This window comes from Bos mutus, chromosome 10 (genome assembly GCF_027580195.1).
Source record: "Bos mutus isolate GX-2022 chromosome 10, NWIPB_WYAK_1.1, whole genome shotgun sequence".
In the NCBI taxonomy this organism is placed as follows: Eukaryota; Metazoa; Chordata; class Mammalia; order Artiodactyla; family Bovidae; genus Bos; species Bos mutus.
In genome coordinates, this window is record NC_091626.1 from 79,978,434 (window position 1) to 80,050,522 (window position 72,089).

The following is a 72,089-nucleotide window of genomic DNA, read 5'->3' on the forward strand; positions in this document are numbered from 1 at the left end:
GCTGGAATTCTAGACTCCAGATCTGTGAGAAATGTTTGTTGCATAGTTGCTAATCTATGATAATAAAAGTGCTAACTGCTAAGTCACTTCAGTCGTGTCTGACTATGTGCAACCCCATAGACAGCAGCCCACCAGACTTCCCCGTCCCTGGGATTCTCCAGGCAAGAACACTGGAGTGGGTTGCCATTTCCTTCTCCAATGCATGAAAGTGAAAAGTGAAAGCGAAGTCGCTTAGTCGTGTCCTACTCTGGTGACCCCATGGACTGCAGCCTACCAGGCTCCTCTGTCCATGGGATTTTCCAGGCAAGAATACTGAAGTGGGGTGCCATTGCCTTCTCTGTAATAAAAGTAAAATAAAAATAAATAAAATAAAAAATAGATTTTTTTCATGTTCCAATAAACTTTTATTTATGGAAAATGACACTTGAATTACATATCATAATAGATTTTTTTCATGTTCCAATAAAGTTTTTCTTATGGACAATGATACTTGAATTTCATATCATTTCACATGGCATGCAATATTGGTCTTTGATTTTTTTTTTCCCTTCAAACTTAAAAATGCAGAAAGGGTTATATATATGTATCAGGTAGCAGGTTGGCTTTGGCCCATGTGCCATAGTTTGCCAACCTCTGCTCCAAAATAATACTTTAAAAATCCAGTCACTTCAAAATTTCAAGTCATTACTTCCCAGAGATTTGAAGTGATTATTCATATATTCATCAGTAACTTCTTTTATATCAGCTGATTTCCACTTTGTCTGAACTAAGACAGTCACTATAGCACTTGTAAAATAAAAAGTGTGTTTTCATATTTCCAAGACAACATTACTTTTTTTGTAATTTAAGGATGAATCTTGCTAGTTTTATCCCAGGGTCATAGCGTTTTCTGAATGTCCATAGAAGATGGAGTTGATTCAAAGTATCGCTTATTTTTTGAAATAGTCAAAAGCTATTCAGAGCCAAGTCTTTTAAATAAGAAAAGCTATTCCACTGGGTTTTTAATGTGTGGTAGGATAATTTTTGGAAGTATTCACTTGCATTGTGCCATGTATTTATTTCTGATCTTCCAATCCAGGGCCTTATAGAAATTCCTTGCTTCAGATATTTATTGTAGGCTATAAATACAAATTTTGATAACCTCCATTGAGTTTAAGTCCTGAAGGGGTAAGAAAGAGAAGAATAAATGAACAGAGAGAGAAAAGGAAAAGATACCAGGAAACTTGGAAAAGGATAAGAGTCCCTGGGATTTGTGCTTATTAGAGTCCCAGGCATTGGGACTCATAGCTTTGCTTCTGACTCCACTGCTCAAAGTGGGCACAGTAGAGGTGAGATGCTGAGCCAGAAGGGACCACAATCTGTTGGAATAAGGGCTTCTAAAGCAATCTAAGTAGATGACCGAGAAACTCTCTCATGCTTCAGCACTGAAGGAATACCAGATCTTGGCACAGCTTGGGAACTGGGAATCCAAATAGTGGATGGAATGGCATTTCTCCAGCAGCCTGGCAGAATGGGGCTCAAAGTCAGATTTCAGATGATTGAAAGAAAATAAGGCAACACGGTATTTCTTGTATCCCTGAATTTGTGGACCAAGAGTCATACCTGCTACAAATATTTTTTTGCTAAATATAAATGTATGTCTCTAAAATAACCATATTTACTTTTCCAGCTCTGATGTTTTAATTAAAAAAAATTTTTTTTTGGCTGTGCAATGTGGCATGTGGGATCTTAGTTTTCTGACCAGGGACTCAACTCACGCTCCCTGCATTAGAAGTGCAGAGTCTTAACTACTGGACTGCCCTGGAAGTCCCTATTTACCCTAGGGACTTCCTAGAGTAGATTACCTTCCCATTTAGGTCACCATAGAGCATTGAATAGAATTCCCTGGGCTATACAAAAGGTTCTACTCAGTGACCTATTCCATACATAGTATCAATAGTGTATATATGTCAATTCCAATCTCCCAATTCATCGCACCCCCTCCTTGGTATCCATACATTTGTTCTCTGTCTGTGTCACTATTTCTGCTGTCTAATTCTATAAATAAGATCATCTATACTAATTTTTCAGATTCCACATATATGCATTAATATATGATATTTGTTTTCTCTTCCAGGCTTCACTCTATATGACACTCTCTAGGTCCATCCACGTCTTTACAAATGACCCAATTTCATTCCTTTTTTTTTTTTTAATTGGTGGCTCATATTATTGACATTTTTATATTTACATAGCATAAACCTTAATATGCTAATACATTCTATTTTAAAATATTGATATTATGCACTTTACTTTTTTTAAAACGAATGTTTATTAAATGTTCAGTTTAAGAAAATTTTCTTTGATTTGAAATGCAGAAGTTAGCCAAAATAACATCTCTTCCCACCCCAAAATAGATACAATTTTAAATTGTAGTATAATTGCTTTACAATGTGTTAGTTAGTTCTGCTGTACAACAGCATGAATCAGGTATAAGTATACATATTTCCCCTCCCTCTTGAGCCTCTCTCCCACCACACCCCAATCTCACCCTTATAGTCATCACAGAGCACTGAACTGAGCTCCCTATGCAACACCACAGCTTCCCGCCACCTATCGATTTTGCACATGGCAGTGTACACATGTCAGTGATACCTGACTCTCAGTTTGTTGCACCCTCTCCTTCCCCTCATCGTGTCCACAAGTTTGTTCTCTACGTCTGTGTCTCTATTCCTGCTCTGCAAATAGGATCATCAGTACCATAGATTTTTCTAGATCCCACATATACGTGTTGACATATAATACCTGTTTTTTTCTTTCTGACTTATTTCACTCTGTATGACGGACTTTAGGTTCACCCACATCACTACAAATGACCCAGTTTCACCCCTTTTTGTGGCTGATTAATATTCCATTGTATATATGTACCACATCTTTTTTATCCATACCTCTGTTGATGGACATTCATAAATATTTGCATTTCTCTAATAATAAGTGATATTGAGCATCTTTTCATTTTTTTGTTGGCCATCTGTATAGTTTCTTTGTAGAAATGTCTATTTAGGTCTTCCACCCATTTATTGACTGGGCTTTTTTTTTTGACTATTGAGTTGTATGAGATGTTTGTATATTTTCAAAAATAGTATCTTGTTTTTCTTCATTTGCAAATATTTTCTTCAATTCTGAGGGTTATCTTTTTGTTTTGTTTATGGTTTCCTTTGCTGTGCAAAAGATTTTATGCTTAATTAGGTCCCATTTGTTTATTTTTGTTTTTATTTTCATTACTCTAGGAAGTGGATTGAAAAAGATCTTGCTCTGATCTATGTCAAAGAGTGTTCTTCTGTCTACATTTTCCTTTAAGAGTTTTATATTATCTGGCATTTAGATCTTTAATCTACTTTGCGTTTATTTTTAAAATTTTATTATTTAAAAAATTAAAAAATTTTTATTTATTTGTCTCAGGTCCTAGTTGTGATGCACAGACTCTCTAGTTGAGTCTCATGGGCTTAGTTGCCCAAAGCATTTGGGATCTTAGTTCCCTAATCAGACACCAAACCCTTGTCCCTTGTACTACAAGGCAGATTCTCATCCACTGGACAACCAGGGAAGTCTCCATGAGTTGATTTTTGTGTAGGGTGTTAGGGAGTGTTCTAATCTCATTCTTTTACATGTAATTGTCCAGTTTTCCGAGCACCACTTATTATAGAAATTGTCTTTTCTCCACTGTATATTCTTGCCTCCTTTGTCATAGATTAGGTGGCGATAGATGCATGGGTTAATCTCTGGGCTTTTTATCCTGTTCCACTGGTTTATATTTCTGCTTTTGTGCCAGTATCATACTGCTTGGATTACTGTAGCTTTGTCTGAGAGAAGCTTTGTCCCAGAGAAGGCAATGGCACCCCACTCCAGTACTCTTGCCTGGAAAATCCCATGGACAGAGGAGCCTGGTAGGCTGCAGTCCACGGGGTCACTGAGGGTTGGACACGACTGAGCGACTTCACTTTCACTTTTCACTTTCATACATTGGAGAAGGAAATGGCAACCCACTCCAGTGTTCTTGCCTGGAGAATCCCAGGGACGGGGGAGCCTGGTGGGCTGCTGTCTATGGGATCGCACAGAGTCTGACACGACTGATGCGATTAGCAGCAGCTTTATTTGAAGTCAGGGGGCCAGATTTCTCTAGTTCCATTCTTATTTCTCAAGATTTCTTTCACTATTTGGGTCTTTTGTGTTTCCATAAAAAATGTAGTTTTTTGTTCTAATTCTGTGAAATATACCCTTGATAATTTGATAGGGATGGTGCTGGATCTAGAGATTGTTTTGGGTACTGCAATTATTTTTTCACAATGTTGATTTTTCCAATCCAAGAACATGGTATATTTCTACATCTGTTTGTGTCATCTTTGATTTCTTTTAACATCTTATAGTTTTCTGAGTACAAGTCTTTTACTTCCTTGGAAGTGTGAAAGTGTTAGTCACTCAGTCGTGTCCGACCCTTTGCGACCCCATGAACTGTAGCCCATCAGGCTCCTCTGCCCATGGAATTCTCCAGGCAAGAATACTGGAGTGGGTTACCATCTCCTTCTTCCGGGGATCTTCCCTACCCAGGGATCAAACCTTGGTCTCTTGCAATTCAGGTGGATTCTTTACCATCTGAGACACCAGAGAAGCCCTCAGGTAGATTTATTACAAGGTATTTTATTCTTTTAGATGCAATGATAAATGGGATTGTTTCCTTAATCTCTCTTCCTAATTTTTCATTGTTTGTGTATAGAAATGTAAGAGATTTCTGTGTTTTAGTTTTGTATCTTGTAACTTTACCAAATTCATTGATGAGCTCCAGTAGTTTTCTGTGTTTTTCTTTTTTCAACTTCCCCAAATGCATGTATCTGGGAAATAAATTGTGTGTGTTTGTGACTGTCTTATAATAATATATGCGGATGTGAGAATAATAAAAATGATTTTCACTAAAAACTACTTAAAAGATATTTTCATAATTTTTTGGGGGGAGGGGGAAGCTGCATGCAGCATGTGGGATGGGATCTTAGTTCCCTGACCAGGGATTGAACCCATGCCCTCTCCAGTGAAAGCAGGAATTCTTAACCACTAGAATCTGCCAGAGATGGCCCAATATTTTCATATATTTTAGGACTTTACCTTCACCTCAAGTCCTGGGTTAGGAAAATAATCTGATAAAACCTGTGTATGCATGAGGGATCTCTTCCCCTAGGTGACTCATTAACTGCCTCCTCCTATGTTACTCTGGGAAAATCAGTCTTATTCTCTGAGACCATTCTCCACACAGATTAAAGTCATATTGGCCTTCCGTGTTCTATTTGGTACCACTTTTTACTAACCTCTGTGTTATTAATTAGCTACCTCTTTTCTACTTTGGGGAGATTTCAATAGCTCCATATGCCAGATGTGATTTTTCTGAAGATGCAGCTATTTTAGGTCTGCTAGAGATCAGGTGGGTGAGAAGAATCGGCAGAACAAATTCATTCAGATTGCTACGCTCTGTCAACTAAGATATCTCCTGAAAACTAAATCATCACTAGAGATTTCAAACTGTGATTTAGTTGTGGTGTGGAAGAAAACATCCAGAAGAGAAAGAGTTGGGAACAGTAGTTGAGTCAGTGGTGCCAAGCTTGAAAAAATACTTGGCAGGAAAACTACCTTGGTCTTTAAGTGGGGACAAAGAAGGTGCCTGGACAAAAATGATATATTTTTTCTTAAACTTGAAATGAGAAGAAAAATTAATTGTTCTTAGGTTGGTTAATCCTTCAACTCTTGATCAGTGTCTAATGTAACATCAGATAGCATTGATTCATTGATTTCCTCTACTCTACTCAAGTTCAAGGATAAGAACCATGATGTGAGAGAGTCAGGCATGATTTGAAGGCACATAGGATACATACGGGATGCTTATGTTTAACTCTTGATTCCCATTAGTTTGGTGATAAACATACATTCCAGAGTTGGTAGCAGCATTGGCCCTGGTTTCCCAAGACGTCTTCTACATAGACCAAGCAAATAAAAGTATGCAAATAGGCTGTAGTTGCCAAAGAAGCAGGGATTGTACGCTTTTTCCTTCTACAGTGACCATTTACTCAGTTATTATACTAAATGACTGATGAGAAAAATTTTAAAGTGACTGCTGAGATTGAATATTCTAATTTTTTGAGTTGAACCCCAGTCTTCCTGAAATATTAGAGAAACTTGATATCTGCATTATCTGTACATCCATTTTTTCATTCAACAAAAACCACTTCTTAAGCTTCTGTTATGTTTCCAGCATTGTCTGGGGAGCTGGGAGTACAGAGAAAAAGATACCATTTCACTCTCCCATGAGCTCACAGCCTGGCACTGGGAGAAAAACTCAGAAATAGCGAGTTATATTGCATCACTGTGCACTTGGAGCAGGAATAGGTGAGTGGTGGAAGGTAAGGAAGCGTGGAATATTTTTTAGGAAAATATTGCTTTAGGAAAGAAGTAGAAGAATGAGGAAAAACTTTAGTTTCAAATTGAGGATCTGCTATATCCATCCATGGGGCTTTCTGTCAAATATTTTCTGAGAAGGAAAATTCTAGGGCTCTTTGGAACATTCAAGATGTAAGCTAATTTTAAATTCCTTTTCTGTGTTTTTCCATTTAGGCCTGTGAGTCTCTAGTCAGAATTTGACGGAAATTTCTATAGCATTCTTTTTTCTTTCCTCTTTCTATTCTACATGATTCTTTCATCATTCTGTTTTTCTCTATTTCTTACTCCTTTGCTTAATTTTTTGTTTCCTTTATTTATCATTAAAGCTTTCTTCTTCCTATCCTTCACCATCTTTCAATTTCTTCTCCTTGTATGTTTCCTTCATTTTCATCTTCTAAATGATCTTACATTAAACAATTAAATTGAAATTACAAAGGAATTAATTAAAATTAATTCAACAAACACATACTGATTTTCTAGAACTGACTGTTCTGCCCTCTGAAACTGTTCAAGGAACTATTCACGACAGAGATGAAAATACAGAAAGCTCCACCTTTTAGTGCTTGAAAACAAAGGAAATAGGTCATGCACATGTAACTGCACCACAGGGCTAAAGGTGCTGTGATAAATACAAAGTGCTATGGGAAATGAGGGGAAGAAGATTTATTTTCTAGCTAGGAGAATTGGGGAGGTTTTATGAGCGGCATTTAAACTGGGCTGTGATAAATGAACGTTTCAAGACACATGAAGCAGGTTTTCATTTGAGTAGTATTCCATTGTGTGTATGTGTATACACAACATTTTGGCCGTCATAAACAACACTTCTATGAGCATTGTGGTGCATGTATCTTTTTGAATTAGTTTTCTATGGATATACACCTAGGAGTGAGGTTGCTGGATCATATGACAACTCTATGTTTGGTTTTCTAAGGAACCTCCACAAAGCTTGCCATAGTGGCTGCACAGTGTAGGAGTTCCCTTTTCTCCACACTCCCTCCAGCATTTGTTATTTGTGCAGTCTTTAGTTCTTGACTGTGGGTTCCGGTTCATTTTTGCTCTTCCCCATTTTATATCCATCTTCCTTTCCTCACTGCCTGTCCTGTGGACTTCAAACTACAGCATTAGATGCAAGGACGATAGACTGGTAGAGACTGCTGAATCCGCTTCTGCAGGATCAGTAAGATCAAGTCACTGTCACAGATCTCTTGGTATAGTATCTCCTGGTGGTTCTGCTTCTCCATTGGAACCCTGAGTAATATGGCCAGTAATCCAAATTTCTTATTTTTCCTATTTTTTCAGGGAAATTTGGAGCCCAAAGTGACTGAGACCATGGGGGGAGGAAATCGTTCGGTGGTGTCTGAGATTGTGTTGGTGGGACTCACCAGTTCTTTGGAGATGCAACTTGTCCTCTTTCTAATTTTCTCTGTGTTCTATGTAACAAGCATTTTAGGAAACCTCCTCATTGTTCTCACAGTGACCTCTGACTCCCATTTACACTCCCCTATGTACTTCCTGCTAGCCAACCTCTCCTTTATTGACATGTGGGTTTCCTCCATTACAGCTCCCAAGATGATATCTGATCTTTTCAAAGAGAGAAAAGTAATCTCTTTCCAAGGATGCATTGCTCAGATGTTCTTCGTTCATGTTATTGGAGGAACTGAGATGGTGCTGCTCATTGCCATGGCCTTTGACCGTTATGTCGCTATATGTAGGCCTCTCCATTACCTGATCATCATGAACTTCAGAACTTGTATTTCACTCTCGGTTGCTGCCTGGACCATTGGGATCATCCACTCATTCATCCAGATTCTATTTGTTGTAAACCTACCATTCTGTGGCCCCAATAAAGTGGACAGCTTTTACTGTGATCTTCCTCGATTTATTAGGCTTGCCTGCACAGACACTTACAGACTGGAGCTTGTGGTTACTGCCAATAGTGGTTTCATCTCCCTGGGAACATTTTTCATTCTGATTACCTCCTATATGTTCATCTTGGCCACTGTTTGGCAACGTTCCTCAGGTGACTTGTCCAAGGCCCTCTCTACACTATCAGCTCACATTGTGGTGGTGGTCTTATTTTTTGGCCCATGTATTTTTGTATATTCATGGCCATTTCCCACAGTACCAGTGGATAAATTCCTTGCTATTTTTGATGTAGTTATTACTCCATTTCTGAATCCTGCCATCTACAGTTTGAGGAACAAAGAGATGAAGGTGGCAATGAGGAGGATATTCAGTCAGATGTTGAGTTTCAGGAAGCTGTTTTAAGTGATTTTGATATCAAAAAAGATGAACAACCCTACTATTCCCCACCCATGCCACAGATGTGAATCAGTGAAACATAGTAACATGGATGCTTTACTTACTAGTTTAATTACCAATGTCCAGAATTAGGTCCGTCTAGTCAAGGCTATGGTTTTTCCTGTGGTCATGTATGGATGTGAGAGTTGGACTGTGAAGAAGGCTGAGCACCGAAGAATTGATGCTTTTGAACTGCGGTGTTGGAGAAGACTCTTGAGAGTCCCTTGGACTTCAAGGAGATCCAACCAGTCCATTCTGAAGGAGATCAGCCCTGGGATTTCTTTGGAAGGAATGATGCTAAAGCTGAAATTCCAGTACTTTGGCCACCTCATGCGAAGAGTTGACTCATTGGAAAAGACTCTGATGCTGGGAGGGGTTGGGGGCGGGAGGAGAAGGGGACGACAGAGGATGAGATGGCTGGATGGCATCACTGACTCGATGGACATGAGTCTGAGTGAACTCCGGGAGTTGGTGATGGACAGAGAGGCCTGGCGTGCTGCGATTCATGGGGTCGCAAAGAGTCGGACACGACTGAGCGACTGAACTGAACTGAACTAAGAATGTTCTTAATGTGATTTCTGCCCATAACCAAGAAAAATATGGTATTCTTTCTTGTGCAATGTGACAGAATAAAATATATTAATGCAGGACTATTTCCACATTTTCTTGTGTCTCCTTCATAAAAATGAATTTGGACTGGTCTCTTTTATTTCTTTCCCCCCTCTGGATTCTGAGGAGGATCCTCACTTGTCAGATTGAGTTTTGGGGTTTGTGATACAGAATCTGAAGAGCAGTGCTTTGGAAATATGACAAAATTTGAAATTATTCAGGATAGTTTTTTTTTTTTTTTTGAAGTTCAGTAGTGAGACGTGTGTGTAGTAATTAAACTAGTAAGTAGAGCATCCATGGTGTTGTGTTTCAGCTGTAACGTGTGAAAAAACAGATGAAAGGTAAAAAGGGGATTTTAAAGAGCTATTTTTGGCTATCTCTTCCCTTCGATATAATATTGCCCTTCAATAAAATAAAAGAGTTAAAGTTATTTTGAATTATTTTTGAGTTTAAAAAAAAATCACAATATCAGCCTAAAATCAGATCACTGGGGTATAAGCATTTCAGCTAATGCACACAGTAAGTATGAATTAAGCCTTGTAACTACTACAATTTTCCCAAAATCTTTGTTCCTGTATCGTCTGGAGATTTGAACAATGGAAACCAGGTAATGGGCAAAGACAATGACCCAGTTAGTGCTAATCTTCGCTTTAATTATATTGAAGTCACCTATAATTCCTCAGAGTTGTTGTGCTCAGTTGTATAAGTCATGTTCAACTCTTTGCAACCCCATGGACTGTAGCTTTCCAGGCACCTCTCTCCATGGGATTTTCTAGGCAAGAATATTGAAGTGAGTTGCCACTTCTTTCTCCAGGGGATCTTCCCGATCCAGGGATCAAACCCAATTGGCAGGCAGATTCTTTATCACTGAGCCACCAGAGTAGGCCTCCTCAGAATTGGGTAACTCTTTTCTTTTCAGTGACATGGTTACAAGTGCAGACTCCTGAGCCAGACTGTATGAATTCAAAACTTAGCTTTGCTTTTTCAATAATGCATGAATTGTTTAACCTCTTTATCCCTAAATTCTGTTATCTGTAAAATGAATCATCTGGAATTTCTATTTGACTGTTATTGACATACAAAAATAGCAGTTCCTTATGGCTAAAGGTACTTTCATACCTTTCATACTTATCATAAGGTGGTAAGGATTAACTGAATTAATACTTGCAAAGTGCTTAAAGCAATTCTTGGTCTATAGTGTTATATACGTACCTGTTCAATAAAATAAAATAAAACATTAAAACCACTTCTCAGTTTTGACAAACTTCTTCCATGTTACTGCAGATTATTTCTTTCCTAACTCTGTTTTCATCAGTCATTGATCAAGAAATTGTTCTTTTCCCAAAAGGAGTATTTTAAATTATTGAATTCCTTGGATAAAGAGACCTCAAAATGCCACAATTCAATTTTCATTCTATACTTTTTCTCTTGTATTCAAATTGCATTCTTTTTTAAATTTATTTTTTAAAAAATTGAAGTATAGTGGCGCTAGTGGTAAAGAATATGCCTGCTAATGCAGGAGACGTGAGAGACACAGGTTTGACCCCTGGGTCATGAAAATCCCCTGGAGTAGGAAACGGCACTCCAGTATTGTTGCCTGGAAAATTCCATGGGCAGAGGAGCCTGGTGAGCTAGAAGTACATGGGGCCACAAAGAGTCGTCCACGACAGAGCACACTGTGCCTATAGTGTAATTATAGTGTGTTAATTACTGCTGTACAGCAAAGTGATTCAGTTATACATGCATATACATTCTTTTTCACATTCTTTTCCATTATAGTTTTCACAGGTATTGAATATAGTTCCCTGTGCTATACGGTAAGACCTTGTTTATCCATTCTATGCATACCAGTTTACATCTACTAACCCCAAACTCCCATTCTTGCCCTCTCCCACGCGCCTCCCCCTTGGCAACCCCCAGTCTATTCTCCATGTCCCTGATTTTGTTTCTGTTTCACAGACAGGTTCATTTTAGACTTCACATATAAGTGATATCATATGGCATTTCTCTTTGTCTTTCTGATTTAATTCACTTAGTGTGATAATTTCTAGTTGCATACATGTTGCTGCAAATGGCAGTACTTTGCTATTTTTTTTTATGACTGAGTTTATTCCATTGTATACATGTACCACATTTTTTTAATCCAGGCCTCTGTCTATGGACATTTAGGTTGTTTACCTATCTTGGCTCTTGTGAATCAGTCAGTTCAGTCATTCAGTTGTGTCTGACTCTTTGTGACTTCATGGACTGCAGCATGCCAGGCTTCCCTGTCCATCAGCAACTCCTGGAGCTTGCTCAAACTCATGTCCATCTCGTGCTGTTATGAACATAGAAGTGCATGCACCTTTTTGAATTAGAGTTTTGTCTGCATATATGCCCAGGAGTGGGATTGCTAGATCATAAGATAATTCTATTTTCAGTTTTCTAAGAAAACTCTACTATTTTCCACAGTGGCTGCACCAACTTACATTCCCACCAACTGTGTACGAGGGTTCCCTTTTCTCCATACTCTGTCTAGCATTTGTTACTGTAGACTTTTGAATGATGGCCATTCTGAGCAATGTGATGTAGTACCTTATTGTAGTTTTGACTTGCATTTCTCTAATAATTAGTGATGTTGGGATCTTTTCATGTGCCTATTGGACATTTGTGTTTATTCTTTGGAGAAATATCTCTCTAGGTCTTCTGCTCATTTTTTTGTTTGGGTTGTTCATTTTTTTCTTGTTGTCTAATTGTATGAGCTGTTTGTATATTTTGGAAATTAAGCCCTTGTTGGTTGCATGTTTGCAATTATTTCCTCCCTTTCTGTAGTTTGTCTTTTCATTTGTTTAAGATTTCCTTTGTTGTGCAGGGGCTTGTAAATTTGACTAGGCACCTTTGTTTCAGTTCAGTTCAGTTCAATTGCTCAGTTGTGTCCGACTCTTTGCAACCCCATGGACTGTAGCACGCCAGGCTTCCCTGTCTATCACCCACTCCTGAAGATTGCTCAAACTCATGTCCATTGAGTCGGTGATGCCATCCAACCATCTCATTCTCTGTCGTCCCCTTCTCCTCCTGCCTTAGATCTTTCCCAGCATCAGGGTCTTTTGCCAATAAGTCAGTTCTTCGCATCAGATGGCCAGAGTATTGAAGCTTCAGCTTCAACATCAGTCCTTCCAATGATCATTCAGGACTGATTTCCTTTAGGATAGACTGGTTTGATCTCCTTGCATTCCAAAGGACTCTAAGAGTCTTCTCCAACACCATAGTTCAAAAGCATCAGTTCTTCAGGGCTCAATTTTCTTTATAGTCCAACTCTCACATCCATACATGACTACTGGAGAAACCATAGCTTTGACTAGATGGGTCTTTGTTGGCAAAGTATGTCTCTGCTTTTTAATATGCTGTCTAGGTTGCTCATAGCTTTTCTTCCCCTCTTTTAATTTCATGGCTGCAGTCACCATCTGCAGTGATTTTGGAGCCCCCCAAAATTAAGTCTGTCGCTGTTTCCCCAACTATTTGCTTACTGGGCATTTGTGGATATTTTTTGGAGAAATGTCTCTTTAGGTCTTCTGTTCATTTTTTTTTTTTTGGTTTGAGTTGCTCATTTTTTTTCTTGTTGTCTAGTGATGGGATCGGATGCCACAATCTTAGTTTTCTGAATGCTGAATTTTAAGCCAACTTTTTCACTCTCTTCTTTGTTTATTTTCATTTTTATTTCTATTGCCTTGGGAGACTGACCTAAGAAAACATTGGTATGATATATGTCAGAAAATATTTTGCCTATGTTCTCTTCTAGGAGTTTTATGGCATCATGTCTTATGTTTAAGTTTTTAAGCCATCAATTGAATTCTTATATGCTCTTCAATAGTTTTATGAAGCTTGTCTTGGTTATCTATGGTTCTTTTTAAGATTTAAAATTCTAAAAAATTTTAAAATTGAAGTATAGTTGATGTACAACATATACTACAATATTATATGTTATATAATATAATGAGACAGTTTAAAAAATTTACTTATTTTTTATTGAAGGATATAATTCATAATTTTTTAAAAAGATTTTTTGATGTGGACCATTTTTAAAGCTTTTGTTGAATTTGTTGCAATATTGTTTCTGATTTATGGTGTTTTTTTTTTTTTTTCCCACAAGGCATGTGGGATCTTAGCTCTGTGACCAGGGATCAAACTTGCACCCCCTGCATTGGAAGGTGAAATCTTAACCCCTGGACCACCAGGGTGGTCCTGATTCACAATTTTTAAAGGTTATGTTTCATTTATAGTTATTATAAAATAATGGCTATATTCCCTGTGTTGTACAATATATCCTTGCAGCTTATTTTATACACAATAGTTTGTAACTCTTAATCCCCTTTTCCTATACAGCTCCTTCCCCTTTCCTCTTTTTACTGGTAACCACTAGTTTGTTCTCTATATCTGTGAGTCTGCTTTTTTTTTTTTGTCATATGCATTAGTTTGTTATAATTTTTGGATTCCACATATAAGTGATATAATTCAGTATTTGTCTTTCTCCGTATGACATTTCACTTAGCATAATGCCCTAAAAGTCCATCCATGTTGTTGCAAATGGCATTATTTCATTAATTTTCATGGTGGAGTTATATTTCACTGTGTATATATATATATATATATATATAATGTATATATATATACAACATCCTCTTTATTATCTATGGTGCTTTTTTTTAAAACTTAATTTATTTTTTATTGAAAGATAATTGCTTTACAGAATTTTGTTTCTGTCACACCTCAACATAAATCAGCCATAGGTATACATATATCCCCTCCCTTTTGAAACTCCCTCCCATCTCCCTCCCCATCCTACCCCTCTAGGTTCAGACAGAGCCCCTTTTTGAGTTTCCTGAGCCATACAGCAAATTCCCATTGACTTTCTATTTTACATATGGTATGTAAGTTTCCATGTTACTCTTTCCATACATCTCACCTTCTCTTCCCCTCTCTCCATGTCCATAAATCTATTCTCTATGTCTGTTTCTCCATTGTTGCCCTGTAAATAAATTCTTCAGTACCATTTTTCTAGATTCCGTATACATATGTTAGAATACGATATTTATCTTTCTCTTTCTGACCCACTTCACTCTGTATAATAGGTTCCAGGTTCATCCACCTTATTAGAACTGGGTCAAATGCATTACGTTATATGGTTGAGTAATATTCCATTGTGTATATGTACCACCACTTCTTTATCCATTCATCTGTTGATGGACATCTAGGTTGCTTCCATGTTCTAGCTATTGTAAATAGTGCTGCCATGAACAATGAGACACATGCGTCTCTTTCAGTTTTGGTTTCTTCAGGGTATATGCCTAGGAGTGGGATTGCTGGGTCATGTGGTGGTTTTATTCCTAGATTTTTAAGGAATCTCCATACTGTCTTCCATAGTGGCTGTATCAATTTACATTCCCATCAACAGTGCAAGATCATCCCCATTTCTCCACACCCTCTCCAGCATTTATTGTTTATAGACTTTTTGATGAGGGCCTTTCTGACCCATGTGAGGTGATATCTCATTGTAGTTTTGATTTGCATTTCTCTAATAATGAGCGATGTTGAGCATCTTTTCATGTGTTTGTTAGCCATCTGTATGTCTTCTTTGGAGAGATGTCTGTTTAGGTCTTTTACCCACCCTTTGATTGTTGTTGTTTTTTTTTTTTTTTCTAGCATTGTGTTGTATGAGCTGCTTGTATATTTTGGAAATAAATCCTTTGTCAGTTGTTTCATTTGCTATTATTTTCTCCCATTCTTAGGGTTGTCCTTTCACCTTGCTTATAGTTTCCTTGGCTGTGCAAAAGCTTTTAAGTTTAATCAGGTCCCACTTGTTTACTTTTGTTTTTCTTCCCATTACTCTAGGAGGTGGGTCATAGAGGATCTTGCTTTGATTTATATCATCAAGTGTTCTGCCTATGCTTTTCTCTAATAGTTTTATAGTTTCTGGTCTTACATTTAGGTCTTTAATCCATTTTGAGTTTATCCTTGTGTATGGTGTTAGGAAGTGTTCTAATTTCATTCTTTTACATGTAGCTGTCCAGTTTTCCCAGCACCATTTATTGAAGAGGCTGTCTTTGCCCCATTGTGTATTCTTGCCTCCTTTGTCAAAAATAAGGTACCATAGGTGCATGGGTTTATTTCTGTGTTTCTATCTTGTTCCATGGGTCTATACTTCAGTTTTTGTGCTAGTACCATAATGTATTGATGTCTGTAGCTTCGTAGTATAATCTGAAGTCAGGAAGGTTTATTCCTCCAGCTCCATTCTTCTTTCTCAAGAGTTCTTTGGCTATTCGGGGTCTTTTGTGTTTCCATGTGAATTGTGAAATTTTTTGTTCTAGTTCGGTGAAAAATGTCATTCGTAATTTCATAGGGATTGCATTGAATCTGTAGATTGCATTTGGTAGTATAGACATTATCACAATATTGGTTCTTCCTACCCAGGAACATGTAATATCTCTCCATTTATGTCATCTTTGATGTCTTTCATTAGCGTCTTATAATTTTCTGTGTACAGTCCTTTTGTCTCCTTAGGTAAGCTTATTCCTAGATATTTAATTCTTTTTGTTTCAGTGGTAAATGGAACTGATTCCTTAATTTCTTTTTATGATTTTTCATTGTTACAGTATAGAAATGCAAGTGATTTCTGTGTATTGATTTTGTATCCTGCAAATTTGCTAAATTCACTGATTAGCTCTAGTAATTTCCTGATACTATCTTTAGGGTTTTCTATGTACAGTATCATGTCATCTGCACACAGGGAGAGCTTTACTTCTTTTCCAATCTGGATTTCTTTTATTTCTTTTTCTTCTCTGATTGCTGTAGCTAGGACTTCCAGAACTATGTCACTACTAATAGTAGTGACAGTGGACACCCATGTCTTTTTCCTGATCTTAGGGGGAATGATTTCAGTTTTTCACCATTGAGAATAACGTTTGCTATAGGCTTATCATATATGGCCTTTACTATTTTGAGGTAGGTTCCTTCTATGCCCTCTATGGTGCTTTTTAATGTGCTAGAAGTTAACAAGCAAATTTGGTTATGAGGAAAATTACATAAGTTACTGAATGCTCACTATATTCTTTTTAAAACAAACTTCATTTTGTATTGGGGTATAGCTGATTAACAATGTTGTAATAGTTTCAAGTGAGCAGCCAAGGGACTCAGCCACACATATACATGAATCCATTCTATATTCTAAATCCTGTGCCAGGATCTGTAGAAAACTGTTAGAAGCATAAAAATCAACTGTAAGAAAGGACAGTGGATCTCTGAGGCAAAAATCACCGTGAGCAAGTAAGGGGTGTGGTAAGGTGGGCAGACTCAACAAAAAGGTTTGAGGAGAGGGGATCCATGAATTTGTGAACATTTTGGAAAGGAGTTAGAGGCCATTACAATTGTTCTTCTGAGGTAAGTGCATGCCTTGGAAGGAGAGAAGTTCCAGGAAAGCTCTAGAGGCTAAGAGTAGATCAATGCCACAGCATGTCAGGGCATGGGTATCTACTCTACCTCATTGCCTAACCAGGGTCCATGAAGACTGAAAAGATTTGACTCTGTCAGCTTCGCTGAGCCTTTTTCACTCTTATTAGCCATTTTGGACATTCTCTTGCTTGAATACACCAGGCTTGTGGTCTGAGACCCATACACTGGCCCTTTCCTCCACTTGCCTGGAGTTTCACCTAGGTAAACATAGGGTTGGTTCCTGCTCATCATTCAGATATCAGCTTGAGTGGCAATGCCAGGAAGAGACATCCTATCTAAGGAAGTTCCCTCTTGCCTTTCTAAGACTCTACTTATTCTTGACCATATGCTTTTTAAAATGTCTTCATATTTTTAAAATCTATTTGAAATATTGCTTTGTTCATTATTTTTGTTTCATTCCATAGGAAAAAGTTTCATAAAGTGGAAAGTAAAATTTTTTTGTTCTTTGTACCTAGAGGGATGCCTGACTTATAGTAGGAAGTCAATAATATTTGCCTGACCTACAGTAGGAAGTCAATAATTGTTTGTGCATAGAGCAATGGTAAATAAAAGCTGAAAGGGAGAAAGAAACAACTCTTTCTTTCTGAATCACAAGGAATGGAAAAGGATGGGAAAACCTAATAGATTTAGCACAACCATTAAAATAAACTTTTTCAGAGACACATGTACGCCAATGTTCATTACAACACTATTTACAATAGCTCGGACAAAGAAGCAACCTAGATGGCCATCGACAGATGAATGGATTAAAAAGCTGTGGTGCATACATATGATGGAATATTACTCAGCCATAAAATGGAATGAATTTGAGTCAGTTCTAGTGAGGTGGGTGAAACTAGAGCCTGTTATACAGAGGGAAATAAGTCAGAAAGAGAAAAACAAATATCATATATTAATGCATATACATGGAATCTAGAAAACTGGTACTGATGAACCTATTTTCAGGGCAGGAATAGAGATGCAGGCATAGAGAACAGACTTGTGGACAGAGTGGGGGAAGGAGAGGGTGGAAAGAATTGAGAGAGTAGCACTGACATACATACCATGCATAAAATATATAGCTGATGGGAAGCAGCTGCATAATACAAGGAGTTCAACCTGGTATTCTGTGACAACCTAGATGGGTGGGATGGGGTGGTGGGTTGGGGGAAGATTCAAGAGGAAGGTGACATATGACATATGTACCCTTATGGTTGATTCACATTGTTGCATGGCTGAAATCAACACAACATTTTAAAGCAATTGTCCTCCAATTAAAAAAAATACTGCTAAGTCAAAAATTAGGGGAAAAAAAAAAAAAAGGAAGCTTACCTATAGAGAAACACAAAGAAGAAAAGAAAAAAAAATCACCAAAAATAATCCCATTCAAATATAATGGTAAAAATTTTGTTATGTTTCTTTCAAGATATTTGTTTATACACTTAAAAATTATACAGTGTAATATCACACTGTTCCACAATTCACTTAACAATGTGATATGATGTAAATCTTTTCATGTTGATGTATTATAGTATGTGGCTAGAATTGATGGCTATTTGGTAATATAGTGAATAGATAAGAGTTATATTGCTTTGTTGTTGTTTAGTTGCCAAGTCATGTCTGACTCTTTGCAGTCTCATGGACTGTAGCCTGCCAGGCTCCTCTGTTCATGGGATTTCACAGGCAAGAACACAGGAGTGGGTTGCCATTTCCTTCTGCAGGGGATATTCCTGATCCAGGGATTGAACCTGGGAGTCCTGCATTGCAGGCAGATTCTTTACCGTCTGAGCCACCTATATTGCTTTAATGAATACTTTATTGTTAACATTTGTTTCCAATTTTTTAAAGTGAAAGTGAAAGTTGCTCAGTCGTGTCTGACTCTTTGCGACCCTATGGACCATAGCCTGTCAGGCTCCTCTGTCCATGGAATCCTTCAGGCTAGAATACTGGAGTGCATAGCCATTCCCTTCTCCAGGGGATCTTTTCAATCCAGGGATTGAACCAGTTACCAACAATACCTCTATGAAAGATCTTGATGTACTTCCTTGTGTGTATCAGTTAAGTTCAGTTGCTCAGTCGTGTCTGACTCTGTGCGACCCCATGAATCGCAGCACGCCAGGCCTCCCTATCCATCACCAGCTCCTGGAGTTCACTCAGACTCACGTCCATTGAGTCAGTGATGCCATCCAGCCATCTCATCCTCTGTTGTCCCCTTCTCCTCCCGCCCCCAATTCCTCCCAGCATCAGTCTTTTCCAATGAGTCAACTCTTTGCATGAGGTGGCCAAAGTACTGGAGTTTCAGCATCATTCCCTCCAAAGAAATCCCAGGGCTGATCTCCTTTAGAATGGACTGGTTGGATCTCCTTGCAGTCCAAGGGACTCTCAAGAGTCTTCTCCAACACCACAGTTCAAAAGCATCAGTTCTTTGGCACTCAGCCTTTGTCACAGTCCAACTCTCACATCCATACATGACCACAGGAAAAACCATAGCCTTGACCATACGGACCTTTGTTGGCAAAGTAATGTCTCTGCTTTTCAATATGCTATCTAGGTTGATCATAACTTTCCTTCCAAGGAGTGTCTTTTAATTTCATGGCTGCAGTCACCATCTGCAGTGATTTTAGAGCCCCCAAAAATTAAGTCTGACACAGTTTCCACTGTTTCCCCATCTATTTCCCATGAAGTGATGGGACCGGATGCCATGATCTTCTTTTTCTGAGTGTTGAGCTTTAAGCTAACTTTTTCACTCTCCTCTTTCACTTTCATGAAGAGGCTTTTTAGTTCCTCTTCACTTTCTGCCATAAGGGTAGTGTCATCTGCATATCTGAGGTTATTGATATTTCTCCTGGCAATCTTGATTCCAGCTTGTGTTTCTTCCAGTCCAACACTTCTCACGATGTACTAAAAATATATATATATATATATATATATATATATATGGCTTTGATTACTTCCTCATGACAACTTAACAGAAATGAAATTGTTGCTAAAATATATTCATAGGGTTTCATTACATATTGTAAAATTGCCCTCTAAAATGGTTGTGTCAATTTAAAATTCCTCATCAGCAGTGAATTAGAGGACTAGTTGTTCCCACCTTTGGAAAAGGTGGATATATAATTTGAATCTTTACAAACTGAAAAATTGAAAAATATTATCTGCTGATATAATTAAAAATTTCTTACTTTTGTTATCAAATATTACATATTTACAAAAATGTAGCACATATTTAGTTAGAAAGCATGATACCTACTAACCCATCCATCATTGCACCTATTCTCCTCACTTCTATCTGCTTCCCCTTCAGATGTAATCAATATTCAGGATTTTTTTTGTTTATGCTTCCTCAAAGCTGCTCCTCTTACAACTATGCAAGAAGTTGTCCAAGAACTCAATGCTGATCATTCTATGGTTGTTTGGCATTTGAAGTAAATTGGAAAGGTGAAAAAGCTTGATAAGTGGATGCCTCATGAGCTAACCGCAAAATCAAAACAAAAAAATCATCATTTTAAAGTGTCATCTTCTGTTATTCTATGCAACAACAATGAACCATTTCTTGATCTGATTGTGATGTGGGATGAAAAGTGAATTTTATATGACAGTCAGTGATGACTAGCTCAGTGGCTAGAATGAGAAGAAGCTCCAAAGCTAAACTTGCACCAAAAAAGGGTCATGGCCACTGTTTGGTGGTCTGCTGCCTGTCTGATACATCACAGCTTTCTGAATCCCCATGAAAACATCACATCTGAGAAGTATGCTCAGCAAATCCATAAGATGCACTGATAACTTCAATGCCTACAACCAGCATTGGTCAACAGAAAGGGCCAGTTTCTTCTCCATGACAATGCCTGATTGCATTTCACACAAGCAACTGTTCAAAAGTTGAATGAATTGAGCTATGAAGTTTTGCATTATCTGTCATATTATGTTGACTTCTCACCAGCCAACTGCCACTTCTTCAAGCATCTTGACAACTTTGTGCAGGGAAAATGCTTCCACAACCAGCAGGATGATGCACAAAATGCTTTCCAAGAGTTCAAAGAATCCTGAGGCATGGATTTTTTTTTTTGCTACAGGAATAAACAATACAGAAATAAACTTATTTCTCATTGGCAAAAATGTATTGATTGTAATGGTTCCTATTCTGATGAATAAAGATGTGTTTGAGCCTAGCAGTGATGATTTAAAATCCAGTGTCTGAAACTAATATCACTTTTGCACCAACTCAGTAGAATAAATGAATTCAGTAAAGTTGCAGGATACAAAATTAATATACATAATTTGCTGCATTTATATACAATAATCCTAAGAAATCAAGAAAACAATCTTATTGACAGTTGCATCAGAAATAGTAAAATACCTAGGAATAAATTTGACCAAGGAGGTGAAAGACCTGAAAACTAGAAGGATTTTCCAGGCAACGGTACTGGAGTGGGGTGCCATCGCCTTCTCTGAAAGAAACTGAAGATGACCCAAATAAGTGATTCGTGTTCGTGGATTTGGAGAATTAATATTGTTAAAATGTACATACTACCCAAGAAAGTCTACAGATTCAGTGCAATCTTAATTGAAATATCCATGGCATTTTTAACAGAACTAGAATAAACAATTCTTAAATTTGTACGGAACCATAAAAGAACTTGAATATTCAATGTAATCTTGAGAAACATATACAAAGCTAAAGGTATCATACTGCATGGCCTCAAACTATACTACAAAGCTATAGTAATCGAAACAGCATGATAATGGTGCAAAACAGAAACATAGACCAATGAAACAGAATAGAGAGCCTGGAAACAAACCCATGCATATACAGTCAAAGCAACTAAATAATAACAGCAAATGGCAAAAGGAGACAAGAATATACAATGGGGAAAAGACAGTGCTGGGAAAGCTGGACCACTACGTGTAAAAAAAAAAAAAAAGTGAAAGTAGATCATTTTCTCACACTACATATTAAAAAATGAAAAATGGATTAAAGACTTAAAGGTAAGCCCTGAAACCATAAAATTAGGAGAAAACATGAGCTATGTGGTCTTCATATGCAGTTTCCTTTTTTTTTTTTTCTAATTTTATTTTATTTTTAAACTTTACATAATTGTATTAGTTTTGCCAAATGCAGTTTCCTTTTAAACTCAGTCTTAGCAATATTTTTTTTTGATTTGTCTCTTTAGGTGATGGAATTCCAGCTGAGCTATTTTGAATCCTAAAAGATCATGTAGTTAAAGTGCTGCACTCAATATGCCAGTGAATATGGAAAACTCAGCAGTGGCTACAGGACTAGAAAAGGTCAGTTTTCATTCCAATCCCAAAGAAAGGCAATGCCAAAGAATGTTCAAACTACTACACAATTGCACTCATTTCACACTCTAGCAAAGTAATGCTCAAAATTCTCCAAGCCAGGCTTCAATAGTACATGAACCAAGAACTTCCAGATGTTCAAGTTGGATTTAGAAAAGGCAGAGGAACCAGAAACCAAATTGCCAACATGCATTGGATCATAGAAAAAAACAAGAGAATTCCAGAAAAACATCTACTTCTGCTTCATTGATATGCTAAAGCCTTTGACTGTGTGAATCCAACAAACTGAAAAGTTCTTAAAGAGATGGAAATACCAGACCACCTTACCTGCCTCCTGAGAAATCTGTATGCAGGTCAAGAAGCAACAGTTAGAACCAGACATGGAATAATCGACTGGTTCCAAATTGGGAAAGGAGTATATCAAAGCTGTATATTATCACCCTGCTTACTTAACTTATATTCAGAGTACATCATGCGAAATGTTGGGTTGGATGATGCACAAGCTGGAGTCAAGATTGCTGGCAGAACTATCAATAACTTCAGATATGCAGATGACACCACCCTTATGGCAGAAAGCAAAGAGGAACTAAAGAGCCTCTTGATGAAAGTGAAAGAGAAGAGTGAAAAAGCTGGCTTAAAACTTAACATTCAAAAAACAAAGTTTATGGCATGTGGTCCCATCACTTCATGGCAAATAAATGAGGAAACAATGGAAACAATGACAGACTTTATTTTCCTGGGCTCCAAAATCACTGCAGATGTTGACTGCAGCCATAAATTAAAAGACATTTGCTCCTTGGAAGAAAAGCTATGACAAACCTAGGCAGCATATTAAAAAGCAGAGACATTACTTTGGCCACAAAGTCCCATATAGTCAAAGCTATGGTTTTTCCAGTAGTTATGTATGAATATGGGAATTGGACCATAAAGAAGGCTGAACACCCAAGAATTCATTCTTTCGAACTGTGGTGTTGGAGAAGACTCTTGACAGCAAGGAGATCCAACCAGTCCATCCTAAAGGAAATCAGTCCTGAATATTCATTGGAAGGACTGATGCTAAAGCTAAAGCTCCAATACTTTGGCCATCTGATGTGAACAGCCAACTCATTTGAAAAGACCCTGATTCTGGGAAAGATCCAAGGCAGAAGGAGAAGGGGATGACAGAGGACATGATGGTTGAATGGCATCTCCACTCAATGGATGTGAGTTTAAGCAAGCTCAGGGAGATGATGAAGGTCAGGGAAGCCTGACGTGTTGCAGTCCGTGGGGTTGTAAAGAGTTGGACCTGACTGAGCAACTGAACAAATAATAAACCTTTTTATAGGTCAAAGAAGGCTGTCTATTTGTAAAAGGTGTATCTATTTTCAGAACATTCTGGCAACAATTCCTTTTAAATTGCAGTAATTAACATTAATATTTTATAACTTGACAACACTCTGATGAAACATGTCTGTAGTCCAGAGCCCTGGATTTTGAATCTTGTGGGACTGAAAGGGATTTAGTGAGCCAAAATTGCTGATATAAGAGATAGCCTTATGGTCCGTGGTTTCTCATTTGCTGTTACCTCCTTTTCTCATGAAAGAGTGTCTTTTTGCTATGAAACCTCTAGAAAGTACTAGAGTAGAAAAATACTCTATTTCCTGCTGATTCTCAAGCATTCTAAGGTGTTGGGTTTCTTGGTTATATCTACTGTACTGATTCATGTTAAAGCAAAAATATTTCTGTACATCAGTTTAAGACACCATTAAATTTGATACCAAGAAGCTACTTTCTTTTCTCTGTTCTTTTTATTTCCCAGGTGAAAATCAGGATGGACTCTGAGGCATAATTCACAGGAATATCCAATGAATGAAGGGCTGGTTATTCCCAAGACTCACACAAATGCTTGGCCACCATATGATAATTAGATTTTTTTTTTAACTTGAGGAAAACAATATTAAGCTCTTTGTTTCAGAAAGGTTTGTAGTCTCAATCAGAGTGAAACTGTCCTTTCTTGAACCTAGAAAAATGTTTCTATTTCAAGCACTATCATGCAAAACATATGTAAAACAAATGTTTTACTGTTTAGCAGATCCAAAATTAATCCACCCTATCCTTGGGCCTCTCTGCAGTGATTGCTCAGTAATTTCCTCTCCCTTTAACTTAATCTACAGTTTTACTGTCATTTGACGTATTTGTTCCATATGTATTCTGGGCAATGCATGGAAAGGAGTAGCAAGATGTATAACACTATGACTTTTGCTAAGGGTGCTGGGGAGATGATGCTGAACTGCATGGTGAATGAGGAGTGGAATTTTGACTGGAAAAGAGGGAGGAGGAAAAGCATGATATTTTTATCTTTTCTATGCCTTATTCCTTTCTATTCCCCTATGCTCTATGTCCTTTTAATTTTTCATGGTAGATAAATTCCTAAGTGATGTTTTCCATTTCTGTGTTTTATAAACTCTCACTTTCTGTCATTTGGTTCTCAGAATCCATGAAACTCTTATTTTTTTTCTTTTAGAAATTATAGCTCATATAATTGGAAGTTTGCTATCTTCTCACACAATTTGGAAGGAATTGATCTACCATCTGAGGAAAATAGACAGCTTAACTCAGGTAAGAGAGATTCCTGGTTCTTACTGCTCTTCTTTGCAAATAGGGTTAATAACATTTTCATCACTGGAAATGAGTCATTTCTAGGGCTCTGAGAAGATTCACTTGTGTTGCTTTTGATGCAACACAGATGAAACAGACAGTGGAATGCAGTAAAATACATTTCTCATGTGAAAAGCTCAGAAGATCAGGTATAGGCAGCATAGCATAATTTGGGTGTCAAGTTGTTGATGTCTCTTTCTGATGTGCAAGGAGGGTGGGCTAAAAGTGGGAGAACTGTATGGGCTTCCCCAGGGGTTAAAACTCTGTACTTCCACCACATGGGCCTTCAGCTGTCCAATTCCTAGTTGGGGAACTGAGATCACACATACTGCTCTGTCAAGAAAATAAAAAGGTGGGAGAGTTATAGCAACCTGAAATACTCCAGAAACATGGCACAGGTTGTTGTTTAGTTGCTAAGTCATGTCCAACTCTTTTGTGATCCCATGGACTACAGCCCGCCAGGTTAATCAGTCCATGAGATTTCTCAGGCAAGAACACTGAAGTGGGTGGCCATTTTCTTTTCTAGGGGATCTTCATGACCCAGGGATAGAATCCACATCATCTGTTTGACAGATGGATTCTTTATCACTGAGCTGCCAGGGAAGTTCATGGCACAATTAGGGACATATACAACTAAAAGGGCTTCCCTTGTGGCTCAGCTGGTAAAGAATCTGCCTGCAATGCAGGAGACCTGGGTTTGACCCCTGGGTTGGGAAGATACCCTGGAGAAGGAAAAGGCTGCCCACTCCAGTATTCTGGCCTGGAGAATTCCATGGACTGTATAGCCCATGGGGTCACAAAGAATCTGGCATGACTGAGCGACTTTCACATAACTGAAATAAAAATCTTGTGACAGTTGTTAGATTTGGGTTTTATATAAACCTAGGTGACTGCATTGATTTCCTCTAGCCCTTCATGTAGAAGTGGCTCAACATGTAAATGGCTTAATTGAAAAGGGTCTGGAAAGGATGCTTTGGAGGCCAGGAACTTGGAAGAGAATAGATCTTGGTGAGGATGTCATAGTGGTGGTCTTGGACTGCCAGGGACTGTCTGAGAGAAGTAGAAAATGAGCAGGAGCAGAAGGCAGTATGACAAGAGATGGTAGAGGAGCTGGAGATGAGGTGGCAGACACCAAAGACCCTCTGCCTGTCAAGTCTTTGCAGGCAGCCCGTTTACCTGTCAAGTACCTTGGAAGTAAAAGCACTTCCTCACACCCTCGAAGTTACTTTGTCTTTAGGTTGTCAGTGACTTATAGAATAGTGTAGTGAAAAGCGCTGGACTCTGGAGTCAACTCGCTTTGTAAATTAATATTTTTTCTTTAAAGAGAAAAACACATTCAAAATAGAAAATTTATCATCCATGGCCTCTTCATAGAAAGCAACTGTTAAAATTTTGGCATTTTCTTCCAGTACTTTTTAATCCATTGCATCTTTAAAACAATTGAAAGAATCAGATTTGTATTGGACACCTAGCTATGAAAAATTAGGCAATTAATTCAATCTCTTTGAGTCCTTATTTTGTATCTGCAAAATATGGATCATATTCCTTTTTCCTATGCTCTACCTTGCTACCGTGAAACAAAAGAGGTGAAAGACTTTTTAGAGGCTGTAAACTTTTAGAAAAAGGAAATTAATGTTATAAACTTTGATTTTGTATTCTGTAGGAAATTATTAATAAAACAGGGTTAAAAAGTAACAGCATTTTGGTAGGAAACAATTTGAAGAAATTGTCTTATTTGAAATTATATGAGAGAGTAGGTGCATTCTTGATTCAGGTGAGTTTATAACTCATATGGCTAACTGTGAGGAATAATGATATTCCTACATACTGTATTTTATTTTCAGAGGGCATAGCACAGCTATAATGTATAAATTAAATAATATATTATATATATATAATATTAATGCTTTCTAAAGCCAATATGAGATCAGAATAAATAGAAGTATGTCATGCAAATTTCAGGAAATAATTGTATTATATATATGATTAGATAGACTCTTTTCAATATCCTACAACCAAGATTCATTAACACATTAAGGAAGTAGAAATATGTGTAGACAGTAAAGAAGACAAGAAATATACTAATATGTTTAAAAGAGTTGAAAAAGGAGATGTCATTAGTAATAAAAAGTATTTATCCTGCATGTAAGATTAAGGAGAGGTATAATACTGAAAAATTGTCATTTAGTCACTGACCAAAGATTTAGTTGATGACTTCTTTGGCATTTTTCACATGCATAGTGAAGTGAAAGTCGCTCAGTTGTGTCCGACTCTTTGTGACCCCATGGACTATACAGTCCATGGAATTCTCCAGGCTAGAATACTGGAGTGGATAGCCAGTCCCTTCTCCAGGGGATCTTCCCAACCCAGGGATCTAACCCAGGTCTCCCACATTGCAGGTGGATTCTTGACCAGCTGGGCCACAAGGGAAGCCCACAAGGGAATACTGGAGTGGGTAGCCTATCCCTTAATTGACCTGGGGTCTCCTGCATTGCAGGTGGATTCTTTACTAACTGAGCTATCAAGGATGCCTTCATATGTATAAAATATCATTATATGGTGAATCATAATAATTTCTATCTTTCCTAAGTAGTAAGCAGAAGTAAACAGTTGTAAATAATCATCCGAAGTAAATTATGTCTGAGGGTTTGGAGAGGAGTGAGACAGCCATTCATGAAGTCCTCAAAAGGATGCCCAAAACAGGTTTTAGAATTTACACAGTTGCACATATTTAAAGTTGCACCTTGTGTATGTAGCCTTGATCCTCCCTTTGGCCTCTAGGTTACAATGATTTAGGTCCTCCCCTATGTTAATGATTCTAGTTATAATCTTTTCAGTTATGCCCACATAAGAATGCTTAGAGAAGTGGGGTAATTAAATAAGATGGTATTGCTAAGCTATCTGAAAGTGAGTCAGAATAAATCTATACTAGCATCAGAGACTAATATCTAAGCCTTTAGACCACTTACTTTTCATTTATGAATATTTTGCATGTTCCATGAACAGAAATATCTGTGGATCATGGAGAAGGAAACGGCAACCCATTCCAGTATTCTTGCCTGGAGAATCCTGTGGATGGAGGAGCCTGGAGGGCTGCCGTCCATACGGTTGCACAGAGTTGGACATGACTGAAGTGACTTAGCATGCATGCATTGGAGAAGCAAATGGCAACCCACTTGTGTTCTTGCCTGGAGAATCCCAGGAACAGAGGAGCCTGGTGGGCTGCCATCTATGGGGTCACACAGAGTTGGACACAACTAAAGTGACTTAGCAGCAGCAGCAGCATGAATTGGGAATAACCTTTGATGAAAAGAGATAGTTAAAGTGTTAATAACTCAGTCATATCTGACCCTTTGTGACTCTATGGACTAAAGCCTGCCAGACTCCTCTGTCCATGGGATTTCCCAGGCAAGAATATTGGAGTGGATTGCCATGCCCGTATCCAGGGGCTCTTCCTGACTCAGGGATCAAACCTGCATCTCCTGTATTGGAGGCAGATTCTTTATCATCTGAGCCACCAGGGAAGCCCATTTCTCTTCAGATATAGACCAGACAGAAATATAGCCTAATTCTTCCCCCATGGAGTAAGAATTCAAGCCTTCTGTAATGTCCATAATGCCCCTCCTTCACTACTATCAGTTGTCTGTCCTTTAAATAGTCTTCCTTTGTCTAATCTTTTTAATTTTTTTTAAAATTGAGTACAATTGAAATATAACAGTGTATTAGTTTCAGGTGCACAGCATAACGGGAACATAAGCCTGTAAGGATTTAAGTCCTTTCCTATGTTAATGACTAGTTAGAATTCTTATTTGAGGAGTTATAATCTTCAGGTCCAGTCTGTAGAATAGGCGTTACCAACAGAGAGAGAGATGACAAAGTCTTTGCACATCCCATTAGCTACAATATTATTCAGAAAGTAGGAAATGGTGAACAGTATAAGTGATGCATAGATATCAGAAGGATAAAGATTTAGCTATTTTGAGGTATTTGGTAATCTTCATATGATCAGTTTAAAGAAGGTAGAGACAGCTGTTAGACTCCAAAGAGTTGAGGAGGAGGTCACTGATGGGCAATAGAGCAGAGAATATTAAAGGGGTATAAATATTTCTTTAAAAAATATTTATTAGAAGATAATTACTTTACAATATTGTGCTGGTTTCAGCCATATATCAACATGCATCAGCCAAAGGTGTGTGTATGTCCCCTTCCTCTTGAACCTCCCTTCGCCTCCCACCCTATCCCACTCCTCTAGGTTGTCGCAGAGTACTGGATTTGAGCTCTCTGCATCATACAGCAAATTTTCACTGGCTAGCTGTTTTACATATGGTGACGTATATGTTTCAATGCTACTCTCTCAATTCGTCCCACGCTCTCTTCCCCTTGCTGTGTCCACAATTCTGTTCTCTGTCTGTGTCTCCATTGCCACTCTGTAGGCAGGTTCGTCATTAACATCTTTCTAGATTCCATACGTATGCATTAGTATACAATATTTGTCTTTCTCTGACTTACTTCACTGTGTATAATAAGCTCTAGGTTCATCTATCTCATTAGAACCGAGTCAAATGTGTTCCTTTTTATAGCTGAGTAATAAGGAATTTGTACTTTTAAAGGCAGTAAGACCCACTGGACATTTTTTGGTGGTAGTTATATAATCAAAGTGTTACCTAGGTATCTGGGCTTCCCAGGTGGCTCAGATGATAAAGAATCTGCCTGCAATGTGGGAGACCTGGGTTCAACCCCTGGGTTGGGAAGATCCCCTGGAGGAGAGTATAGCAATCCACTCCAGTCTTCTTGCCTGGAGAATTCCCATGGACAGAGGAACAGGGTCACAAAGAGTCAGACACGACTGAACAATTAAGCACAGCACCTAGGTGGAACAATCTGATGGCCAGAATATAGGTTAGATGGGGAGAGATAAGTTGTTTGGTATTGCAGGATTTCAGTAATGATGAGGAAAGGCAATCAAGATTTGAGAAGAGTAGGATGGATAAGATGCCTGAAGTACTATAATAGATCTGGAAGAAAAGCTGCACTGGGGAATAGAGAGATTATTAGTTGTGTAGTAATCATGTGAAATTTCACCAATATATAAGCATCTAGGGGATAGTGTTTAGTGAGCTATGGGAAATACAGCTATGAAGTTTAGGATAGAATTAGGGGATGAATAGATTCAATTTGCATTTACATGCTGGGGAAATACTAGACCTTTGCATATATATTGTTTTTCATACAGTGGTCAGGCTTTTGGGGAAGGTATTAATATAATTAGAATACATGAAAGACCATTAGGTGAAGAGAAAAACAAGATCTTAAATAATGTTATTATTTATACAGTGAATAAGTGTTGAAAAACCAGGGAAAGACAAAAGGAGGGGTTTGAGAAATAAGACTACCAGGAGAGTTTAGTGCCACTAAAGATATTTATAATAACATCATTATGATGAACAGTTATTGAGTTCTTGGTATGAGTCAAATATGGGTCTAAGTTAGTTTCCTTTAGATATTTTTGAGGCCAGACTATTTTCACTCCAATTTAACAGTGAATAAACTTAAATCTTATGGTGATAAGATTAAATCATTTTTCCAAGGTCAGGGTAAATGGTAGGGCAGGTAGTTGAGTTTAAACATAGCAATCTGGTTTGTAATTTTTCACTTTTAACCAACCTTTTACATCTTTCTCTCCAGAACATTAAATATTTGAAGGAAAATGAATAAACTAATTTAAATAAACTACATAATACTCTAACTTGTACATTTGGAAAGATGAACAGGTTTGGATTTTATTTTGAATTCTATTAAAAATTTTATTATTATTATTATTATTTTACTTTACAATATTGTATTGGTTTTGCCATACATCAACATGCATCCGCCATGGGTGTACACGTGTTCCCCATCCTGAACCCCCTTCCCACCTCCCTCCCCATACCATCGCTCTGGGTCATCCCAGTGCACCAGCCCTAAGCTTCCTGTATCCTGCATTGAACCTGGACTGGTGATTCATTTCTTATATGATATTGTACACGTTTTAATGCCATTCTCCCAAATCATCCCCCCCTCCCTCTCCCATAGAGTCCAAAAGACTGTTCTATACATCTGTGTCTCTTTTGCTGTCTGCTACTTTCTAGAGAAAATTTCATTTATTTTTAAGGTCAACCTTCATTTTGGCAGAAAATGTTTGATCTGAGATTAATTCTGACTTTGGAGCCCTAAAAAATCAAATTCTCAGGTTGAAAAACGTGATAAGTGAGTTAGTTGCTCAGTCGTGTCCAACTCTGTGACCCTGTGGACTGTAGCCCACCATACTCTTCTGTCCATGGAATTCTCCAAGAAAGCATACTGGAGTGGGTTGCCATTTCTTTTTCAAGGGGATCTTCCCAACCCAGGGATTGAGCCCAGGTCTCCTGCATTGCAGGCAGATTTTTTTACCATTTGAGACACACGTAATCTTTTCTTTAATCATCTCATTACAAAACAACAAATAAAAATATTGTTATTGAGAGTTACAGTTACTTCAAACATCAGCACCATGTTATTTATTTCACAGATTTTTAAGCACTTTTCTATTGTCAAGTAGTTATTCCAATAACATTTACAAGGAGTTTAATACTGTGTATTAAATGGTATTTACATCCTTGGAGAGATCAGAGGCTGAAAAATATCAGATTGACTGGATACATTGAATGACTCTTGCAAATGAATGGGAGATGATTTCTGAAAGTTCAGCTCAAATATTATAATCTACATGTATAAAGCATATATTAAGTATATGTGATATTAGGGTATGTTGAATACAGGGCTGCTGCAAGAATCAGATGCTAATTTCAATAAAAAATTAATAACAGCATGTAGAGTGATTCATGAGTAACATAGTAAGAACTTTGGGAGTAGACCAATTCAGATAAATTTAAGCAGAGGATGATTATTCTTGAAATTCAAATTTGAGGCTGGAAGGTTAATGGAATGCATATTTTAATGTACCTAAGATAAAGATAGTGAGATGGAAATCATGATAGTAAGCAAAACAGGGGGGATAGATTCAGGAGGCATAATATGTAAAACAAATAGAAGTTTTAGAGGATAAAAAGGAACTGATTTAATTTAAATGGGAAGAGGAATGAGAAGAGGGGTGTGAAAAATATTTTAAAGAACTCAGCTTAACTGGTGGTGGGGAAAAGTAGAAGGAAATAAAATATATTAATAGGAAAATAATTGGCATCTTATTTTAAAATATGAATGCAGAAATGTAACTCTGGAAGAGACAATAAACATGCAAAGAATAGACAAATATATAGGACTTTCTTGTTAATAAGGCAGTGATAAAATGAATACTATCTTTACCAAACCAACACAAATTAAATGTGGAAAAGTTCTCTTTTTGCTGATGACATTATTGTAAGCCAAGAAAATCCAGGACATTACTATAAAAAATTACTACACAGAATGTGGTAAGGTATCTGCATGTTAGGACAGAATGAACTTTTCTTCATTCTTGCAAGACGAATCTAGACATGGAAATGAGAAAAGAGATTCTGTTCATAATGCTAAGAAAAAAAGCTAAAAAATACATAGGAACAATTTTTACAAAGAAGGTATAGAATATGTGTAATAAAAGACACAATCTTATTAAATGACATGAAACAAAATTTGAACAGATGAATCAGATCAGATCAGATCAGTCGCTCAGTCGTGTCTGACTCTTTGCAACCCCATGAATCGCAGCACGCCAGGCCTCCCTGTCCATCACCAACTCCCAGAGTTCACCCAGACTCACGTCCATCGAGTCAGTGATGCCATCCAGCCATCTCATCCTCTGTCGTCCCCTTCTCCTCCTGCCCCCAATCCCTCCCAGCATCAGAGTCTTTTCCAATGAGTCAACTCTTCGCGTGAGGTGGCCAAAGTACTGGAGTTTCAGCTTTAGCATCATTCCTTCCAAAGAAATCCCAGGGCTGATCTCCTTCAGAATGGACTGGTTGGATCTCCTTGCAGTCCAAGGGACTCTCAAGAGTCTTCTCCAACACCACAGTTCAAAAGCATCAATTCTTCAGTGCTCAGCCTTCTTCACAGTCCAACTCTCGCATCCATACATGACCACAGGAAAAACCATAGCCTTGACTAGACAGACCTTTGTTGGCAAAGTAATGTCTCTGCTTTTGAATATGCTATCTAGGTTGGTCATAACTTTCCTTCCAAGGAGTAAGCGTCTTTTAATTTCGTGGCTGCAGTCACCATCTGTAGTGATTTTGGAGCCCAGAAAAATAAAGTCTGACACTGTTTCCACTGTTCCAAATTTGCTGGCATATTGAGTGCAGCACTTTCACAGCATCAGAACAGATGAATAGATGCACTATATTCTTATTTATTTATTGGCTGTGTTAGGTCTTAGTTGCAGCATGAGAACTCTTAGTAGCAGCACATGTGATCTATTTCTCTGACCATGAATCCAACCTTGTACCCTTGCATGAGAACTCGAAGTCTCAGCACCTGAACCACCAGGGAAGTCCCAAACATGATATTCTTAAATGGGAAGATATCATCATAACAATGCTACTTCATTCCAAATTAATATATAAATTTCATGCAATTATGAAATTTTCTAGGGGACTGGATAAAATGATCTTAAAGTTTATATGGAATAATACATACACAAGAATAGCCAAGAAAGCATGAAAAATAATAGCAGGAAAGGAGGGACTTGCTTTATCATGAGACAAAGCATAAAGCCACTATTATGAAATACTCTGATATTTCTACAGATGTAGATAAATATATCAGTGGAAATAGAAGAAAGAATTTGGAAGCAGATCCCAAATATCTGAAAATTTAGCAAAATGAAAATGGTAATTAAATTCAGTGGTAAAAGAATGGGGTATTTAACACATGATGCCATTACTTGCGGAGACGGCAATGGCACCCTGCTCCAATACTCTTGCCTGGAAAATCCCATGGATGGAGGAGCCTGGTAGGCTGCAGTCCATGGGGTTGCTAAGAGTCAGACACGGCTGAGCAACTTTACTTTCACTTTTCACTTTCATGCATTGGAGAAGGAAATGGCAACCCACTCCAGTGTTCTTGCCTGGAGAATCCCAAGGACAGGGGAGCCTGGTGGGCTGCCATCTATGGGGCCGCACAGAGTCAGACATGACTGAAGCAACTTAGCAGCAGCAGCAGCAGCCATTACATGGTGCCATTACAATTCTATTATACCTGGAAGAAATTAAAAGTGGATTGATATTTTAAAACATATACAAATATAATAGAGCACAGTTCTAAACAGAAAACAAAATACAATAAAATATTGAAAGAAAATCTAAGGGTATGTATGATCCAGGAACAAACGAGATGGTAACTGAGACTAAATTCAGTAGCTGTAAGGCAAGTAAGAGCTGTATTTAATCATATAATATTTAAATCATACAACTTGGGTATAGCCAAAGAAATCATAAAACAAAACAACAGATAATTAATTTAAAAATATAATAAATAACAAAAACTTAACATTTACAATATAAAAAGAGCTCTTACAAATGACAAGAAAAAGCACAATAAGAAATAGGAAAATACATGGAAAGGTAATTCACAGAAGAGCAAATCTAAACTGCAAGAAAATATGTTCAAATTTTTTGATTGTCAGACAATGAAAATTAGAGTAACAATGAACTATAACTTTTCACTCACTACACTGGCAACAATTTAAAAAGTGTCAACATTTATTCTTGTGGAAATATATGTCTATTATAGCCTTTTGGGAACGCAATCAAGCAAAACTACCCAAATTAAGAATATATGTATTTTGACCCAGTAATCTCATTTTAAGCGTTGATGCCATGAAAGAAAAAATTAATACAAAAGGATGTGTGTGTAAAGATATTTGTAGCATTGTTTGTAGGGCTCCCCAAATTAGAAACTAGGTAAATGCTTATTAACAGGGAAATTAATAAATAAATTATGGTCTGTCCACACTGTGAATCAGGCAGCTATTACAAAGAATAAATTAGAGCACCTCTCCAGACAGCTTTCTGTACCTTTTTGTACATGTTTTCATTCTGTGGCGTATTTCAGGAGAGAAATTTGGAAGTACAAATCTCTCTATTTCCTGAGTTACCTCTCTCTAAATCCAAAGGTGCTTTTGTCTATATTTTCCTTTCTTGTTTAGACACTAAAGCCCAAACTAAATTTGAGGTACATGATTAAATGATATCAAAGATTTATGCAGGGGACATTTCTGATTCTGGCTCTTTGTTCTACTTGTACTGTGTAAGCTCTAAGTAACTCTGAAATGGCAAGATGATCTTTCTGACATTTTTGCAAGGACTTTCTTTCCAACTTACTGGTTATGTCTGTCTCCCTCTTATGTTCTTTAGTTAACCTCAGGGTCAGCCTTGTGCATGAAGTTGATGGATGGAGGAAATCACTCAGTGGTGTCTGAATTTTTGCTGCAGGGACTCACCAGTTCTTGGGAGATCCAGATTCTTCTTTTTCTATTGTTCACATTATTTTATATAGCGAGTATGTTGGGAAACCTTCTCATTGTGCTCACAATTCTCTCAGACCACCATTTACATTCCCCCATGTACTTTTTGTTGGCAAATCTCTCCTTCATTGACACAGGTGTTTCCAGCATTGCAACCCCAAAGATGATTTCTGACCTTTTCAGAAGACACACAGTCATCTCCTTCAGAGGCTGCATCACTCAGATGTTCTTTATTCACACTGTTGGGGGTGCAGAGATGGTGCTGCTCACAGTCATGGCCTATGACCGGTACGTTGCCATCTGTAAGCCGCTCCACTACCCGACCATCATGAGCCTAAGAATGTGCACTTCTCTTCTGGCAGTTGCTTGGACCAGTGGACTCATCCACTCTGTGGCCCAGCTGGCTTTTGTTGTCAACTTACCCTTTTGTGGCCCCAGTAAAATGGATAGCTTTTACTGTGATTTTCCTCGGTTCATCAAACTTGCATGTACAGACACGTATAGATTGGAGTTTCTGGTCACTGCCAACAGTGGTTTCATCTCCATGGGCACCTTCTTTATCCTGATTGTGTCTTACATCTTCATCCTGGTCACGGTTCGCAAACACTCTTCAGGTGGTTCATCCAAGGCCCTTTCTACCCTCTCAGCTCACATCACTGTGGTAGTTTTTTTCTTTGGCCCTTGCATTATTGTCTATGTGTGGCCATTCCCTACCTTACCCATAGATAAATTTTTAGCCATCTTTGATGCTCTTATTACTCCTTTTATGAATCCTATTATCTACACACTTAGAAATAAGGAGATGAAGATGGCAATGAGGAGACTGTTTGGTAAGGTTTTAAGTTTTAAGAAGAGTTTTTTCATGCACAATTCAAGAAATTCAGATTGAGCTTGACTATTCTTGGAAATTGTCCTCTTTTAATTACACTTTTCATATATATTTTCAATGTATTTAATGATGTTTGGGCTTACCTGGTGGCTCAGTGGTAAAGAATCTGGCTGTAAGCAGGAGATACGGGTTTGATCCCTGGGTTGGGAAGACGTTTCATAAATATTTCAGTGTATTTAAGATTTTCAGTATCCACTGTGAAATCTCTCCTCAGGGATTGTGTTCTGAGCTGGTCAGTTTTTCATAGGGACACTTACTCTAAGGAATCTGAAAACATTAGGGAATAGTAAATTCAGCAGGCTTCTCCAGTAGCTCAGCAGTAAAGAATCTGCCTGCAATGAAGGAGATGCAGGTTCAATCCCTGAGTTGGGAATATCCACTAGGAGGAGGGCATGGAAACCCACGGACAGAGGTGCCTGGTGGGCTACAGTCCATAGGGTTGCAAAGAGTCGGACACGACTAAAGTGACTGAACACACATGCACAGTAAATTCAGCAGTGGAATATAACGTCCTTATTAGTTTTTATTATAGATGTTGGTAAAGGCTCATGTCTCATATAATGGGCACATTTTCTATTAAAACAAAATGTTGGATACTCTTCTCTTAGGTAGCAATTCTCAAAGATGTGGCTCTTCCGGTATACATATGTACCGCTGTTTGACCCCTTGGTGTTTCTCAGTGTCTATATACCCAGAAGAAAAAACAAAACCAAAAAATAAACTGCCTACGTAGCTTTGAGAATTTGAGGCTTCTAACATCTGAATTTTGCCATCCACACTCAGATTTAATTAATAATAAGGTTTTTTAATGTAGTTAGGATTGGAATATTAAATTTCAGATAACTCATACAGTGACAACTCAGGAGGCATTAATATTATTAATTAATCAAATGTTTTGAGACCTGGTCATGTAAATTTCTACTCCTCAGTGTTTATGATTTTTCCTAAACAAGAGTCACTATTTTTATATGACAATGGTAACTATGTGAGACTAAATGATTATAAATGGATTGAATATTTTGTAGATAAAAAGGAATACTGAATTAAAAAGGAAAAGATGTCCATATTATGAGAATGAGGCTAATAACTAAATAAAACAAAGTATAGAAATTACAAAAGAAAATTTATTACAAAACTGTATAAATGAAGAAATAAAAAGAAAATCTATTACTAAACTGTATAATGAAGAAACATATTAAACTTTTCATGTGTTAAAATTTTGCATGTAATTATTAAAAAATAAATATACTATTCAGAAATAGTATAAGTAAGTATTCAAAGAGTATCTCACTGTTCTTTTTTTTAAAAGGAAAGCTTGTTTTTATTATTTAACTGGAGTATAGTTGATTTACAATATTATGTTAGTTTCAGATGTATAGCATAGTGATTTTTTCTGATTATATTCCATTATAGGTTATTATAAGACTGAGTATAATTCCCTGTGCTATACAGTAAATCCTCATTGCTTATTTATTCTTGTGTAGTATTTTTTGTATCTCTTAATCCCATAATTCTAATTTATTCCTCCTCTCCTCCTTGGTAACCATAAATTTATTTTCTACGTCTGTGAGTCTATTTCTGCTTTGTATACAGATTCACTTGTATAATTTTTAGACCATATATGAGTGATATCATGTTGTATTTGTCTCTCTCTGACATTTCACTAAGCATATTCTTTAAGTCCATTTATGTTGCTGCAAATGGCAGTATTTCACTCTTTTTTGTGGTTGAGTTGTATATCATTGTGTATATATATATCCTTCCTCTTTATTTTTCTATGGTGCTTTTTAATGTTCTGGAAGAAATAATCAAGCAGATTAGCCTATGCAAAAAATTACATAAATAGAAATTCAATTAATCAGAAAATATACCAACTATTTCCTGTATCTAAATCCTGTGTCAGGAGCTGTAGAAAACTGTGTTAGAAGTATACAACTTGATTTTAGGAAGGGACAAAGGATCTCTGAGGCAAAAATCATTGCAAGTAAGTAAGGAGTGTGGTAGGGTGAGCAGACTGAACAAAAAGGTTTGAGTAGAGGGGATTCATGAACTTGTGAACATTATGGAATGGAGTTAGAAGTCATGCTGACTCATCTTCTGAGGGAAGTGCATGCCTTGGGAAGGAGAGAAGCTCCTGGAGACTCTGAAGGCTAGGGGTAGACTGATGCCACAGCATGACAGAGGATGGATACCTACTCTACCTTGTTGCCTAACCAGGGTCCACGAAGCCTGAAAAGATTTGACCCTGCCAACTTCATTGAGCCTTTTCCTTCTTCTTAGCCATTTTGGACTTTGTTGCTTGAGTATACCAAGCTCATGGTCTGAAACCTGTACACTGGTCCTTCACTTCACCTGTGAAGAGTTTTGCCTAGGTAAATGTAGGGCCAGTTCCTTCTCATCATTCAGATATCAGCTTGAAGGCCAACACCAGAAAAACACTTCTTATCTAAGGAAGTTCTCTTTTGCCTTACTACTCTAGTTATTCTCTACCATATGCTTTGTTTAATATATTCATGACTTTTTCTTTAATCTATTTGAGAGATTGCTTTGTTAGTTTTTTTTCTCCCATTGGAAAGAAAGGTCCATAAATCCGGAAGTAAGAATTTTTGTTATTTGTACCTAGCGTGCATGCATGCTAAGTCGCTTCAGTCATGTCCAACTCTGTGTGACCCTGTGAACTTTAGCCCACCAGGGTCTCCTGTCCATGGGATTCTCCAGGCAAGAATACTGGAGTGGGTTGTCCTGCCCTCCTCCATGGGATCTTTCTGATCCAGGGATCGAATCTATGTCTTTTAAGTCTCATGCATTGGCAGGAGGGTTGTTTACCACTAGCGCCAACTGGGAAGCCCTTTGTACCTAGAGGGATACCCATTTTATAGCAGGAAGTCAGTAATATTTGCCTGACTTAGAGTAGGAAGTCAACAATTATTTGTGCAAAGAGCAATGGTAAATAAAAGCTGAGAAAGAGAAAAAACCATCTCTTTCCTTCTGAATCACAAGGCATGGAAAAGAATGGGAAAATCTGGCAGATTTACCACAAACACTTTTGTGTTAACTTTTTTAGGATAACAAACTAGTGGAATCTAAAGTACATTTACAGCTTAAATATAGAGAATCACAAAGAAGAAAAGGAAAAAAGTCACCAAAAATAATCCCACTCAAACATAACAGTTAAAATTCTGTTATGTTTCTTTTGAGATATTTATTTATGTACTTGGGCTTCCCACATGGTGCTAGTGGTAAAGAATCCATCTGCCAATACAGCAGTCATGGGTTTGATCCCTGGGTCAGGAAGATCCCCTGGAGGAGGGCATGGCAGCCCACTCCAGTATTATTGAGTGGAGAATCCCATAGAGGAACATGGCTGGCTACAGTCCATAGGGTCACAAAGAGTCTGACATGACTAAAGTGACTTAGCATGCATTTACAAATTATACAAAATATATCACACTATTCCACAACTCACTTAACAATACAATATGTAAATCTTTTCATGCTGATGTATATACTTCTAGCATATCGTTCTTAGTGGCTATGTGGTAATTGAATGGGCAGAGTTATTTGCTTTAGTCAAAACTTTATTGCTGACATTTATTTCCAATTATCAGTTACCAGCAGTACTACTATGAAAGACCTTGATATATCTCATTCTATATAAACAGCTTTGATTCCTTCCTCATGACAACTTAATAGAAATGAAATAACTTTGCTAAAATATATTTGTAAGGTTTCATTATATATTGCAAAATTGTCCTCTAAAATGGTTGGGTCAATTTAAAATTTCTTCACCAGCAGTGAATTAGAGGACTAGTTGCTCCCACCTTTGCAAAAGGTGGATGTATAATTAAGTTGAATCTTTATAAACCTAAAAACAAAATTGTTATTTACTGATCCAGTTAAAATTTTCTTAATTTTTGTTATAAAATATTACATATTTATAAAACATGTAGCACATATTTAAGTTAGAAAGTACAATACCTGTGATCGGAAAAAGCAAGAGAGTTCCAGAAAAACATCTACTTCTGCTTTATTGACTATGCCAAAGCCGTTGACTGTGTGGATCACAATAAACTGTGGAACATTCTGAAAGAGATGGGAATACCAGACCACCTGATCTGACTCTTGAGAAATTTGTATGCAGGTCAGGAAGCAACAGTTAGAACTGGACATGGAACAACAAACTGGTTTCAAATAGGAAAAGGTGTACATAAAGGCTGTATATTGTCACCCTGTTTATTTAACTTATATGCAGAGTACATCATGAGAAACGCTGGACTGGAAGAAACACAAGCTGGAATCAAGATTGCCGGGAGAAATATCAATAACCTCAGATATGCAGATGACACCACCCTTATGGCAGAAAGTGAAGAGGAACTAAAAAGCCTCTTGATGAAAGTTAAAGTGGAGAGTGAAAAAGTTGGCTTAAAGCTCAACATTCAGAAAACGAAGATCATGGCATCTGGTCCCATCACTTCATGGAAAATAGATAGGGAAACAGTGTCAGACTTTATTTTTCTGGGCTCCAAAATCACTACAGATGGTGACTGCAGCCATGAAATTAAAAGACGCTTACTCCTTGGAAAGAAAGTTATGACCAACCTAGATAGCATATTGAAAAGCAGAGACATTACTTTGCCAACAAAGGTTCGCCTAGTCAAGGCTATGGTTTTTCCTGTGGTCATGTATGGATGCAAGAGTTGGACTGTGAAGAAGCCTGAGCACCGAAGAATTGATGCTTTTAAACTGTGGTGTTGGAGAAGACTCTTGAGAGTCCCTTGGACTGCAAGGAGATCCAACCAGTCCATTCTGAAGGAGATCAGCCCCGGGATTTCTTTGGAAGGAATGATGCTAAAGCTGAAACTCCAGTACTTTGGCCACCTCATGTGAAGAGTTGACTCATTGGAAAAGACTCTGATGCTGGGAGGGATTGGGGGCAAGAGGAGAAGGGGACGACAGAGGATGAGATGGCTGGATGGCATCACTGACTCGATGGACGTGAGTCTGAGTGAACTCCGGGAGTTGGTGATGGACAGGGAGGCCTGGCATGCTGCAATTCATGGGGTTGCAAAGAGTCAGACACAACTGAGTGACTGATTTGATCTGATCCCACCTATATCATTGCACCTATCCTCCTAACTTCTATTCCTTTACTCTGCTTCCCACTCAGATGTAATCAATATTCTGGGTGTTTTGGTTTATGCTTCTTTTGCCTTTTTGAAAAATAATTTTAATAAATAAGTATATATTTACAAACATTATGAAGTTTAATTTGGCTCATTTGTAAAGTTTATATGTATACTTAAAATATGCATAATGTATTAGAACTTATTAAAAAAACTATGAATATATATTTTAAAGGAATTTTTCTTTTTCATCTTTACAGTTTTACAATTTATTTGCATACTAAGTGTTGAAAAGCTGAAAGCTTTTCCTCTAAGATCAGGAACCAGTTGAGGATGCCTGCTTTTGGTACTTTTATTCAACATAGTGTTAGAAGTCTTAGCCACAGTGATCAGACAAGAAAAAGAAAAGGCATTCAAATTAAAAGGTAATAAATAAAAATGTCACTATTTGCATATGATATGATACTAAATGTAGAAAAACCTAAAGACTCCACAAAAAAACTATTAGAACTAATAAATGAATTCAGTAAAGTTGAAGGATACAAAAACAATATACAGAAATTTGTTGCGTTTTTATACACTAATCCAAAGAAAACAAGAAAGCAATTCTATTTACATTTGCATAAAAAAGAATAAAATACCTATGAATAAATTTAACCAAGGAGGTGAAAGACCTATAATCTGAAAACTAGAAGGTATTCATGAAAGAAACTGAAGATGACCCAAATAAATGAAAAGAAATTATGTGTTCATGGATTGAAAGAATTAATATCATTAAAATGTTCATACCACCCAAGGAAATCTATAGATTCAGGGCACTCTCAATCTAAATATCCATGGCATTTTTCACAGAACTAGAATAAATAATCATTAAATTTGTATGATAGCTGTTCAGTCATGTCTGCCTCTGTGATCCCATGGACTGTAGCCTGCCAGGCTCCTCTGTCCATGGAATTCTCCAGGCAAGAGTACTGGAATGGGTACCTATTGCCTTCTCCAAGGGATCTTCCTGACCCAGAGATCGAACCCAGGTCTCCCTCATTTCAGGCAGATTATTTACCATCTGAGCCACTGGGGAAGCCCTAAATTTGTATGGAACCATGAAATATCCTGAACAGCCAAAATAATTTTGAGAAATACACACAAAGCTAGAGGTATTGGAGGACTTCCCTGGTAGTCTAGTGGTAAAAAATCCACCTGCCAATGCAGGGGACACAGGTTCCATCCCTGGTCTAGGGTTAGGGTCTAGGAAGATTCCATATTTCATGGGGCAACTAAGCCCATGGGTCACAACTACTGAGCCTCCACGCTGCACTTACTAAAGCCAGTGTGCCTACAGCCCATACTCCACAACAGGAAAACCATCACAATGAGAAGTCCATGCAATGCAACTAGAGAGCAGTCCTGCTCGCTGCAACTGAAGAAAGCCCATGCACGGCAATGAGGACCCAGCATAGCCCAAATAATAATAATGATAATAATAATAAAATAGAGGTATTCATACTCTCTGACCTCAAACTATACTACAATGCTACAGCTTCCCAGGTGGCTTAGTGGTAATGCATCTGCCTGCCAATGTAGGAGCTGCAGGAGACGTGAGTTCAATCCCTGGGTTGGGAAGATCCCCTGGAGGAGGGCGTGGCAGCCCACTCCAGTATTCTTACCTGGAGAATCTCATGGACAGAGGCACTTGGCGGGCTACAGTCCATGGGGTCACAAAGAGTTGGACAAGACTGAGCATGTACACACAGCCATAGTAATCAAAACAGCATGATACTGGCACAAAACAGACACATAGATTAGTGGAACAGAATAGAAAGCCCAGACATGCAAATGCAGTCAACTAGCCTATGGCCAAAGGAGAAAAGAATATACAGTGAGGAATAGACAATGTTGGGCAAACGGGACAGCTACATGTAAAGAAATGAAACTATATCATTTTGTCACACCCAATATAAAAATAAACTCAAAATGAATTAAAAACTTAAAGATCAGCCCCGAAACCATGAAACACCTAGGAGAAAACATGACCTGCTGTCTTCATATTTAGTTGCTCTTTAATTCAGTCTTAGTAATATTTTTTTTGGATCCGTCTCCTCAAGCAAGGGCAACAAAAACAAAAGTAAACAATGGGATTACATCAAACTAAAAAAAGAAAAAACCAAAAAGCTTTTGCACAAAGAAGGAAACCGCCAATAAAATAGAAAAGCAAAAGCAATCTACTAAGTGGACAAGATGTTTGGAAATTATATCTGATAAAAGGTTAATATCCAAACTATATAAATAACTCACACAACTCAATACCAAAAAGATGGAAAAAATGAGCAGAGGACCTGAACATTTTTTTTCCCCCAAAAAAGACATACATACGGCCAATAGACACATGGAAAAGTGCTCAATATCACATCAGGAAAATGCAAATCAAAACCGTAACTATGTAGAACCTCATACCAGTCAGAATGGCTATCAGAAAAGACACAAGAAATAACAAGTATTGGTGAGGTTGTGGAGAAAAGGGAATCCTAGTGTGGGAATGTAAATTGGTGTAGCCGCTATGGAAAACAGTATGGAAGTTTTCCAAAAATTAAAAATAAAAATAACACATGATTCAGCAATTCCACTCTTGGGTGTTTGTTGGAAGAAAATGAAATCACTCATCTTGAAAACATATATGTACATCAATGTTTACTGCAGCATTATTTACAATATTGAAAGTATGGAAATAACCTGTGTCTATCCACAGGTGAATGTGTAAAGAGGATGTGGTATATATAACTTAGCCTTAAACTTTGCAACAACATGGATAAACCTGCAGAGTATTATGCTATGTGAAATAAGTCACAGAAAGACAAATACTTTATGTTTTCACTTATACATGGACTCTAAGAAACAAAACAAGCAAATATTACAAAACAGAAATGGACTCACAGATACAGAGAACAAACTTGGTTACCAGAAGGGAAGGGAATGAGGGCTTGGGTGAAACACATGAAGAGGATTTAGAGGTGCAAACTTCCAGTTATAAAACAAATAAGTCACAGGAGTGTAAGGTACAGCACAAGGAATAGAGTCAAGAATATAACTTTGTGTGGTATATAATCTATAAACATATTGAATAACTATGGTGTATACCTGAATCTATTATAAAATGTTAACAATTAAAAAAGCCATCTAATTAAAAATAAAGAAATAAAGATTTTGAAGTAAAAAATTTAATGGTACAAAGAATTATATAGTAGTTTTATTATTTTTAAATAATATTTTTATATAATATAGATGTACACCTTTCTGAGTCTCTTTGTTTCCATCTCCACCTCTATTGTGTGGATATATGTATCAGATATTTACATATATATCTGATATATATATATATATATATAAATAATAAGGCTGATATGTGCCAGCTTTATTGAAGTATAGTTGATATGTGAAAAACTGAACATACTTAATATCCTTGGATATGTGCAAACATCCATGATACAATCACCACAATCAAAGTAACAGCCATGTTGCATAGCAGATCTCTAGAACTAATTCATCAAACATAACTGAAAAGTATTAGAACTAGAAAAAAATTTCTTTTATAAACATAACTTGATAGCATTTGTCATATAAATGGAATCATGCGGTATCTGTCCTTCTGTGAATGGCTATTTTACTTAGTACCATGTCTTCCAGTTTAATTCTTATTGTTGGAAAAGGCAGGATTTCTTTTCAAGGCTGAATAATATTCCATTGAACGAAAATATTACACTTTCTTTTCCATTCACCTGTCAGTGGACACGTGGATTGTTTCCATACCTTGGCTATTGTTAAAAATGCTGTAAGAAACACGGGACAACAGGTATCTCTTTGAGATGCTGACATAGTAGCATACTGTTTTCCATAATGGGTGTACCAATTTATCTTTCCACCAGTGTCCAAGAGTTCCAGTTTCTCCACATCCTCACCAACACTTATTATCATTTTGATAATGGCCACCCTTCAATTCATTTAAGTCACTCAGTCGTGTCCGACTCTTTGCGACCCCACAGAGTGCAGCACGCCAGGCCTCCCTGCCCATCACCAACTCCTGGAGTTTATTCAACCTCATGTTCACTGAATCGGTGATGCCATCCAACCATCTCATCCTCTGTCTTCTCCTTCACCTCCCACCTTCAATCTGGCCCAGCATTAGGGTCTTTTCAGATGAGTCAGTTCTTCTCATCAGATGGTCAAATGATTGGACTTTCAGCTTCAGCATCAGTCCTTCCAATGAATATTCAGGACTGATTTCCTTTAGGATGGACTGGTTGAATCTCCCTGCAGTCCAAGGGACTCTCAAGAGTCTTCTCCAGCACCACAGTTCAAAAGCATCAATTCTTCAGCACTCATCTTTCTTTATTGTCCAACTCTCACATCCACACATGCCTACTGGAAAAACCATAGTCTTGACTATGGACCATTGTCGGCAAAGGAATGTCTCTGCTTTTCAATATGCTGTCTAGATTTCTCATAGCTTTTCCTCCAAGGAGCAAACGTCTTTTAATTTAATGGCTGCAGTCACCATCTGCAGTGATTTTGGAGCCCCCCACCAAAAAAGTCTGTCACTGTTTCCACTCTTTCCCCATCTATTTGCCATGAGGTGATGGGACCAGATGCCAAGATCTTAGTTTTCTGAATGTTGAGCTTTAAGCCAACTTTTTCACTCTCCTCTTTCACTTTCATCAAGAGGCTCTTTAGCTCTTCTTCGCTTTCTGCCATAAGGGTGGTGTCATCTGCATATCTAAGGTTATTGATATTTCTCCTGGCAATCTTGATTCCAGCTTGTGCTTCTTCCAGCCCAGCGTTTCTCATGATGCACTCTGCATATAAGTTAAATAAGAAGTGTGACAATATACAGCCTTGATGTATTCCTTTTCCTTTTTGGAACCAGTCTGTTGTTCCATGTCCAGTTCTAACTGTTGCTTCCTGACCTGCATACAGATTTCCCAAGAGGCGGGTAAGGTGGTCTGGTATTTCCATCTCTTTAAGAACTTTCCACAGTTTGTTGTAATCCACAGAGTCAAAGGCTTTGGCATAGTCAATAAAACAGAAATAGATGTTTTTCTGGAACTCTTTTGCTTTTTCAATGATCCAACAGATGTTGACAATTTGATCTCTGGTTCCTCTGCCTTTTCTAAATCCAGTTTGAACACCTGGAAGTTCATGGTTCATGTACCATTGAAGCCTGTCTTGGAGAATTTTGAGCATTACTTTGCTAACATTTGAGATGAGTGCAATTGTGTGGTAGTTTGAACATTCTTTGGCATTGCCTTTCTTTGGGACTGGAATGAAAACTGACCTTTTCCAGTCCTGTGGCCACTGCTGAGTTTTCCAAATTTGCTGGCACATTGAGTGCAGAACTTTCACAGCATCATCTTTCAGGATTTGGAATAGCTCAACTGGAATTCCATCACCTCCACTAGCTTTGTTTATAGTGATGCTTCCTAAGGCCCCTTGACTTTGCATTCCAGGATGTCTGGCTCTAGGTGAGTGATCACACCATCACGATTATTTGGGTCGTGAAGATTTTTTTTGTATAGTTCTTCTGTGTATTCTTGCCACCTCTTCTTAATATCTTCTGCTTCTATTAGGTCCATACCCTTTCGGTCCTCTATCAAGCCCATCTTTGAATGGAATGTTCCCCTGGTATATCTAATTTTCTTCAAGAGATCTCTAGTCTTTCCCATTCTGTTGTTTTCCTCTATTTCTTTGTATTGATCACTGAGGAAGGCTTTCTTATCTCTTCTTGCTATTCTTTGGAACTCTGCATTCAGATGGGTTTATCTTTCCTTTTCTCCTTTGCCTTTCACTTCTCTTCTTTTCATAGCTATTTGTAAGGCTCCCTTAGACAACCATTTTGCCTTTTTGTGTTTCTTTTTCTTGGTGATGGTCTTGATCCTTGCCTCCTGTACAACGTCATGAACCTCCGTCCATAGTTCTTCAGGCACGCTGTCTATGCTAAAGTGCATGAAATGATATCTCATTGTAGTTTTGCCTTGCATTCCTTTGATAACTAATAATGTTGAGCATCTCTTCACACACTTTTTAGCCATTTGTATGATCTTCAGAAATAAGAACAAAGTTGGAGACATCACACTCCTGACTTCATATTATATTACAAATCTTCAGTAATGAAAACAGTATAGTACTGGCATAAAGACAAACATATAGACAAATGGAACAAAATAGAGAGCCCAGAAAGTAACCCATGTGTATATGGTCAACTGATCTTTGACAAGAGTGTCAAGAATGCGCTTTGGGGAAAGCATAGTCTCTTTAACAAATGAAAAACTTAATATCCACATGGCAAAAAAATGGAAGGGAAAGAAACTGGATCTCTAACTTACACCACACACAAAGTTCAAACCAATGGATAGACTTAAATGTAAACCTAAATTATTAAACTTCTAGGAGAAAACTTAGGGGAAACACTTGGTTTTGGGAATGATTTCTTGGATGTAACACCAAAAACACAGTAACAAAAGAAAAAATAAACCTAAAACTAAAAGGTTTCTACACAGCAAAGGAAACAATCAACAGAGCGAAAAGGCAGCTTATAAAATGGGAGAAAATATTCACAAACTATGTATCTGATAAGAGGTTAATTTCCAAAATACATAAGGAATTCAAACACACAATAGTAAAAAACCAAATAATCCAATTAAAAAATTGGCAAAGGATTAAACAGGCATTTTTATAAAGAAGACATGCAAATACATAATTTTGTTCTGCTCCCTGCAGTTAAGAAGCGGATTGTCTAGATATTAGTCTGTCCAAAGAACTAGCTTCTGGCTTTGTTGGTCTTCTCTATTTTATATTTATTTTCAGAATTTTTGATTTTTGCTCTTATCTATTTTACTTTCTCTTAATATATTTTATTTGTTTTCTAAATTCCAATGTTAGAAACTTAGATATTTAATGTTTTTGCTTTATTCTTTTCTCATGTACGCATTTCTATTGAAATAGAGGTAGGATTTTATATCCTACAAGTTCAGTTTTAAGTATCTAAAAATTTTTCATTGAAGTAAATTATTTAGAAGTTTTAAAATTTGATAATGTATTAGAATTAGAAAATCTTTCTTTTATAAACTTATAACTTGATAGTATTTGTTGGTAGATTCAGGCCTACTTGACATTAATTCTATGAAATATGTTAAACTTACTTATATTCTCTTACTTGGTCAATTTTTGTAACTGTTCCATATGTGTTTGAAAAAAAATCTGTGTTCTTTAATTGCTGAGTAAAAAGTCCCATATACTTCAAATAGATCATGCATTTTTAAAAAATTGAAGTATAGTTGACTTAAACAAAACTATTCCATGTTAATTTCAGGTGTATAGCAAAGTGATTCAGCACACACATATATGCATAATTCCAGAAAAATATTTACTTCTGCTTCATTGACTATATTAAAGCCTTTGACTGTGTGGAACACAACAAACTGTGGAAAATTCTTAAAGAGATGGAATAGCAGACCACCTTACCTGCCTCCTGTGAAACCTGTATGCAGGTCAAGAAGCAACAGTTAGAACCGAATGGAAAAACAGACTGGTTCCAAATTGGTAAAGGAATATGTCAAGGCTGTATATTGTCACCCTGCTTATGTAACTTATATACAGAGTACATCATGTGAAATTCTGGATTAGATGAAGCACAGGCTGTAAAGATTGCCGGGAGAAATACCAATAACTTCAGATATGCAGGTGACACCATCCTTAAGGCAGGAAGTGAAGAGGAACTAAAGAGACTCTTGAGGAAGGTGAAAGAGAAGAGTGAAAACTTTGGCTTAAATTCATTTTGATATTTGGCAAAACTAATACAATTATGTAAAGTTTAAAAATAAAATAAAATTAATTAAAAAAAATAAATTAACTCAACATTCAAAAAATGAAGATCATGGCATCTGGTCCCATCACTTCATGGCAAATAGATGGGAAAACAATGGAAACAATGACAGACTTTATTTTTTGGGGGCTCCAAAATCACTACAGATGATGACTGCATCCATGAAATTAAAAGACACTTCCTCCTTGGAAGAAAAGTTATGACCAACCTAGACAGCATATTAAAAAGCAGAGACATTCCTTTGCCGACAAAGGTCTGTCTAGTCAAAGCTATGGTTTTTCCAATAGTCATGTATGGATGTGAGAGTTGGACTATGAAGAAGGCTAAGCACCAATGAACTTATGCTTTTGAACTGTGGTGTTGAAGAGGACTCTTGAGAATCCCTTGAACTGCAAGGAGATCCAACCAGTCAATCCTAAAGGAAGTCAGTCCTGAATATTCATTGGAAAGACTGATGCTGAAACTGAAGCTCCAATCCTTTGGCCACCTGATGCTAAGAAGTGACTCATTTGAAAAGACCCTGATGCTGGGAAGGATTGAAGGCAGGAGGAGAAGGGGCTGACAGAGGATGAGATGGTTGGATGGCATCACCGACTCTATACACATAAGTTTGAGTAAGCTCCAGGAATTGGTGTTGGACAGATGCTGCAGTCCATGGGGTTGCAAAGAGTTGGACATGACTGAGTGACTGAACAACAACATATATTTATATTAAAAAAATTATATTCCACTATAGTTTATTATAAGATATTGAATCTATTTCTCTGAGCTATACTATAAATACTTGTTGCATTTCTATTTCAATGTGGTAGTGTGTACCTGCTAATTCCCTACTCCTACTTTATCTCTCCCCTTTCCTCTTTGCTAAGTAAGTTTGTTTTCTATGTCTGAATCTTTTTCGGAAATAAATTCATTTTTACTATTTTTCTAAATTCCACATGTAAGTGATATCATATAATATTTGTCTTTCTCTGTGTGGCTTATTTCACTTTACCATAATCCCTCATGCTCATGCTCAGTTGTTTCAGTCATGTCTGAGTCTGCCACCCTATGGACTGTAGCCTATCAGGCTCCTCTGTCCATGGGATTTTCCAGGCAAGAACACTGGAGTGGGCTGCCATGCCCTCCTCCAGGGGATCTCCTGACCCAGGGATTGAACTCGAGTTCCCTGCAGTTCCTGCATTGCGGGTGGATTCTTTACAGCTGAGCCACTGGGGAAGCCCATAATAATCTCTAGGTCCATCCAAGTTGCTGAAAATGGCATTATTTCATTCTTTCTCTATGGCTGAGTAATATTCTGTTATATATATATATATCTCACCTTTTCTTTATATACATATATATATATGTACACAAATTACCTTTTCTTTATCCATTCATTTGTTGATGGACACAGCATAATTGTTCAAATCCATAGCATTGCTATTTTTTTTTTGTTGATTTGATTTATAGTTGGTGTGTAAGATATGTATTGATATTTTCTATTATGTTTGAAATAATGTTGTATTTAATCAATTTTTGCTTTATATATTTTGAGACTATGATATTAGTTTTATACAATTTTAGAATATTCTTGGTGAATTGAAGCTTTTATTATGCAGTAGCACTTTCTGCTCCTAATAATGCCTTTGAATTAACATATATTGTCTGATATAGATATAACCGTGCTAGTAGGTTTTTTGATATTTAATTATTTCCTATTAAATGTCTCTATCTGCATGTTTTTAGGTATGTGTCTTATAAATATCACATAGAGGCATTTTAAAGATATGTTTTGATATTCTCTACAAATACATAAAGCTGACAATATCTTTAGTTCACTGAATTCTTAAAACAGCTGGTCCTAATAACAGTTATGTTTATGAGGCATGAACCACTTGGATATATTGATTATTTATAAAAATTATTTTAAGGTACATCAGAAAAAACTAGTTGAGCATATTTTTAAAGTGAATATTTATTAAATATTGACTATATGTTTTGCATTGCATACCGCTGCTTGCCAGCATTTACTGATCAGATGATGGGTATGGGGGAAGTATGGCAGTAATCGATTATAATTCTTTCTGAGAGTTAATATGAAGCATACTACCTGAGGGCTTCCCAGCTGGTGCTAGTGGTGAAGAACCCATCTGCCAGTGCAGGTAGATTTAAGAGATGCAGATTTGAGCCCTGGATTGGGAAGATCCCCTGGAGGAGGGCATGGCAACCCACTCCAGTATTCCTGCCTGGCGAATCCTATGGGCAAAGGATTATAGTCCACGGGGTCGCAAAGAGTCGGACATGACTGAAGAGACTTAGCATACACAATATTACCTGAAGAAGGATGGTGGGAATTGAAGCAAAGGAAAATATTATAGAATAATAAGATAAAACTATATAAGAACCTCTTTTATAAGATGTGGTCAAGGAAGGCTACCTATTTGGAAAGGGTGTATCTATTTTCAAAACTTTCTGCATGACAATTTCTCTAATATTTTAGTAATTAGCAGTTTAGAACTTGACAACACTCTCATGGAAAAATGTCTGTAGCCTAGGATCCTAGATTTTTAGTCTCATGGGACTGAAAGGCATGTAGAGAGCCAAAATTGCTGAAGTAAAGTTATGTTTTGTGATGTCTCATTTGCTGTTACTTCCTAGTTTTCACTGAAGAGTGCTTTTGCCATAAAACATCTAGTTAGTAGAGTAGAGTAATACTCTTTCCATTTCCTGCTGAATCTCAAGCATTCTAAAGTGTTGGGTTTCTTTATCAGATCATATCAGTCGCTGAGTCACGTCCAACTATTTGCAACCCCATGAATCGCAGCACGCCAGGCCTCCCTGTCCATCACCAACTCCCGGAGTTCACTAAGACTCACGTCCATCGAGTCAGTGATGCCATCCAGCCATCTCATCCTCTGTCGTCCCCTTCTCCTCCTGCCCCCAATCCCTCCCAGCATCAGAGTCTTTTCCAATGAGTCAACTCTTCGCGTGAGGTGGCCAAAGTACTGGAGTTTCAGCTTTAGCATCATTTCTTTGGAAGGTGGCCAAAATACTGGAGTTTCAGCTTTAGCATCATTTCTTTGGAAGAAATCCCAGGGCTGATCTCCTTCAGAAGGGACTGGTTGGATCTCCTTGCAGTCCAAAGGACTCTCAAGAGTCTTCTCCAACACTACAGTTCAAAAGCATCAATTCTTCGGTGCTCAGCCTTCTTCACAGTCCAACTCTCACATCCATACATGACCACAGGAAAAACCATAGCCTTGACTAGACAGACCTTTGTTGGCAAAGTAATGTCTCTGCTTTTGAATATGCTATCTAGGTTGGTCATAACTTTCCTTCCAAGGAGTAAGCGTCTTTTAATTTCATGGCTGCAGTCACCATCTGCAGTGATTTTGGAGCCCAGAAAAATAAAGTCTGCCACTGTTTCCACTGTTTCCCCATCTATTTCCCATGAAGTGATGGGACCGGATGCCATGATCTTCATTTTCTGAATGTTGAGCTTTAAGCCAACTTTTTCACTCTCCACTTTCACTTTCATCAAGAGGCTTTTGAGTTCCTCTTCACTTTCTGCCATAAGGGTGGTGTCATCTGCATATATGAGGTTATTGATATTTCTCCCGTCAATCTTGATTCCAGCTTGTGTTTCTTCCAGTCCAGTGTTTCTCATGATGTACTCTGCATATAAGTTAAATAAGCCGGGTGACAATATACAGCCTTGACATACTCCTTTTCCTCTTTGGAACCAGTCTGTTGTTCCATGTCCAGTTCTAACTGTTGCTTCCTGACCTGCATACAAATTTCTCAAGAGGCAGATCAGGTGGTCTGGTATTCCCATCTCTTTCAGAATTTTCCACAGTTTATTGTGATCCACACAGTCAAAGGCTTTGGCATCGTCAATAAAGCAGAAATAGATGTTTTTCTAGAACTCTCTTGCTTTTTCCATGATCCAGCAGATGTTGGCAATTTTATCTCTGGTTCCTCTGCCTTTTCTAAAACCAGCTTGAACATCAGGAAGTTCACGGTTCACATATTGCTCAAGCCTGGCTTGGAGAATTTTGAGCATTACTTTACTAGTGTGTGAGATGAGTGCAATTGTGCGGTAGTTTGAGCATTCTTTGGCATTGCCTTTCTTTGGGATTGGAATGAAAACTGACCTTTTCCAGTCCTGTGGCCACTGCTGAGTTGTCCAAATTTGCTGGCATATTGAGTGCAGCACTTTCACAGCATCATCTTTAGGATTTGGAATAGCTCAACTGGAATTCTATCACCTCCACTAGCTTTGTTCATAGTGATGCTTTCTAAGGCCCACTTGACTTCACGTTCCAGGATGTCTGGCTCTAGGTCAGTGATCACACCATCATGATTATCTGGGTTGTGAAGATCTTTTTTGTACAGTTCTTCTGTGTATTCTTGCCATCTCTTTTTAATATCTTCTGCTTCTGTTAGGTCCATACAATTTCTGTCCTTTATCAAGCCCATCTTTGCATGAAATGTTCTTTTGGTATCTCTGATTTTCTTCAAGAGATCCCTAGTCTTTCCCATTCTGTTGTTTTCCTGTATTTCTTTGCATTGATCGCTGAAGAAGGCTTTCTTATCTCTTCTTGCTATTCTTCGGAACTTTGCATTCAGATGTTTATCTCTTTCCTTTTCTCCTTTGCTTTTCAGTTCTCTTCTTTTCACAGCTATTTGTAAGGCCTCCCCAGACAGCCATTTTGCTTTTTTGCATTTCTTTTCCATGGGGATGGTCTAGATCCCTGTCTCCTGTACAACGTCATGAACCTTATATTTATTGTGTTGTCTCCTTTTAAAGCAAAACTATTTCTGCACATCTATCTAAGCCATAATTAAATTGGGTACTAAGAATCTACTTTCTTTTCTCTGTTCTTTTGTTCTTTTTATTCCCCAGGTGAAAATCAGGGTGGACTCTGAGGCATAATTCCCAGGAAAATCCAATTAATGAAGGGCTAGCTATTCCCAAGATTCCCACCAACACTTGGCCACCACAGGCTAATTAGAATTATTTTTTCACTTGAGAAAAACAATATTAAGCTTTTTGTTTTAGAAAGGTTTACAATCTCAGTCAGAGTGAAACTGTCCTTTCCTGAATCTAGAAAAATGCTACTATTTCAAGCACTATCATGCAAAGTATATGTAAAACAATTGTTTTACTATTTAGCAAGTCCAAAATTAATCTGACTTATCTTTGAGTCTCTCTCCATTGATTTCTCTGTAATCCCCCTTACTTCTTTTAACTTAATCTATGGTTTTATTGTTATTTGATGTATTTGTTACATATATATTCTGGGCAATACATGAAAAGGAGCATCAAGATGAATAAAAGTATGACTCTTGTTTAGGGTTTTGGGGAAGACTTTGGGGCAAGGCATGGAAAGGAGTTTCAAAATGCATAACTCTTTGACTTTTGCTAAAGGCTTGGGGAAGATGACACTAAACTGGGTGGTGAATGAAGGGTGGGATTTTGACTAGAAGAGGTTGTTCTTGGGAGGAGGAAAAGTGTGATTTTTCATCTTTTCTATGTCTTATTCCTTTTTATTCCCCAATTCTGTATTTCCTTTTACTTTTTCATGGTAGATAAATTCCTAAGTGATGTTTTCAGTTTCTGTGTTTTATAAAGTTTCAATTTCTGTTATTTGGTACCCAGAATCCATCACACTAACTCTTGTTTTTCTCTCTTAGAAATTATGGCTAATATATAATGGAAGTTTCTATATCTTCTCATACAATTTGGAGGGACTTGATCTACCATTTGAGGAAAATAGGTTCTTTGGTCTAACTCAGGTAAGAGAGAGTTCTGGTTCTTTGCAAATAGGATTAGTAATATTTTCATCATCAGATATGAGTAATTTCCAGAGTTCAGAGAAAATTCATTCGTGTTTTTCTTGATGTCTTAAACTAAAAATCTCATGTGAAAACCTCACCACGGGAAACTAAGATTAGGTATAGACAATATAGCATAAGTTGGGTGTCAAGTTAATGTCTCTTTCTGCTGTGCAAGCAGGGCAAGTTAAAAGTGGGAGAGTTGTGGGACTTCTCCTATGGTCCAGTGTTTAAGACTCTGTGCTTCCAGTGCAAGTGACTTGGGTTCGATCCCTGGTCAAGGAGCTAAGATCCCACATACTGTGTAGTCCCCTGCCCCCCAAAAGTGGTAGAATTGTAGCCGCTTGGAATACCCAGGAAGCATGTCACAATTAGGGATGTGCCTAACTGAAGTAAAAATTTTACGAGAGTAGAGTTTTATATAAAACTAGGTGACTACATTGATTTCCTCTAGCTTTTCATGTGAACGGTTTAATTGAAAAAGCTCTGGAAGGGATGCTTTGGAGGCCAGGAACTTGGGAGAGACTAGATCTTGGTAAGGTTGTCGTAGTGGAGGTCTTGGACAGCCAGGGACTGTCTGAGAGAAGTAGATAATGAGCAGGAGCAGAAGGCAGTATGACAAGAGATGGTAGAGGAGCTGGAGATGAGGTGGCAGACACCAAAGACCCTCTGCCTGTCAAGTCTTTGCAGGCAGCCCATTTGCCTGTCAAGTACCTTGGAAGTAAAAGCTACTTCCTCACACCCTCGAAGTTACTTTGTCTTTAGGTTGTCAGTGACTTATGGAATAGTATAGTGAAAAACCTTGGGCTGTGGAGTCAACTTTGTTTTTTAAATTAATAATTTTTCTTTAAAGAGAAAAACATGTGCAAAATAGAAAATTTATCACTCATAGTCCCCTCCTAGAAAACAACTGTGAAAATTTTGACATTTCTTCAAGTACTTTTTAATCCACTTGCATTTTTAAAACAATGGCAAGAATTGGGTTTGAATTGGACACTTAGCTGTGCAAAATTAGGCAATTTAATCTCTTTCAGTCCTTACAAAACATGGATCATATTCCTCCTTTCTATGCTCTATCCTGCTATTGTGCAACAAAGGATATGAAAGATTTTTTAGAGGTTGAAAACTTTTAGAAAGAGCAAATTAATGTCATAAATTTTGGTATTTGCCTCCTGTAGGAAATTATTAATAAAACATGATTAAAAAACATTTATGGTAGGTCACAACTTGAATAAATTATCCTAGTTGAAATTATGTGATGGTAGGAACATTCTTAATTCAGAAGAGTTTATAACTTATATGGTTAACCATGAGGAATAATGATATTCTTATAATTGTGTTTTATTTTTAGAGTGTATAGCACAGCTATAAAATATAATATACACAATATTAATGTTTTCTAAAGTCAATATGAGGTCATAATAAATAGAAGTATGTCATGCAAGTTTCAGGAAATAATTGTATTATATTTATGATTAGATACACTCTTATTAACATTTTAAACCAAGATTCATTAGCATGTTAAGGAAATAGAAATGATGTGTAGATAGTTAAGAAGACCAGACAACTATTAACATGTTGAAAAGAGTTAAGAAAGGAGATGTCATTAGTAATAAAAAGTGTTTATTCTGGATATCATATGACTAAGGAGAGTCATAAGATTAAGGAGAAGTTAAAGAAATTATGTAGTCGAGTCACTGACCAAAGATTTAGTTGATGACTCCTTTAGCATTTTGCACATAGATCATTAGCTTGTCAGTCATAATAATTTTTATTTCTCCTGAGAAGTCAGCAGAAGTGAACAATCTTGAATAATCATCCAAAGTAAATTATGTCTGAAGGTTTGGAGAGGATTGAGAAAGGCATTCATGAAGCCCTCAAAAGGATGCCCCAAACAGGTTTTAGAATCTACACATTTGCGTATAATTACAGTTCTGTTATGCATTGTGTATGTAGCCTTGATCTTCCCTTTGGCCTCTAGGTTACAATGATTTAAGTCCTCCCTGACGTTAATAACTCTAGCTGTAATTTTTTCAGGTATGCCCACATAAGAATGCATAGGGAATGGGGAAATTAGATAAGACGGCATTGCTAAGCTAATACCTGGAAGAGGATCAGAATAAAGTTATACTAGCATCTAATATCTAAGCCTTTAGATCACTTACTTTTCATTTATAAATATTTTTGTATGTCCCATGAACAGAAATGTCTCTGGCTCATTTTATGGGAATAATCTTTAATGCTTTTCTTCAAATATAGACCAGGCAGACAAAAAAATTAGTTTATTTCTCCCCTCATGAAGTAAGAATTCAAACCTCCAATAATGTCTGTACTACTCCTTCTTTATTACCTTCAGTTGTTTGTTCTTCCTCCAAATATTCCTACTTTGTCTATATTTTTAACTTAAAAAAACTGAAGTACAATTGAAATATGATATTATATTAGTTTCAGGTTCACAACACAATGGAACCTAAATCTGTAAGGATTAATTCCTTGCCTATGTTAATGACTCTAGTTATAATTCTCATTTAAGAAGCTTTAGCCTTCAGGTCCAGCCTGTAGAATAGACATTATCAACAGGGAGAGAGATGACAAAGTCTTTGCACAATCCACTAGTGACAATATTTTTCAGAAAGTAGGAAATGGTGAACAGGATAGGATGATGCTTAGATATCAGAAGATTCAGCTATTCTGAGATATTTGGTGATCTTCATGAGACCAGTTTAAAGAAGGTGGTGGGGACAGCTGTCAGACTGCAAAGAGTTAAGGAGAAGGTAATCGATGGGCTTCCCTGGTGGCTCAGATGGTAAAGAGTCTGCCTGCAATGCTGGAGACCTGGGTTTAATCCTTGGGTCAGGAAGATCCCCTGGAGAAGGAAATTGCAACCCACTCCAGTATTCTTGCCTGGAAAATTCCATGGATGGAGGCTCCTGGAAGGCTACAGTGCATGGGGTTGCAAAGATTCAGACATGACTGAGCAACTATCTTTACTTTAGAATGAGAAGTATTAAAGAGGAATAAATATTTCTTGAAAGTAAGAGCAGAGAGGGAGATCATCCTGGAAAGATGGCATGGAGCCAAATTATAGGAGCACATTCTATGTTAGGAGTTTGTACTTCTAAAGGCAATGAGAATCACTGGACACTTTCTAGTGGTAGTAGTTATATCATCAAAGTGCTGCTTAGGAAGAGTAAGCTGATGGCCGTATGCAAGTTAGATGTGCAGACACTTATTGCCCTGTATTGTAGAATTTCAGTAATAATTAGTGAAAGGCAATGAAGATTTGAGAAGAGCAGGATGGATGAGATGCCTGCAGTATTGTAATAGATCTGGAAGAAAAACTGCATTGGGAAGTAGAGAGATGATTATTAATTATTAATTTATTAATAAAATTAACAAAATTATTATTTTTTTTTGTTCAGCTCAGTTCAGTTCAGTCACTCAGTCGTGTCTGACTCTTTGCAACCCCATGAATTGCAGCACGCCAGGCCTCCCTGTCCATCATCAGCTCTCAGAGTTCACCCAAACTCATGTCCATCAAGTCGGTGATGCCATCCAGCCATCTCATCCTCTGTCGTCCCCTTTTCCTCCTGCCCCTAATCCCTCCCAGCCAGAGATCATTCTGTCGTTTTTGAGATTGCATCCAACTACTGCATTTCAGACTCTTTTGTTGACCATGATGGCTACTCCATTTCTTCTAAGGGATTCCTGCCCACAGTAGTAGATATAAAGGTCATCTGAGTTAAATTCACCCATTCCAGTCCATTTTAGTTCGCTGATTCCTAGAATGTCGATGTTCACTCTTGCCATCTCCTGTTTGACTACTTCCAATTTGCCTTGATTCATGGATCTAACATTCCAGGTTCCTATGCAATATTGCTCTTTACGGCATCGGACCTTGCTTCTATCACCAGTCACACCCACAACTGGGTATTGTTTTTGCTTTGTCTCCATCCCTTCATTCTTTCTGGAGTTATTTCTCCACTGATCTCCAGTAGCATATTGGGCATCTACCGACCTGGGGAGTTCCTCTCTCAGTATCCTATCATTTTGCCTTTTCATACTGTTCATGGGGTTCTCAAGGCAAGAATACTGAAGTGGTTTGCCATTCCCTTCTCCAATGGACCACATTTTGTCAGAACTCTCCACCATGACCTGCCCATCTTGGGTGGCCCCACATGGCATGGCTTAGTTTCATTGAGTTAGACATGGCTGTGTAGTCATGTGAAATTTCACTAGTATATAAATGTGTAGGTGATAGTGTTTGGTGGACTATGGAAAATATGACTATGCAGTTTAGAATAGAATTAGGAGATGAGTGACTAACTCCTAGGATTCAACTAGCATTTACATGCTGGGGAAATACTAAGCCTTTTCATATATATTGTCTTTCACACAGTGGTCAGGCTTTTGGGGAAGGTATTAATATAATTAGAATACATGAAAGACCATTAGGTGCAGAGAAAAACAACAAAATCTTAAAAAATGCTATTATTTAAATAGCAAATAAGTGATGAAAAACCAGAGAAAGACAAAATAAGGATTTTGAGAAATAGGCCTACCAGGAGAGTTTAGTGCCACTAAAGATATTTAAAATAGTATCAAATGGCTAACAATTATTGGGTTCTTGGTATGAGTCAAATACTGTTCTAAATTCTTCTCCTATAGTGATTTTTGAGGCCAGACTATTTTCTTTCCAATTTAATGATGAATAAATGTAGACATAGTAAGATTAAATCATTTGTCCAAGGTCAGTGTAAGTGGTACAGCAGGTGGTCAAGTCAAGTTTAAACCCAGCAGTCTAGTGTGTGATTTTTCATTTTTAACAAATATTTTACATCTCTCTCTCCAGAATATTAAAAATAAGAAGGAAAATAAATAACTAAATAAACTACATAATACTCAAATTTGTATATTTGGAAAGATTAACAGGGTTGGATTATCTTTTTTTTTTTTTGGATTATCTTTTAAATTTTAGTTCATTGCTATTTTCTATAGAAAATTTCACTTATCTTTAAAATCAATTTTCATTGTGAAAGAAAATGTTTGAGATGAGATTAATTCTAAGTTTGGAGTACTAAAAAGTCAAACTCTCAAAGCAATAAATCACAAAGCAATAAATAAGAATATAGCTATTGAGAGTTATAGTTTATTTCAAATTTCAATACCATGTTATTTATCCATTTCATAGACTTTTAAGCACTTTTCTATTGTCAAGTTATTATTCCAAAAACACTTAACAAGGACGTTACCTGTGCATTAGGTGACATTTATATTTCTGATTGACTGGAAGACACTGAATCTTGGAAATGAAAGGTATAGATGATTTCTGAAGGTTCAATTCAAATATTATAATCTATGTGTATAAAGCCCATATTAAATACATGTGATGTTAGGCTGTGTTGAGTATAGAGCTTCTGGAAGAATCAGATGTTAATTTCAATAAAAAATAATAACATCAGGTAAAAGGATTCATAAGTAATATAAATAAGACCCTTTGGAGTTGACCAATTCAGATGGACTTAGAGGGTGATTATTCTTGAAATCCAGATTTTAAGCTGGAAGTTTATAAAGGATTGGATATCTTAAAGAAAATGTTTATATATTTATTTATTTTTGGCTGTGCTGGGTTTTCTTTGCTGCACGGACTGTTGTCTACTCGGCAGCGACTGGGAGCTACTCTCCAGTTGCGGTGCACGAACTTATTGCTGTGCCTTCTCTTGTTGCCGAACACGGCTCTAGGGCATGTGGGCTTCCAGGCTCTAGAGCACAGGCTCAGTAGTTGTGGCTCACAGGCTTAGTTGCCCCTGGCAATGTGGAATCTTCCTGGATCAGGTACCTAACCTGTGTCTCCTGCATTGGCAGGCTGATTCTTTACCACTGAGCAACCAAGAAAGCCCAGGAGTGGATATTTTAAAGTGCATAAGATAAAGATAATGAAATGGAAATGATGATGGGAAATGAAACAGGGAGGATGGATTTAGGAGGCATAATATGTAAAACAAATAGAAGTTCCAGAGGATAAAAAGGAACTGATATAATTTAAATGGGGAGAGGAATAAGAAGATGGGCGTGAAAAGTATTTAAAAGGTCTCAGCTTGTTTGGTGTTGGGAAAAAGTGGAAGGAATTAAAATATACTAATAGGAAAATAAATTAATTTTTAAAAATTAATTTATTTAAAAATTAATAGAAAATAAATTTCCTATTAGTGGGAAATTAATTAATTAAAAATAATTGGCATATTGTTTTAAAACAAGAGTGCAGAAATGTATTGCTGGAAGAGACAATAAACATGAAAAGAATAGACAAGTATATAGGGCTTCTATATTAATAAGAGTGATAAAATGAATATACTATCTTAACCAAATCAACACAAATTAAATATGAAAAAGTTCTCTATTTGCTGAAGACATTACTGTAAAACAAGAAAATTCAAGACACTGCAGTAAAACACTATTACACAGAACGTGGTAAGGTAGCTACATAGAATGAAATTTTATTCATTTAGCAAGAGGAAGCTAGAAATGGAAATGATAAAAAATGTTCTGTTCATAATGCCAAGAAAAAAGTTAAAAAATACGGGAATAAGTCTTACAAAGAAGGTATAGAATATGTATGGAGAAAAAGACAAAATCTTATTAAAGGACATGAAACAAGGTTTGAACAGATAGGTAGATGCATGTTTTTAAATGGAAAGATACCGTCATAATAACAACGCTCCTTCATTCCAAGTTAATATATAAATTTAATACAGTTAAAATCAAGAAGTGCAATGGAATTTTTTTGAGGGGTTGGATAAAATGATCTTAAAGTTTATATAGAATAATGTATATACTGAAGAATAACTGTACTTCTCTGGAAGTCCAGTGGTTAAGAATCTGCCTGCCAGTGCTGCTGCTAAGTCGCTTCAGTCATGTCCGACTCTGTGTGACCCCAGAGATGATAGCCCACCAGGCTCCCCCATCCCTGGGATTCTCCAGGCAAGAACACTGGAGTGGGTTGCCATTTCCTTCTCCAATGCATGAAAGTGAAAAGTGAAAATGAAGTCACTCAGTCGTGTCCAACTCTTAGCCACCCCATGGACTGCAGCCTACCAGGCTCCTCCGCCCATGGGATTTTCCAGGCAAGAGTACTGGAGTGGGGTGCCATTGCCTTCTCCAGCCTGCCAGTGCAGGAGACACAAATTTGATCCCTGGCTCTGGAAGACCCCATATGTCACAGGGCAACTAGGCCCCTGTGCCACCACTACTGAGCCCGAGATCCCAAACTCTTAAGCCCATGTGCTGCTACTACTGGGCCTACGTGCTTAGAGCTGGTTCCACAACAAAAGAAGCTGCCACAGCGAGAAGCCCACGCACTGCAACTAGAGGAGGCTTGGGCGCAGCAACGCAAACCCAGCAGAGCCAAAAATAATTAGTTAATTAAAAAAAAGAATAGTCAACTAAGCATGAAAAATAATTACAGCAAAGGAGGGACTTGCTTTATCAAGTGACGTAAGATAAAGCCACGGTTTTGAAATACTCTGATATTTCTACAGATGTAGGTAAATATATCAGTGGAAACAGAACAAATAATTTAGAAACAGATTCCAAATTACCTGAAAATTTAGCAAAATGCAAAAATCGTAATTAAATTCATTGGGGAAAGAATAGGCCACTTTATGCATAGTGCCACTACAATTCTATTATACCTGGAAGAAATTAAAAGTGGACTTATATTTTAAAGCATATATAAAAGTAATAGAGCAGAGTACTAAATGGAAAACAAAAAACAATGAAATGTTGAAAGAAAATCTAAGGGTGTAGTTGTATGATCCAGGAGGGAGGGAGATCTTAACAAGACTAAATTCAGTAGCTATAAGTCAAGTAACAGCTGTATTTAATCATATAACAACTAAAAACTTGGGAATAGCCAAGGAAATTATAAACAGAATAATAGATAATTGATTTAAAAATATAATAAGTGACAAAAACTTAACACCTACAATATAAAAAGAGCTCTTATAAATGACAAGAAAAAGCACAATAAGAAATAGGAAAATACATGGAAAGTTAATTCACAAAAGACCAAATCTAAATTGCAAGAAAACATGTTCCAATTTATTGGTTGTCAGGGAATGAAAATTAAAGTAACAAAAACTATCATTTTATACCCAGTATACTGGCAACAATTTAAAAAGCGTTAACATTTATTTTTCTGGAGATCTTCACGACCCAGATAATCACGATGGTGTGATCACTGACCTAGAGCCAGACATCCTGGAACGTGAAGTCAAGTGGGCCTTAGAAAGCATCACTATGAACAAAGCTAGTGGAGGTGATGGAATTCCAGTTGAGCTATTCCAAATCCTGAAAGATCATGGTGTGAAAGTGCTGCACTCAATATGGCAGCAAATTTGGACAACGCAGCAGTGGCCACAGGACTGGAAAAGGTCAGTTTTCATTCCAATCCCAAAGAAAGGCAATGCCAAAGAATGCTCAAACTACCACACAATTGCACTCATCTCACATGCTAGTAAAGTAATGCTCAAAATTCTCCAAGCCAGGCTTGAGCAATATGTGAACCGTGAACTTCCTGATGTTCAAGCTGATTTTAGAAAAGGCAGAGGAACCAGAGATCAAATTGCCAACATCCGCTGGATCATGGAAAAAGCAAGAGAGTTCCAGAAAAGCATCTATTTCTGCTTTATTGACTATGCCAAAGCCTTTGACTGTGTGGATCACAATAAACTGTGGAAAATTCTGAAAGAGATGGGAATACCAGACCACCTGATCTGCCTCTTGAGAAATTTGTATGCAGGTCAGGAAGCAACAGTTAGAACTGGACATGGAACAGCAGACTGGTTCCAAATAGGAAAAGGAGTATGTCAAGGCTGTATATTGTCACCCTGTTTATTTAACTTCTATGCAGAGTACATCATGAGAAACACTGGACTGGAAGAAACACAAGCTGGAATCAAGATTGCCGGGAGAAATATCAATAACCTCAGAAATGCAGATGACACCACCCTTATGGCAGAAAGTGAAGAGGAACTAAAAAGCCTCTTGATGAAAGTGAAAGTGGAGAGTGAAAAAGTTGGCTTAAAGCTCAACATTCAGAAAACTAAGATCATGGCATCCGGTCCCACCACTTCATGGGAAATAGATGGGGAAACAGTGGAAACAGTGTCAGACTTTATTTTTTTGGGCTCCAAAGTCACTGCAGATGGTGAGTGCAGCCATGGAATTGAAAGATGCTTACTCCTTGGAAGGAAAGTTATGACCAACCTAGATAGCATATTCAAAAGCAGAGACATCACTTTTCCAACAAAAGACCATCTGGTCAAGGCTATGGTTTTTCCTGTGGTCATGTATGGATGTGAGAGTTGGACTGTGAAGAAGGCTGAGCACCAAAGAATTGATGCTTTTGAACTGTGGTGTTGGAGAAGACTCTTGAGAGTCCCTTGGACTGCAAGGAGATCCAACCAGTCCATTCTGAAGGAGATCAGCCCTGGGATTTCTTTGGAAGGAATGATGCTAAAGCTGAAACTCCAGTACTTTGGCCACCTGATGCAAAGAGTTGACTCATTGGAAAAGACTCTGATGCTGGGAGGGATTGGGGGCGGGAGGAGAAGGGGACGACAGAGGATGAGATGGCTGGATGGCATCACCGACTCGATGGACGTGAGTCTCAGTGAACTCCGGGAGTTGGTGATGGACAGGGAGGCCTGGCTGCTGCGATTCATGGGGTCGCAAAGAGTCAGACACGACTGAGAGACTGATCTGATCTGATCTGATATGACAGCCTTTTGGGAAGGCAATCAGGCAAACGTACACAAATTAAAAATATAAGTACTTTGTGTCAGTAATCACATCCTGAGAATTCATACCATGAAAGGAAAACAGTACAAAAGGATGATACGTAAAGATACAGAGGATGCAAAGACATAAAGGATGCAAACAAAGATATTTGCAGCATTGTTTGTTGGGCCCCCAGAATTGCAAACTGGGTAAATGCTTATTAATAGGGAAATTAGTAAATAAATTGTGGTCTATCCACACTGAATCAGGCAGCATTAAAAAGAACAATTTTCTGTACCTTTATGTACATGTTTTCATTCTGTGGCATATTTCAGTAGAGAAACTTGGAAGTACAAATCTAGATTTTCTGAGTCAACTTTCTTTATCTAAAAATTATTATTATTATTTTGGCTGCACCATGCAGCTTGCAGGATCTTCGTTTCCTGACTAAGGATTGAACCCATACTCTCTGCAGTAGAAGCACAATGTCTTAACCGCTGGACCACCAGAGAAGTCCCATGATTCACTTCTTTTTAAATTCTTAGGTGCTTTTGTCTACATTTCCCCTTCTTGATTAGACACTAAAGCCCAAACTAAATTTGAGGTACATGATTAAATGATACCAAAGATTCATGCAGGGAACACTTCTGATTCTGGTTCTTTGTTCTACTTGTACTGTGTAAACTCTAAGTCACTCTGTACAATGGCAAGATGATCTTTAGTTTTTGAAATTTTTGCAAGGACTTTCTTTCCAACTTACTAATTATGCCTGTCTCCCTCTTATGCTCTTCAGTTAACCTCAGGGTCAGCCTTGTGCATGAAGTTGATGGATGGAGGAAATTGCTCAGTGGTGTCTGAATTTTTGCTGCAGGGACTCACCAGTTCTTGGGAGATCCAGATTCTTCTATTTGTATTGTTCACAGTATTTTATATAGCAAGTATGTTGGGAAACCTTCTCATTGTGCTCACAGTTCTCTCAGACCACCATTTACATTCCCCCATGTACTTTTTGTTGGCAAATCTCTCCTTCATTGACACAGGTGTTTCCAGCATTGCAACCCCAAAGATGATTTCTGACCTTTTCAGAAGACACAAAGTCATCTCCTTCAGAGGCTGCATCACTCAGATGTTCTTTATTCACACTGTTGGGGGTGCAGAAATGGTGCTGCTCACAGTCATGGCCTATGACCGGTATGTTGCCATCTGTAAGCCACTCCACTACCCGACCATCATGAGCCTAAGAATGTGCACTTCTCTTCTGGCTGTTGCTTGGACCAGTGGACTCATCCACTCTGTGGCCCAGCTGGCTTTTGTTGTCAACTTACCCTTTTGTGGCCCCAATGAAATGGATAGCTTTTACTGTGATTTTCCTCGGTTCATCAAGCTTGCATGTACAGACACGTATAGATTGGAGTTTCTGATCACTGCCAACAGTGGTTTCATCTCCATGGGCACCTTCTTTATCCTGATTGTGTCTTACATCTTCATCCTGGTCACGGTTCGCAAACACTCTTCAGGTGGTTCATCCAAGGCCCTTTCTACCCTCTCAGCTCACATCACTGTGGTAGTTTTTTTCTTTGGCTCTTGCATTATTGTCTATGTGTGGCCATTCCCTACCTTACCCATAGATAAATTTTTAGCCATCTTTGATGTTCTAATTACTCCTTTTATGAATCCTATTATCTATACGCTTAGAAATAAGGAGATGAAGATGGCAATGAGGAGACTGTTTGGTAAGGTTTTAAGTTTCAGGAAATGTTCTCATGCACAATCCAAGAAATTCAGATTGATCTTGACTCTTCTTGGAAATTAACCTCTTTAACTACCCTTTTCATATATATTTTCAGTGTACTTAATGATTTTCAATATTCACTGTGAAATCTCTCCTCAAGAATTCTGTTCCTAGCTGGTCATTTTTTCCATAGGGACCCTTGCTCTAAGGAAACTAAAAATACTAGACAGGAGTGAATTTAGCACTGGAATATAATGTTATTAAAAACTTACAGGTGTTGGTAAAGGCTGAAATCTCACATACAGGGCATGTTTCCTGTTAAAACAAAATGTTGGATACTCTTCTCTTTGATAGAAATTCTCAAAGATGTATCTCTTCTAATACACATATGTACCAATATTCAAGCCCTTTGTGTTTCTCAGTGTCTATACACCTGAAGGAAAAAAAATGAAACAAAGACTATTGTCTAGGTAGCTTTGAGATTTTGGGGCTTCTAATGTCTGAATTTAGCCATCCATACTCAAGATTTAATTAGTTACAAGGTTTTTAAATTTAGTTAGGATTGGAAGGTGGAGAAGGCGATGGCACCCCACTCCAGTACTCTCGTCTGGAAAATCCCATGGATGGAGGAGCCTGGTAGGCTGCAGTCCATGGGGTCATGAAGAGTTGGACACAACTGAGCGACTTCACTTTCACTTTTCACTTTCATGCATTGGAGAAGGAAATGGCAACCCACTCCAGTGTTCTTGCCTGGAGAATCCCAAGGATGGGGCATTTTGGTGGGCTGCTGTCTATGGGGTTACACAGAGTCAGACATGACTGAAGCAACTTAGCAGCAGCAGCAGTAGCAGCAGGATTGGAAGGTGATATTTGGCTAACTCAAAGAGTGACAACTCAGAAGATATTAATTTTTTTATATTAATATTTTTAATTAATCAAATGTTTTGAGACCAGGTGTTATAAATTCCTATATGCCTCAGTGTGTATGCCTGTTTCCTGTTACTTCGTAAACTTAGTCACTATTTTTATATGGCAAAGATAATGATGTGAAACTAAATGATTTTAAATGGGTTGAATATTTTGTAGATAAAAGAGATAATACTGAATGAAAATGCAAAAGATTTATATATTATGAGAACCAAGGTAATAACTAAATAAAACAAAGTGTCAGTTCAGTTCAGTTCAGTCACTCAGTCATGTTCAACTCTTTGCGACCCCATGGATCGCAGCACACCAGGCTTCCCTGTCCATCACCAACTCCTGGAATTTACTCAAACTCATGTCCATCAAGTGATGCCATCCAACCATCTCATCCTCTGTTGTCCCCTTCTCCTCCCACCTTCAATCTTTCCCAGCATCAGGTTCTTTTCAAATGAGTCAGTTCTTCACATCAGGTGGCCAAACTATTGGAGTTTCAGCTTCAGCATCAGTCCTCCCAATGAATATTCAGGACTGATTTCCTTTAGGATGGACTGGTTGGATCTCCTTGCAGTCCAAGGGACTCTCAAGAGTCTTCTCCAACACCACAGTTCAAAAGCATCCGTTCTTCAGGGCTCAGCTTTCTTTATAGTTTTTATTATTTATTTATTTAATTGGAGTGTAGTTGATTTATGATGTTGTATTAGTTTGAGGTGTATAGCATAGTTATTTTTTTCAGGTTATATTCCATTATAAATTATTATAAGACATTGGGTATAATTCCCTGTGCTACACAGTAAATCCTTATTGCTTATCTATTTTGTGTATAGTAGTTTTTGTATCTCTTAATACCATAATCTTAATTTGGTCTTCCCCTCCCCCTTGGTAACCATAAATTTGTTTTCTACATTTATGAGTCTATTTCTGTTTACAGATTCATTTGTATTATTTTTATATCACATGTAAGTGATATCATGTTGTATTTATCTTTCTCTGACATTTCAAAAGCATATATTCTCTAAGTCTATCCATGTTGCTTCAAATGGCAAGATTTCATTCTTTTTTATGTCTGAGTAATATTCCACAGCATATAAATATATCACATTTTCCTTAGTCAATCATCTGTTCTTGGGCACTGTGGGCTGCTTTCATGATTGCCTTTTGTAAATAAGGCTGCTATGAACATTGGGATATGTGTATCTTTTTTTTAAAAAACAGTTCCATATGTAATTATTTTTTAAGTAGATTGATTAAGATTTTAGTTGCAGTTCCAATAACAAACTCTCAAAAATTAATAGAATGAATATAGAGAGAAGTAGAAGGATATAGTAGACCTGAATAGCATCATGAACCAATCCGAGTGATTAAGATTTATACAATTTTCACACAACAGTAGGATACAAATTCTATTCAAATTCCCGTAGGCTATAACTAGGGGACTCTGAAACATATACAGGGACATAAAACAAAGTGCAAAAATTTCATAGTCTAAAGGTATTGAAATCATACAGAGTCTGTTCTCTTATCACTGTGGAATTATGTGAGAAATATCAAAAGATATTTGAAAATAACTCATATATTTTCAAGTGCAGTGTGACTTAGCCTCAGTAAAGTTAGAAGACTGAAAAAACACAGAGAGTGTTTTCAGAGAGGAAAGCATTTAAATGAGAAATTAATATTGAAATGAGAAATTATTATCAAAGGTGCTTTAACAAATCTCATGTATTTGGAAATTAAATGTCCTCTTTAAATGATGGGTGTATCTAAGAAAGCCATAACAAGGAAAATTAGAAAATATTTGTAATAGAATAAAAATGAAAAGAGAATTTATCAGAATTTGTTGCAAGCACCTGAAGCTGCGCAGTGCAATTAAGTACAATGTGGAGTCTTGAATAAAGTGTGAAAACAAATGTTGAACACTAGTATAAAATTTTGTTAAATTTAAGTAAAATCTATACTTTAGTTAACAATTTTGCTTCCCTTGTGGCTCAGCTGGTAAAGAATCTGCCTGCAGTGTGGGAGACCTGGGTTTGATCCCTGGGTTGCGAAGATCCGCTGGAGAAGGGAAAGGCTACCCACTCTGGTATTCTGGTCTGGAGAATTTGGGGTCACAGAGCCGGACATGACTGAATGACTTTCACTTCACTTCACTTCACTTCACTTCACTTCACTTCATGGGATGCATGTATCTTTTTGAATTAAGAGTTTTCATTTTTTCTGGATATATATTCAGGAGTGGAATTGCTGGATCATCCAGTAGTTCCATTTTTAGTTTTTTAAGGATCCTACAGACTCTTCTTGTGGCTATAGCAATTTACATTCCCACCAACAGTGTAGAAGTTTTCCCTTTTCTCCACACCCTCTCTAGCATTTATTGTTTGTAGGTATTTTGATGTGAGCCACTCTGACTGGTGTGAGATGATACCTCATCATAGTTTTGATTTGCAATTTTCTAATAATCATTGACATAGAGTATCTTTTCATATGCTTTTTAGACACCTGCATGTCTTCTTTGGAGAAAAGTCTATTTAGATCTTCTGCCCATTATTTGATTGGGTTGTTTGCTTTTTGATACTGAGCTGCATGAGTTGTTTGTATATTTCAGAGGTTAATCCCTTGCTGCTTCTTTTGCAAATATTTTCTCCCATTCTGAAGGTTGTCTTCTTTCATTTGGTTGTCTTTGTTTCCTTTGCTGTATAAAAGCTTTTTAGTTTAATTAGGTCCTGTTTACTTATTTTTGCTTTTATTTTCATTACCCAAGGAGATGGATCAAAAAACATCTTGCTGTGATTTATGTCAAAGAGTGTTCTGCCTATGTTTTCCTCTAAGAGTTTTATACTATTTGTCCTTATACTTAGGTCTTTAATCCATTTTGAGTTTATTTTTGTGTAGGGTGTTAGGGAGTGTTTTAATTTCATTTATTTACATGTAGCTGTACAGTTTTCCCAGCACCACTTATTGAAGAGACTGTTTTTTCTCCATTCTGTATTCTCACCTTTGTTGTCATAGATTAGATGATCATAGGTGCATGGGTTTATCTCTAGGTTTTCTATTATATCCCATTGATCTATATTTCTGTTTCTATGCCAGTACTATACTGTTTTGATTACTATAACTTTATAGTATAATCTGAAGTCAGGGAGCCTGATTCTTTCAGCTCTATTTTTCTTTCTCAAAATTGCTTCAGCCCTAAATGGTTTTTTGTGTTTCCATACAAATCGCACAATTTTTTTGTTCTAATTCTGTGAACAATGCCATTAGTAATTTGATAGAGATTGTATTGAATCTGTACATTGCTTTGGATAGTATAGTCATTTTCACAATATTGATTCTTCCAATCCAAGAACATGGTATATTTCTCCCTCTGTTTGTGCCATCTTTGATTTCTTTTATCATCATCTTACAGTTTCTGAGTATAGGTTTTTGCCTCCTTAGGTGGGCTTATTCCCAAGTATTTTATTCTTTTTGATGCAACAGTAAATGGGATTATTTCCTTGATTTCTTTTTCTGATCTTTTTTTTCAGTGCATAGGAATGGAAAGGATTTTTGTGTATTAATTTTGTGTCCTATAACTTTACCAAATTCATTTATGAGTTTTAGCAGTTTTCTGGTAGTATCTTCAGGATTTTCTATGTATAGTATCATGTCATTTGCAAACCGTGACAGTTTTACTTTTCCAGTTTGGATTCCTTTTATTTCCTTTTTTTTTTCTGTGATTGCTGGGCTAGGACTTTCAAAACTAAGTTGAATAATAATGGCAAGAGTGACATCTTTTTCTTGTTTCTTGTCTTAGAAGAAATACTTTCAGTTTTTCACCATTGACAATGATGTTTGCTGTGGGTTTGTTATATGTGGCCTTATTATGTTGAAGTGGTCCCCTCTATGCCTACTTTCTGGAGAGTGTTTTTAAATCATAAATCAGTGTTAAATATTGTCAAAAGCTTTTTCTGCTTCTCTTGAGATAATCAAGCATTTATATTTTCAATGTGTTGTTGTGGTGTATCACTCTGATTGATTTGTGGATCAACCAGGAAGAAATAGAAAAGATGAACAGACCAATCACAAGTATGGAAATTGAAACTGTGATTAAAAATCTTCCAACAATCAAAAGTCCAGGACCAGACTGCTTCACAGGCAAATTCTATCAAAAATTTAGAGAAGAGTTAACATGTATGCTTCTGAAAGTCTTCCAAAACATTGTTGAGGAAGGGGCACTCCTAAGCTCATTTTATGAGACCACCATTACCCTGATACCGAAGCCAGACAAAGATAACACAAAGAAAGAAAATTACTGGCCAGAGACCACCTGATCTGCCTCTTGAGAAATTTGTATGCAGGTCAGGAAGCAACAGTTAGAACTGGACATGGAACAACAGACTGGTTCCAAATAGGAAAAGGAGTTCATCAAGGCTGTATATTGTTACCCTGTTTATTTAACTTCTATGCAGAGTACATCATGAGAAACGCTGGACTGGAAGAAACACAAGCTGGAATCAAGATTGCTGGGAGAAATATCAATAACCTCAGATATGCAGATGACACCACCCTTATGGCAGAAAGTGAAGAGGAACGAAAAAGCCTCTTGATGAAAGTGAAAGTGGAGAGTGAAAAAGTTGGCTTAAAGCTCAACATTCAGAAAACGATCATGCCATCCGGTCCCATCACTTCATGGGAAATAGATGGGGAAACAGTGGCTGACTTTATTTTTTGGG

The 72,089-nt window shown here is 37.4% G+C and overlaps 3 protein-coding genes across 3 annotated transcripts; all 3 read left to right on the plus strand.

The window, feature by feature from the left end:
- The first annotated feature begins 7,788 nt into the window (after nt 1-7,788).
- LOC102287011 (olfactory receptor 4F3/4F16/4F29) lies at nt 7,789-8,727 on the plus strand. The gene has a single exon (XM_005908772.1). The coding sequence runs from the start codon at nt 7,789-7,791 to the stop codon at nt 8,725-8,727; it is 939 nt and encodes a 312-aa protein (XP_005908834.1).
- A 26,441-nt stretch (nt 8,728-35,168) lies between these two features.
- On the plus strand, nt 35,169-36,134 carry LOC102286716 (olfactory receptor 4F3/4F16/4F29). Its single transcript, XM_005908771.2, has one exon. The coding sequence runs from the start codon at nt 35,169-35,171 to the stop codon at nt 36,132-36,134; it is 966 nt and encodes a 321-aa protein (XP_005908833.2).
- Nucleotides 36,135-65,544: 29,410 nt separating this feature from the next.
- Nucleotides 65,545-66,540, plus strand: LOC102286438 (olfactory receptor 4F3/4F16/4F29). The gene has a single exon (XM_005908770.2). The coding sequence runs from the start codon at nt 65,545-65,547 to the stop codon at nt 66,538-66,540; it is 996 nt and encodes a 331-aa protein (XP_005908832.2).
- Nucleotides 66,541-72,089: the final 5,549 nt, after the last annotated feature.

What these genes read in the sequence shown, in the direction of transcription:
- LOC102287011 (XM_005908772.1), top strand. Translation starts at nt 7,789, where the DNA reads ATGGGGGGAGGAAATCGTTCGGTGGTGTCTGAGATTGTGTTGGTGGGA.
- LOC102286716 (XM_005908771.2), top strand. Translation starts at nt 35,169, where the DNA reads ATGGATGGAGGAAATCACTCAGTGGTGTCTGAATTTTTGCTGCAGGGA.
- LOC102286438 (XM_005908770.2), top strand. Translation starts at nt 65,545, where the DNA reads ATGAAGTTGATGGATGGAGGAAATTGCTCAGTGGTGTCTGAATTTTTG.